The sequence below is a fragment of the Hypomesus transpacificus genome, chromosome 6, assembly GCF_021917145.1.
Source record: "Hypomesus transpacificus isolate Combined female chromosome 6, fHypTra1, whole genome shotgun sequence".
NCBI lineage: Eukaryota > Metazoa > Chordata > Actinopteri > Osmeriformes > Osmeridae > Hypomesus > Hypomesus transpacificus.
The window spans coordinates 14,036,552-14,106,149 of NC_061065.1; the positions used below are offsets into that span (position 1 = coordinate 14,036,552).

Sequence of the window (69,598 nt, forward strand, 5' to 3'; positions counted from 1 at the left end):
CTATTTGCATTTTCATTTTCTTCTTTAAGACTGCTCATTCTTTCCCTTAATTAAAATGAAAACGAAAAAGACATTTGAAATTTAATTTTCAAAATATGCCCCAGCAAATACATACCAAAATTCAATTTGAAATGTAAAATTTGAAAATGAAAATGCATTTCCAGAAATGCATTTTCATTTTAAGAACGTGGCTGCAAAATCGTGACCACAATTCAAATTCAAATGCATTTCCAGAATTGCATTTTCATTTTCAAGAACGTGGCTGCAAAATCGTGACCACAATTCAAATTCAAATGTATTTCCAGAAATGCATTTTCATTTTAAGAATGTGGCTGCATTATTTGACTCATAAATCAAATTAGTACTGATTAGTACTGAGCGGACATTGCATTTTCATTTTCATGTTCTGCCCGCAAAGAACTGCCCATAATTCGAAAACGAAAATGCATTCTGAGCGGCGCAGTAGAGTGACGTCAGTAGCCGCTCTTCTTAAGCTCCCTGCTGACCGAGCTACCCATCTTGTTCGGTAGGGGGCGGTGTGCACATACGCATTGCATTACATGACAAATGTGCCGGGAAATTGATTGAATTGCCGGGTCTTTAGAGGACGCATCACATATCATGGCGCTCCCTCAAATTGTGCAGACACTGATAGAATTAGCTGAGCTGGTAGAAACTAATAATATATCTGAGTGTGATGCCCGTGACCGAGTAGAACAAGTCACAGAGAGCTTGGCTGCATACTCTGCCGTCACAGACGTACACATTAATGAGGTTGCCATAGTAAACCTCTCTTCAGTCCTGGAACGGCTGGATGCTGTGGAGCCTCAAATGGGACGGGGACGACCAACCATCCACATCCCGTTCGAGTCCATCGAAAACTATTTATTAAATGGTTTAAAAATAAAGGACATAGCGGAGCTGTTGTCGGCCACCAGACCATCCGTCGGAGGATGCAAAGCAACGGATTTACGGAGCTAGAAAGCTGACAAAAGTATCTGAATTTGAATATGAAAGATCTGAAATATTTGTGTCTCGAATTTCATAAAACTGAAATATATTGCTGTTGAATATATAATATCTGAATTATTTGTATGCCAAATTTAATACAACTGAATTATTTTGATCCAAAAATAAAACATTCTAAAATTCAGATTGCAGGAATTCAGATTCTTGAAATTCAGATTGCGGAAATTCAAATTCAGATTGCGGAAATTCAGATTTTGTCTGAACCAGGCCAAAGGTGAAACAGCTTGCTTTCACAGGAAAAAGTAGACCATTTAATAAATAGTTTTCGATGGACTCGAACGGGATGTGGATGGTTGGTCGTCCCCGTCCCATTTGAGGCTCCACAGCATCCAGCCGTTCCAGGACTGAAGAGAGGTTTACTATGGCAACCTCATTAATGTGTACGTCTGTGACGGCAGAGTATGCAGCCAAGCTCTCTGTGACTTGTTCTACTCGGTCACGGGCATCAGACTCAGATATATTATTAGTTTCTACCAGCTCAGCTAATTCTATCAGTGTCTGCACAATTTGAGGGAGCGCCATGATCTGTGATGCGTCCTCTAAAGACCCGGCAATTCAATCAATTTCCCGGCACATTTGTCATGTAATGCAATGCGTATGTGCACACCGCCCCCTACCGAACAAGATGGGTAGCTCGGTCAGCAGGGAGCTGAAGAAGAGCGGCTACTGACGTCACTCTACTGCGCCGCTCAGAATGCATTTTCGTTTTCGAATTATGGGCAGTTCTTTGCGGGCAGAACATGAAAATGAAAATGCAATGTCCGCTCAGTACTAATCAGTACTAATTTGATTTATGAGTCAAATAATGCAGCCACATTCTTAAAATGAAAATGCATTTCTGGAAATACATTTGAATTTGAATTGTGGTCACGATTTTGCAGCCACGTTCTTAAAATGAAAATGCATTTCTGGAAATGCATTTGAATTTGAATTGTGGTCACGATTTTGCAGCCACGTTCTTGAAAATGAAAATGCAATTCTGGAAATGCATTTTAATTTGAATTGTGGTCACGATTTTGCAGCCACGTTCTTAAAATGAAAATGCATTTCTGGAAATGCATTTTCATTTTCAAATTTTACATTTCAAATTGAATTTTGGTATCTATTTGCTGGGGCATATTTTGAAAGTTAAATTTCAAATGTCTTTTTCGTTTTCATTTTAATTAAGGGAAAGAATGAGCAGTCTTAAAGAAGAAAATGAAAATGCAAATAGGATGATTGAATACTAATTTGATTTATGAGTCAAATAATGCAGCCACATTCTTAAAATGAAAATGCATTTCTGGAAATGCATTTTCATTTGAATTTTGGTCACGATTTGCTTCCATACGATCCACGGTCGATGTTACGTTCACATGAGGTTAGGTTCTGAATCAGCCTCGCGGTGAGGACGTGTTGTGAGCGGCTTCTTGGCTCCCTTGACAAACGTAAACAAGTTGGAGACTGACATTTCCCAATCCCTCACCCCTCGGCATTGTTCTCATAAGGTGAACTCGATTCCAGTTGCTCTAATAGTCAATTATATTCTGTTAACTACATTATAAACCAAACTTGCTGTGATGTCACCTGACGTTTAGGTGTCCTCTGTGTATTAATCAATGCAGTGAAAGCAAGTACCATATTGGATCCATACCCATTACCAACAAATTAGTGGAGTGGAGCCTTGTTTGATAATTGGATCCAGGTTTTTGTAGCAAAAGCAATTACTCATCTCCATGACATAAAGAATTTGGGGGGGAAGAAGAAAAAAAAAAGTTTCTTTTATGAATTATGTTGGAGCACAGTATAATTTTGACATTCTTGCATTGTTTGATGTCTGTTCGTCTGAGGCTGGCGTGGTCTGTGGTGCATATGTTGTGGTGGTTTTGGGCCTACACATGGACCTGGCCTATTTAGACAGACTAATGATGTATCGAGAAGTTAGACACTGCTGAGGAAACATATTTGCCTCTGCTGTCTTGTTTATGTTCTCACACGACCAAGATGCATGCTTTACTGGCCGTACAAACCATGTTTATCCGCAAGTGGTGTATTTGAGATGTTTTTCGGGACTTAGGTGACCATCCCTGCTGGCCTGTGTTTGTCCACAGACATGAGTTTGCATGGATACCGTGAGATAACAAACAGAAAACCCACACACCAGAGAGTCATGCGATAATTCGGGTTGTTAGCAAGGTCTGGATACCTCTATGTGCTTGGCATATGAGTACATGGCAAATTATGGGAATATAAAAGAAAAAGTTCAACCCAATGTGGTGTAATGAGTATAAAATAGAGTATGGTACCTGGAACTGAAAGAATTAGCTGGCTTTATTCTCATGATCTTGAACCATCTGGCCAAGAGTCCATGGCCCACCACTGCATCTCACAGCTGTGTTTGATATTCCTGACTTGCTCACTCTCTTCCTGGTTTGGCTCCACAGGTCTCCCCGGTTGCCTGGGTAATTTCGTAAGGCATCGTTACATCTCCGGTGCGAATCAGGTTGTGTTGTAAGAATCAGTGGGTGACGTGTGCAACAACTATGGATTTAACTACGGATTCAACCTCCGTAAAGCACACCTTACCAAGGGAGAGCAGAGAAAAGATGAGGACAGGAGGATGAGATTGGAACTCAGGGCAAACGTATAGCCGTGCATCATCTGCGGCTGAGGTGAATCCAGGATGGATCCAGACCCAGGCCTGCAGGGGCTCAGGTTGACCCAAGCAGAACCAGAGCCCCCTACCCCAGAAGGAAGGCCGATGGTTACAACTACATCTATGCAAATGTAGCCGGTGTGAATTGGTGAAACTCACTCCTCTAGTATGTAACAGGCCACCCACGTCAATGAATAGCTAGCTTTTCTTTGGCGTAGCTGGTGGTGGTGGCGCTTTGGAAGTCAGAGATGGCATGTTGGATCCTCGGTGAAGGATGAACACGGTCCGGAAAACTCTGACGGAACTTGCAAGACCATGTCTGTTACGTACCCGTCACGCAAACACAGAACCTTCCGGCTTGAGGTGGAGGAAGGTGAAGAACAGTGCTGAGTTTCCCAGGTTCACTGCGTTCATCCTTAGTCTAGATGGGCCTCCGAATAAAAGTGCAGTGGGATGGAGATGTTTGTCCATGATATCTGGATGTCTCTCCTGCCTTTATTCTGCTTATCCTTAGTCATGAATTTATCATGAAGGCACTTTGAAGTCACCAGGCCTTACCTTTTTTATGTCTCAATCTCTCTGAATCTAGCCCAGTTTGCCACAGTTCCTCCGAAGCAGCATACCTGCTTAAGTGCCCGAATTTATGGGAACTCTTAAAAGTGCTACTTGTGCCCCGGCGCTTGCCGTTACAACATTCTCTTCACATCGTCGACAGACTGATGAGCGCCAGCCTGGCCATGTACATCGCTCTGAATGAAAACATGCTGGACGTTAATGTGATTCGGTCAGGTCGACAGAGCCCATCTCCTGGTTGTTATTTACTGCCCTCCTGAACACTTTTGGTCATTTACTTCAAAAGGCCACGAGAGGGCCGTAGGCTGGGACTCTATGTCGTCTCACCGTGATTCTTTGGCCAGCTATTCATGCATGTGTTATTGCTCCACACTCCATGTAAGACCTTTGTGATGAGAGAAAAAAGTTCTGTTTCAAGGTTATCCTGTAAATCGTGACATCAGCTTTTTTTATTCCATAGATTTAATGAAGGCTCATGCACGCCACATTAATTATTCTATCGTGTTTTCATTGTAACGCCTTTGGTTGTGTCAATAATAGGTGTGGGTTGTGTGAACGTGTATGAATCACTTAAGTGACCATTAGGCCCTTTTTAAGATTCTATGGAATATCTCACCTTTCCTAATTCCATATTCTGTGTTTCAATGTTCTAATGCATATATTCATTCAGCACAAAATTCTGCAATCCTAGATTCATTCTGAAATGAGAGTCTACTGTTTTGGTGGTAAAATATTAAAAAAAACTGAATTAGCAAGCGAATGAGCCATTCATCTATTTCTTCAATGGCAATCACTTGTTGCCATGGTTTCATAAGGTCAGGATTCCTAGTAGTGAATATATCATACCAGGCCAATTAAAACAGAAACATAATTCAAAAATGCTAATACTAAGCCTCTGCTCATAACTCATCATCTAATCTAGTCAAATCAAAAAACCTTTTTAGGTATTTACAACATTCCAGTGCATGATTGTGAAACTAAACCAAAACATTTTAAGAAGCAAAATCATAGAATTAAACATTGATCGATAATGCAAATTCAAGCTAAATAACACACCTGCTTATTTGGCTTCTGCTAATATTATCACACAACCAAATAGCACACACAGTGAGTCTATCGACAGATATCTGGTTTATGGGCCACAGGCCAGCAGGACAAAGAGAGTGCATGTCAGACTGGCCACAAGGTGGCGATAGTGAGAAACAGGTACACTTCCAGACGTGACAAAACCCCCACACTGACTGCAATCCTCTCCACAGAAGGAGCATGGAGACATGTCTGACCTCAGTTGGGATGTGTACGTGGTCAACGTCATCCTCCCTGTAGGAGAAACAACAAGAAGGGGGAAAGATGAGGCCCCTGAAAATGGTCCGATGGATTTCCGGGTTGTGAGGTGACTGGTCTCTTACTTGGCTCATAATAGTCGTAGATGACAACAGTCGCATCCTGGACTTTGACCACTTTGTGCTCGACCACGAGGGGGATTTCCACACACATTTCCTCCGTCGTCACCTGAAGAAGCGAGGACACAAGAGGCATGTTAGACGGTGAAATCAACTGACAGACTTGACCTGACTAGCCTTCCCCACAACAGGAAGATGTGTCTTGTGAGTTTGGAGCAGAACAGCGGTGAGACATGAATCCAAGCGTGAATCAAGGAAGAGGTAGTTTGGGAGATGTCGTGGGAAAACGTACAGAGTCCAAGTAGAGGACGACTTTGCCCGCCTGTGTGTCCACTCTTCGGACGATATCGTTGATCTCCACCCCCTCCTGGGCGAGACTGAGGCCACTGAGCAGGCCCACCTCCAGGATAGCCATGCCCGTCTGGTTAATACCCTGACCCTCCTCCAGACTGCAGGAGACAACCCCACATGGAAGCGGCTGTATCAAACCGTAGTGCTGAGGACATCTCACGCAACCTAGGTGAATAACAGCACTTGGCCTGACAGCCGAAAGCCCTCACCTGGTGCAGATATGGAGGTGGGCGTTGTACATGTCGATGTCGAACATCTCGACGCTCAAATCGAAGGCTTCGTGCTCGGCGTGACGCTTCCTCCGAGACAACCCCCGACTCGCTCGATTGTAGAACACGTTCATCTGAGCAGGGGAGGAAAGGGCGTCGGAGAAGAGGGAGGGAGAGAGCGAGAGGGAGGAGAGAGGAGAGGAGAGCGAAATGAGACCTGGCAAGCTGAAGCAGAAGAGCCAAACACTTTGCGTCCAGCTTCATCCCCATTGTTTTCCCTCTGGAAGCCTGCAGGTTGTTCGAACCGTTTTACAATGTTAAAGCATGTCAAGATGTCGACGTGCCGTCAGGGCTGGAAACACGGACTGACTTACGTCAGTCTGTCAGAGGGGGCCCTCCACCCCTGGGGACTTGGGCGTGCGGTGCTCACAAAGAAACACTGCAGGTGAAGCACTCCAAATGGAGACATTTGGACCATTTGAGATGTCTTTCTCTTTTGATCCTTTTGATGAGAGATAGGTAAGGGGAGTGACGCGGGCACGGTTCCTAGTGTTCCCAGCTGCTGTGCTTGGTTCATGTGCTGGGCCTTGATAATGAACATCTCCCCCATGCTGTGAGGCTCTATGGGGTATCCGCAGCCGACAGTATGTCATGAGCATCAGCGACTATGAATACCATATGAATCCATGCCACCCCCCCTCCAAAACACCGGTTCCCCCTAACAAGCACGCTTCAATCACAAAGGTCATGGTCAGGTTCCTGTAAGGAATGCATCCCCAAATGCTTGAATTGCCATGATTAAGGTATAACATTGGTTAGGAGATATAAATCAAGTAAATGCAAGACCTGGTTTGACAACGATTAGAAATGTCGAATACATTTCGCTTTAGAAATTGGGCGTGGGTGATGGTGTCATTTTTTATGATTATCATAGAATCCATTATAGCCTACGAGGAATACATTTCAATTGGATTTCAACAAGTATTCCAGCCTACCTGGAACAGAGCAAATCCATGACCCTCTGCAGTGACCTGCAGACGGATCTCTCCTTCCAGTTCTGACATCTGAAACAAACACCACAATGGTCTAACATGTCCAAGAAGACGTACTGAGCCCAATGGGCTTGTTAATTGGTCTTGGGTATCAGTTTTAATACACAGTCTCAGTAAGTGTTTAACAATCAGACAAACTCAACGGACCTCTTGGCTCTGATAGAGCATGTCGTTTCCAGGATGGATGTGAAAGTCGGCCAGCATGGTGGAGGAGGGTGCCGAAGTCACCCGGATCCAGAGGTCCATGTTTTTAGGCCCAGCGACGGCTGCAAACTCAGACAAGGCCTGCAAAGCTATCACCGTGTCCTGCGGAGGGGAAAACCCCCCAAAACACTTTGAACTTTAGAGTGTGCGTAAATGTCTCAGCGTATTTTCATGCACGTGTGCATGTGCGTCTGTGGGTGTCGAATGCTCGAGTCAGCACACAACCGTGTGTGTGTGTGTGTGTGTGTGTGTGTGTGTGTGCGTGCGTGCGCACGTGTCAGAACACAGGCTGTTGAAAATAACTTGAATCTGCACATGCCCTGCCAGCCCCCATCCCCTCCTACCCTGACACACTGACAAGGCAGCTGGTTCTCGTCCTGTATGATCACAACCTTCTTACCACAGCTCAGGGCCAGGTGCCAGCCCAGCAGGCTGTACAACGGTTGATCTCCAATCCCATCTCCGCTGAGTCTTTTAAGCCTTTCGGGCCCCAAAATATTTCTTGACCCCCTACGCTATCCGTCGTGGGCTTTAGGTATAAGCCCCGCAGTTTAATCACAGCTCACCCATCTCCAGGCTCTTCCTTTGGGGCTGTGAGACTGACAGAGAACAGGCTCCATAGACAAGTGAGTTCTTGTCATCGGTTTCAATGGCGACGGGTGGATATCGGCTATCAACCCAAAGAGGAGCACATTTCCAGACCCCGGTCAGTCAGACCAAGAGCACCACGTCCAGGGGTTTTTACCTGCGTGGAGCCGTAACCCCCCAGATGGTTCCTCTGCTGGCTCAGCCACTTCATGAGGGGAAAGCCCTCCAACATCTTCCCCCGCCGGAGCATGGAGAGAAGCGCGTAGGCGGCCATCTCGATGTCCACGGTGCGCGGCTGCCAGGAATCCGTCAAGCCCCCGCTTGGTGAGGCCCAGAACGGAACACCGTCTGCACAGGAGGAGGCGAGAGGGAAAGAAGAGGAGCTCCAATAACTTTCCCTTCTGGAATGTTCTTGATATGTATATATTATCCTGCACAGCATCACAGCACCACCTAAGCCCCTCACACAGGCCCCAACCGAGCCCCCACCACGTGATTACCCCTTATCTCTGCTCGTCTCCACAGCTGATCCAGCGCCAGGTCTGCGTTGCTGCTGTTGGCCAGTGCCAGGGCGTAGGTGACCAGACACAGACTGTAGTTACTGGATACCCCCAGAGCCAAGTGGGTCTCCAGGAACATTAGGCCCCCGGAGACCTTGCTGGCATACGTGTTCTGGAAAGGAGACAGGGGCCAGTTCATCACCCAAGGCATTGGAAATCTGTGGGTGTTGAATCTATTGTAATGCGATGACTACACATGTACATTCGGTTGATATTTTCCCAGGTAAGGCAATACCTCATGTTTTTTGGGGGGTTCTTTCTTCTTAGATATACTATGACTGTGCACCCTTCTGCACCCATCTGCCTTGCCATGTTGGTTATGTACTAATTGTATTTGTGTGTACTGTGCATCTATTTGCATTTACTGACACTACAGATTATTTCCCACCTTGAAGTCACAATCCTCCAAAAAGGCCATGAGGACATAGGCTGTGAGGGACACAGGACCATCCAGACCTCCTTGAAGCTCAGTGTGGATGACCCTGCCAGGCTCCACGAAGGCCCCGTCAAACCGCTGCTGGGCACCCAGCCAGAAGCCAGTGCCAGAGAGCACCATGGGGTCAATGTAGATGAAGCGCTGAGCCTGCAGGAAACACCTCAGCACGAAGGCAGAAAGCCTGAGGAATGGAGACGACCACGAAACGGTTTGGACTCGTATTAAAAAATGGACTTAGCTCAAAAGTAAATCAACAAGAGGAGGGAACTGTAATGGTGTTTTCTAATAGGGAATAATTGTCGGAAGCTGAGGAAGAACTTAGATGTTGACTTAAAGAATGAATTACAGATTTACAGGTTTATTAGTAACAGGCCTGGAATCATTAGTCCATCACAGCCGGGTGCTTGGTGGTCAAATTTACGTGAGGAGGTTACAGAGTATACAAGTTCAAATGTAGTTTCCATAGAATTCTTTCCTTCTAGAGTACAGCATGAGATAATTGAGTCTCAACATAGAATGTCTACAATGTTCATCTTCTGGCCTTATAGAGTACCATGACAATGTCATAACTCATCATACACTTCGTCTCGACTTACTGTCTCCTTACTCCTGGATGGAAGCCTTGTGCTCTACATATGGAACTAAGTATCCAAGATGACCTATGACCTTAGAGCAACAGGTAACTAAAAACCCTATAATCAGGAACAAAGTGGGTGTGTTCACGCACCAAGTGCTTCCAGAGGAGTCACTCTCTCCGAACGCGCTGAAGGACCCGTCGTCCCTCTGGTAGGACAGCTCACGCTCATAACCTGTTAGGACCAAGAGACGGCGTTATGGTAGCGTACAAACTCCATTCGAAACAAGGGACCGCAGAGCTTTCAAACTCATGTAGTTCCTCGTTTGGATACAAAAATGACTGCGCTAAACTACAAAGACGGCACCATTCAGCATGTAGGATGTGGCTTTGTCCAGGGTGCCTTGATCTGCTTGGTTTGTGGTCTTGAGGTAGCGGATGACGTAAATATTGGGTGCAAAGTGGATCATGTTCTGCTCCCCACAACCATAGGGCATCTGAATGAGGGACTCCAGACCTGTGATGGAGGGACCAAGAATGTCACCTACACAACAGATGAGCGAGAAAGAGAGAGAGAGACATAGAGGGAGAGTGGAAGAGAGAGAAAGCGAGATTGAGCTTAAAAGGGGCAAAGTCATCTCATCCATTATTCCATTTGAGAGTCCTCAGCAGGAATCTGAAACAAGAGTCGCAGACCAACAAACACAGGCTCTCTTCTATTTACAAGAGCCACCACTTCAACAAGCTTGTTTACCACTGCAGACAACAAAAACAACCAAACAGCATGCTAGGCTAACTAGTGTGACAGATGCAGCAATGTTATGGCACAGTGCACTGAAGGGTACGAAAACAATCACACAGCTGTTGACTGTTAAATAAATTGGAGCAAATGTTTTTTACGTGTCGCTGTTTTCCATTTTTGCACTAAAATTTACGAATCTATGAATGTTGGAAGGATTCGATTACAGTCTATGTTAGTGTTTCTCCTTCTTTTGTTCTTCAACTACGTATTTTATGGGGACTAAGGTCATTTTCATTAAATTCAGACGATAAAGGGAATATGTTTTTTACAAGATTGTATGAATGTGGTTTTGTCTTCAGTTTATGGATCCGGTGAAAGGGACACATTCTACATAAGACATACCGACAGCTGTCAATTGAACTCTCTCACTGCCTTCCACTACATCTGCAGGGAAGGTAAATGAAATGTCCTTGGTGAAGTTCGCTTCTTGTGACGTCAGCTCCAAGAAAACAGTCTCTGAAAAAGACTGCTCGAGTCCCTCCGGCTAGGAACAACACGGATGAAAAATGAATGTGCAAAAAGTTGGTGAGTCAAACTTCCTGGGCAAAGCTAACTCATAGTTTTGTGTATTTAGTGAATACAACACTCAGTGCTGGTATGTGTATTTGTGTACTGTAGTCATACAAACATACTTTTCCAAAGGGTGGTCAACAGACCTCAAAGATGCTTACAATAACTGGTCAACTGAAAGTGTAGAGATAGTCAATGTCCTTACCTTGACCTGAACCATCTTGAGGATGCGGTCAGACGCAACGAAGGACATGGCTTTGACGGAGATGGGGATGTATCCCAGGACCAAAGGCCTGATGGGAAACAGGACAGACAGTCCACTCTCCCCCTCAACCAACACCTCCTGTACACTGGCTGTGGACAAGTCCTCATTGTCCGGGAAAACAAACTCAAAGGTGTCACTCTGAGCAACAGTCACCATGACCTGGCAAAAAGAGAAGGAAAGAGAGAATGAGAGAGAGCGATTGAGAGTGTGTGTGTGTGTGTGAGAGAGAGAGAGACAGAGAGAGAGAGAGAGAGAGAGAGAGAGAGAGAGAGAGAGAGAGAGAAAGAGAGAAAGAGAAAGAGAGCACAGAGGGAATTAACCTGATCGTTTCACACGGATTTCAAAAGCAACGCACTACACAAAGAGAGAAAAGGAAGTGTTCCTCTCCCAAAATGATAAAAGCAAAAGGACAGGCGAACACTGACTTGAACAATGACACAGATCAGAACAGTGATAGAGAAGCACAATGGTCTGCATCAGATCAACCCAAAGGTGATCTGTCCGGCAGAATACTCAGATACCTTAGCCAAGGTCCCAAAGGTATGAGACATAGGCAAGACTACATGGCTAATTATAAAAAGATCCATCCAACCCCTGATTAAAAAAAAAAGATAATCAAAATGTTAAGAAAACATTACAACAGGTGATTTTGTATTGTAAACAACACTAAATTGATACAATGCAGTATAATAAAGTATTATGAATTTCAGTCATTTGGAAACTGGATGTAGTAGAGTTCGTATAATGGTTCCGAGAAGGCATGTACATGAATGTAAATCATATCTAACTACGAACCTTGCTACTGGATATACTGACACAGTAAACAATGTACACTTCAGTTGTAGTGTTATGGAAGAGTGCATTAAAGATTCTCACCTCTAGGTCAAGCTTGAGGTAGTTGAAAAGAATAACCTCGACGACTAGCATCTCGCCTCGGATGATGTAAACAGGCAGATTCAGGGACAGGAAGAAGTCCTGGAACACTGTGAGCTGAGAAGAGCACTCTCTGAGTAAGCAAGGAACGACCAGGGCCGTGACACCGTTTGAAAGCAATGACCTGTTCCTGACCATGCAACAATCCAAACCCTCCCACCCCAGACTTAAACACAGACTTCAACAAGTATGAAAGTATTTGAATGTATTTGAACTCGTTTGTTTTCTAACCAATCCCCCCCATAGATAGGTGGGGTTGTGCTTCTGTTGGGATGGTGTGTTGTGACCGTACCTCCACAGGCGTCTCCACAATCCCCAGGCCCAAGTTGGGAGACATGACGAAGGCTGTGGCCACCCAGGATGTGATGCTGTCTGGCGCAGTCACAAACAACTCAGCGGTTTTCGAAAGACTGAAAAGAAACAAGCCCCCCCCGTGTTCAGCAACAATTCAGGTCCCTCAATACAGACATACCCACCACATCTTTCCACTTTCCGACCCAATACCCATACTCCTCATTGTCTTTCAGACAAGAGAAGGCAACTTTGAGTTTTTTGTGACTCGTTTGGTTGGAACTCTGGCCCTCTAATCGTTCTCCAGCCAGGTCAGGTGACCGGCCCTGATCCTCTCACCTTATGTTGGTGTCCAGCCACAGCCAGGTCTCAGGGAAGTTCGTCCGGAGCGGCGGTATCCTCTCCATCGCCCATTCTCCCTCCTGTAGGATGTTTAATCCCTCCCCTGCTGTGGGGCAAACAAATGCGATGTGAGCCCTGCTCTGGAGCGCCACCATATGAACAGAGTAGAAAACAACTTTTCTACATGACTATACTAAACTAAATGCATCTCTAAATCCTCCTAAAATGCTCCCTGCATCTTTCCTTCCGTAAGTACTGGAGGTGATAAACTATTGGTTATCTTGATGAAAGTTCTGTCAGAGGAGGATTTGTTTCATCCAAGGAAGAGAGAATGAATGGTTGTGTTTGGGCAAATCCAAGCAGGATCTATGGGACCATGAGTTGCATTTTAAAACTTACGGAATTCAGGTCTTAGGCTGTCCTCCATCTCCTCTAGCTTGGCATTGGTCAGAACTGTGAGGCCACATGCCTTGGGATTTGACACAATATCACAAAGAATGCATGACAAATTAATTTGATATGCTACAATATCATGATTATGTATTTTCTCCTCTATGAACAAGAAAGTATTCTACAGTGCAATGGAATCGAAACCATTTGACGTGCCCGCAAGGGTGATAGATACCGTGAAGATGGAATATGGATCTCCCATTGTTGTCACAGAGTTGAGCATGTCTTTCATACTGTACTCGTCCATCTCCTCCAGCACCTGACAAAGACACATCCCCCAGTCCCCAAAGCCCACTACTGTTACAACCGACAAAAGCCAAACAATGACAGAACCAGACAATAAGGCCGACATTGTTAGAACCTGTTGACCAGGTTGGGAGAAAACCCTTCATGGTGCCTTGCTTTACACCCGGGCGATACTTGGGTAGGAGAAACGGATTGGGTTTCATAGGTGGACCTGCAGGGTGCATTATCTCACGCCAAATATGTGGCGTCGTGGTGAGAGGCGTCAAAGGAACGTCCTTGGAGGCAAGGGGACTCTTCTCTAATCCCACCTGAACTCTTGCCATAACCTTTCCCTAAACCCTACCAAATGTCACATAGGCAAATATTTTGGAACGAGATACAGTCATTCACTCCTTCCCCTTTTTGAGTTACCCTGTAGACATATTTTCCGTCATCTCAAGGAGTTCTTTTGACTATTATATGGAGGTCTTCCTTACCATTTCCCTGGTGATGTCGTTGTTTGACTGGGAAGAGCGCGTAGCCTTGTCCACCACCAGGATCCCTACCAGGGAGCCAGGCTCAGCCACTGACACCTTAAGGGACACCCCTTCTGCCGGCTTGACCCGGGCCTCACTCCAGCTCAGAGACACCTTGTTCTTCAAGACTTGGGTGATGGGAATGTGCAGAGCATCGTTGATGACCTCTCCATCTGGATGGATGCAGTAGACGACCACACAGGCCAGGGGAGCCCAGGTCTCGTCCGGGGTCAGGGTGAGGGAGGCGGAGGCCCGTCTTCCAGCAGACACTACCTGGCCCTTGGATATCACCTGGGGAACCGTTAAAACCACGGTGAACCTTTGTGCCGTCTATCTTGTGGGATTCAGCAGGATAACTGCTGAAGAGATGCACATTCTCTTGCGAGTGTTTTGTCAAGCCAGCATGCTCACCATATAGTGGAACGCTTGTAGTCCAAAATTGCTCTGAATTAGCAGGGTGAGTGGAGATCCAACCTGAGACACAAACAGGTTGGCTTACTATGATGGAAAGAAACTACAAATGACAAAACAATTGACTGGGTGATCTCAACAAAATTGCCATCATGACCAGTCTTAATTGCACCAATGGAATACTGTACCATGTGTTCCAAAATACATCTTAACCTCCGGGCCTCAAGTCTATATCATCACACTACCAACCATCCCATCTGTATTCTTTAATCCTAGCAGATTTGAGCTGTTGAGAGCGCTGACCACGTGTACCTTTGGAGATGTGTGAGGACTCTGGATCTGAAGGTAGGAGCGACTGGGGGACGTGTAGCTGCAGTACAGCTGCAGCATCTTAAAACCATCCTTAAACGAAGCCTAGAAACCCAACACCAGAGACCATGTTTAGCTTATCTTGTTGTTCTCACCGCAGCGTTGTCTGGTGTTGCAAACAGATTCAAAGTTAAGGTCACCAAGTTCAATCAAATGGTTGCTTGCGCCTTGGACATACATAATGGGATTTAACTGTTGCGGCAGTGTTAGGAGGGAAAAAATGGGCCTTACATCTATGGTGACTGTGACTGTTTCGTGTGAGAGCAGAATGGGAATGGGTATAACTCCATCAGCCGGCAAAGGTAACGCCATTTCCTGGACCAGTATCTCATCAGGCATAAAGGCCTGCATGTCTGGTTCTGGATCTAAACGGGGACGCAGCATCTCTGTGTTCCAGCTCCAGGGACTATGTTTCTGCTGTGTCACTGTCACCGTCACTATTTCCCCTTCCTCCTTCCCCAGGGACTCCTTGTTGTACGTTGATATTTTCAGCTGCAAGAACAACAGAACAACCCAAACTTTTTACACAAAAGCAAATCCTCCAGAGATGTTTACTGGATTGAGAATTAGGGTGGTTAGGACTGGGAAAGGTCTGAAAGATTTGATAACATGCGACACAGGAAAGATCAGTGACACATTGAGACACATGAAATCACATTAAAACCCCCGCCGGTGTACCATGACATGAGGTGGTGTGAAATGATGATATGCGCTACACAATTGGATCAGTGATCTGACTGTAGAAACCGAGGGTAACGCAAAACGGGAAAGAGCGACATGACCTACTTCAGAAAGCTTTACCCACACGTGATGCTTGTAAGAAGGAGCATTCCAGTGTTTCTACCATCTCAAGAAACAATTAGGTGCCTTGTCATCTTTACCTCAGCAGTGAAGTTCAGACCTGGTTTTATTTGTTTGGGATATCCATGGAAGGCAAGAGCATATTTCGATTTCACCACTGTCACTTTCCTGGTGGTGCCATATGTCAGTCCTTTCAGAAAATCAACAAAAAGCACATTCAGAAATTGTAAACTCTTTCTGTATTTCTTCTCACTATTTTTTACATTATATTATGTTTATCACCTCTGGGAAGTGACTGAATAGGACATACAATTCAGGGGCGAATCTAGGTTCCCACTTTTGGGGGGGCTAAGCCCCTCGAAAAACCTATTATTTTTCCTGTGACCAGCAAAACTAAGGGGGTCTAGGGGCATGTTCCCCCAGAATATATTTTTGAAAATATCCTTTTAAATAATGTCCTCTAGTGGGTTTTAGGAAGAGAAATTAACACATTTAGATTGAAAACATTTCGGGGGGGCTAATGAAACCTTTGGGATACGCCCATGACAAAATTCATTGTAAATGTTTTACTGAGACAGAAAACAACACATCGTAACAATGAAACACAGTAAATGAAAGAACTTCATCTACCAGTCAGGGACTCAGTGACGTTGACAACTATGGTGAGGAACTCCTCATTTTCATAATTGTACATGAAGTCTTCTGATCGTTTATTCATCCACCAGTAGTCACTGATGATATCGAACGTGATTTCTGCTGTGCCGTCAATCTGTAACAAACAAATATCAAGACAAACATTGCAGAACCAAGTTTGCTATGAATTAATTATATTTATTTAACCCTAATATATAAGCTGTAGGTTCTTACCTAATTAACAACAGACATTCAATGATCAACTACCCCACAGTCTTACCTTAAGTAGTTATGTACCAATACATTTGCACTTAGTTGCAATTTACGTAGTTGCAGTTTGCATGCATTTATGTGTACCAACATAGGTGCAGTTTGTTGCCAACGTACCTCTTGTTCTTCATCATAGCTGACGTCAATACCATGGAAAGTATGCAAGTATGTGATGTTCATGTGTCCGTGTACAGGTTTACCATACATGTATCTATGAAATACACGTCCAAATACAATTTAGACACAACTTCAAATTTACTTCCATGAAAATGTACAAGCTTGTGTACATTCTAGCTGCAGGCTAGTATTGTATGGAATACTCACTTGGCTGTAACTGTCCCCCAAAGGCTGTTATCACGATATAGAACTGCGGGAGCATCTATCTTCACCTCAAACTTAGGGAGCACTGTCAGAAAAAAACTGCAGGTTTAACCAATTTTCAAGGGCCGTGATCCCTGCCAATACTCACTGTCACTTATGAAATGATTCACCTTGCAACTATAGTACAATTCAATGTACTAAACTGTAAAAGCATTTGTATCAGCATGGAGATGGTCATTAGAGACGGATTCTATCACCTATCATGAATCACCCAGTGGAATACAGCAGGGAAGAGCAAACAATAAGAGAGGGTCACAGACGTCACTGTAAAAGAACTGACACATAACCTGTCTTCCTTGGAGGCTCATCTCACTCTGTCACAAACAGAACGTAAGGGTGGTAGAACAGTGGAGGGTGGTTTCTCAAAGAAGCTGAAAAATGCATTCTCACCGTAATGAGCGACGTTGAACTGTTTTTCACTGACAACGTCCTGCAACACAATAGATATATTGAGTAGGACCAGCATTTCAGTCCAGGACTATTCTTCGATTTTTGTTAATAATAATTTTCCTGAATATTTGGAGGTTTAGAAATACAAAACCATAGTATATTTGTGTTTTTGTAATACCTTTGATACACATATCGAAGGTATATCACGACATTCTTAATCAAAATCCATCGCATTGCATGACACCCTAAAACCGAACACAAACTCTCACCACAAATACTGCCCATACAAAACATGACAGGGCTGTTTCACACTTAGCGTCAGCAGCAGTTATGGTGTGTCTTATGTATGGCTGGTGACATAAGGAGTACGCTTGTAACACGAACAGACTCACGTTGACTACAGTTACAATGGTCCATAGGCCGAGTGGAGGATTCTCTGACAGCTGAAGCTCTTTAGACACGACACCCAAAACAGTGTCCAGAGACAGCCACTGCTTGATCATGTTCCGCTTTGGATCCTGCCTCACAACGACGACACAGGAAACAAGAATGATGGAATCGCCGTGGCTATAACAATGTCCCAAGCTACGTTCAACAAACAGGTCATATTCCCATACGTAATCCTAACCTTTTGAAAAAACAGTGGAAAGTAAACACTCACCTTAATGAAAATATCTATGGGGTTCACGTACGGCCTGCCATCTGGATGAATGGATACTGCCCGGATCTTCACTACCTGCCCGGGCATGTAGTTAGGCTTGTCAGTTTGAATTAAAGTGGACAAGCTTTTGGGATTGAAGTGGAGATACGCTGAATCGTTGAACACCACATCTTTCCCCACATAGCCATTGACCAGCAGCTTGTAGGGTTTCCAGTAGCTCTGTTCAGAGTAAGGGATCTGCAGAGACAGAGGGGACGGACCACAGCAGCCCAGGGTTCAAAGGTGACCAGGGCTGGATGCAGAGGGGCCCTGGCAGGCTGGGTAAAGCAACCTTTGTTCTCTCAGTCAAAATGGAGGTTGGTGATCCATCTAAGTTGACTGGTCAGGTGTATAGTATGGTTGTTTTTATTAAGGCCTAATCTTCACATGACTCGCATAGGAGTCATGGTGTATCACAAGTGCTGTGGGACTTGAGATGAGACTACTTAAATGGTTGCCGTTTTAAGATTTACACAGAACTCAGGTTCTCTTCAATAGAATAAGAAAATGTACGACAACTCAAGAAGAAACCGTAAAAAGACAGCAATTAAATTGTCATCATGTAGAGATACCTTATTTTTATTTTGGTTGCATTACAAATGAAAGAAGGACACACTTACCGGTGGAAGAACCAAGACCTCAGTGGAACCTTTACAAACGCAAATCAATAAAGACAATAAGTTCAAGTCTTGTAAAGTCTGATTCAAACCAGCCGATACTAAAGGCGTATCTGGAATGCAGATGTACTTGTAATCTAAATGAGAATGAGAAATCACCTCCTTGAATTGTTGTTGTGTTTGAGGCAACTCTATTGTTGCCATTTATAATCTCAGCACTGACTCTGACAGGGGAACCTGTGAGGATGGTGACTGATAACGTTGTGGAGATGCCAGGCCGAAGATACTTCGGAACTGAAATCAAATACGAAGGATCACGCCTGGGGCTGAAAGAAAAGTGAAGAGGAGCACAATGAAAGGGGAATTCAGGCAACATACGTCTGTTTGGTAGTTTAGTGAAAACATATTTTGCGACAACATTAGCACAACCAGTAGGTTCCTATTAGTTTTTATAGGTTTTGATTTTTATTAAGTGAGAAATTCTCTGTTCTGAGAGAGTTTATAAATGTATATTACAGGAGAAGGGACATTATTGATTTCAGCTCACACTACTCTAAAGAAAACCAAAAGCACAACTAATTACATACCTTGCTGTTGTGTTCTGGGCACTGCTGAAACTGACAAATAATCCAAGCAATCCAAACACTTGAAACCACTCCATTTGCATGGACTACACACACTGTGTTATGCTGATAAGTGTACCATGTCGTTTTGGTGATGGTCTTCATAATCTGTCTCTGAAGTAACTCCACCTACAATACATAGCCCCCTAGGGACACTTGGTAATGTCCCCTTTCAACCAAAAGCCACTGAAACACGCCTGTCACTCCAACATCAGTTGTATGATGGTATGGTTTAAATAATGGACAATTGATATAGGCAAATATAGTCATTTGTTTGAGAAGTTGAGAATATACTGCATTTCTATTTGAAACAAATACCTGCCAGTTATATATTTTTTATTATTATACTGGTGCTCGATCAGAGCTTCAAAATATGGCATCAATTAATAATGCCAGTCATGATCAATGATTTATAGTGATACATTTTTTTGTTAAAAATAAACCTTCATGTTATGCTATGGACGAAATTAACCAGCGGGTGGCAGTGTACTTCATGGGCCTTTAAGGGTGTGGTTCCCCTCCAAACCAACAGAGGGAAGATTTCTTAAAACACAGACAAAGTCTAATTCATAGGGTTCTAGAAAGGTCACCGTACACTGCTTCAAAATGACAACATTGCGGGCTTTCACGTGCGACGATTTGTTTAAATTCAACAATATGTACGTTTATTTAACATTTTTTCACAATTACTAAATTGATATTACGAAGCAGGGGTTGATGTTACATTGGCAGGACGTTTCGTTTTTATATATATCTTGTACATTTTTATAGTCTAACTTGCTATTGGGCTAGCGTTAGCTAGCATCTGCCAGAATAGATAGTGCAAACAGTATAGAAATATTCGTGTAAGGTCACCGAAATTATACATTAAGTACATACAATAAATACAAAAACTATCAAGTAAAAATGGCAAAGCTAAGATCTTTCTTTTTCTCTTCCCAGAAACTTGGATCCATTCACAGAAACGGTATCCTTTCAGAATTGATTACCAGCTGCTTTTCTGCAGGGTTTTTTGGATAGACTTCACCCTGATCCCAACATGTCTTATGTCAAGCTCATGTGAATAACGTTAGCCAGTGTCCAATACTCTGGCATTCTTTATGCACTAATGTAGTGATAAGTTTGCCTTAACCTTCCATTCCAGTATGGGATTCCATTTTACCTACAGTACCTAGCCCACTGGCCAGAGTACTTCATTGTTGCAGAGGCACCTGGTGGGGAATTAATGGGATACAGTAAGTACCAGTAGGCCTATATGTAGGCAGGATACAGACAGACAAACGTTTCCCAAATCATAGTATTCAATATCATATTTGTTGACCATTGCTGGAAGAAATGCCTGCATGTCTGCAGCCTTTATTAGTCTCACAACACCAAGCTAACCATGGCCAGCTCAAAAGTAATTGCTTGCATAGTTGATAGCAATAAAAAAAATGATCAACTAAGTGTTCCCGTTAATGTAGACATTCCAGCCACTGAGTTATAATGATATCCTCTTGTGAATGTAATTATTTCTTAAATAAAAAAGTAGATGAAGTTGCAGGGTCTAAAGGGGCAACTCAAAACAAAACAGAAAACTGTACTTTTATATATTTGTACAAAGCCAAAGTCATGCCTTGCCAGTCATTGGCATCCTAAAGGTTTAGGAAGTTCTGCAGTTAATGCATGCTGCTGTCTTTTCCAGTCATGGGGAAGGCGGAGGGATCCGTGGCCCGAGAAGAGTGGCACGGCCACGTCACGGCTCTGTCTGTGGCCCCGGAGTTCCGGAGACTGGGACTGGCTGCCAAGCTCATGGAAATGTTGGAGGAGATATCGGAAAGGTAACTGACGCGTTCGCCCCCCCCATACGCTTGAGTCACGCCGGTAGGATTTGGCACGGGTCCGCTTCTGTACCCTGCCGTCGTTGTGCGGCCTCACGCCCTTTGCTGTCCATTCAGGAAGGGCGGGTTCTTTGTCGACCTCTTTGTGAGAGTCTCCAATCAAGTGGCGGTCAACATGTACAAACAGCTAGGCTACAGCGTCTACAGGACCGTAATAGAATACTACTCTGCCAGTAACGGGGAGCCGGATGAAGACGCCTATGGTAAGCGCCGTCCTCTCCCGTCGAAACATTCCTGTTTCTCCATGAGCGAGCGCGTGTGGTAACCCGACGCCCCGTCGCCCTTTGCAGATATGAGGAAGGCTTTGTCGAGGGACACAGACAAGAAGTCTATCGTCCCCTTGCCGCACCCCGTCAGACCCGAGGATATAGAATAACGGTAGACTGTGGCTCTCCAACACCACTGCCTCTTCTCACGGTGATGTGGATGAGGACGAACCGAAATGTGAAATATTCCACTATCAGGACCTGTTTTTTGCTAGGTATTTTGAATTTCACTGTACATAATGTATGAATCTGTCAAATAGGCCTACATCTTTGCAGAATGTTTTTTTATGCCATTGAGTCCGAGAGCCACAGTTGAAATACATCCTTAGTGTGCGGATCTATGAGATGCGATGGAAATGTGCTTCATATTCAATAAACAACTGTGTGACCTACTTATGTTGCATTGGCAGTGTTCCAACTTTGTGAGGTGCGCGCAATGAGACACAAACACCAGAGGTCATCTTGTTGTTTGATGTATTTACAGTTACATGATTCCAACAAATGAAACAAGGGCACGAAACAACACGTGTGAACAACAACCTTGGTTTTGGGATTTTATTAGAAAAGCAATAGAAATGGAACCAAGGACGACGTCCCCACCCCAGGATACGGCCACCTGCCATACGGTAAAGGAAATGGAAGTGTGCTGAATTCAGTCAGAATCCTTCTTCCTTTTCTTGGGCTGTTTCTTAGCAGCAGCATCATCATCCTCACTCTCACTGCTGCTACTACTGCTGCTGCTCCCACTATCACTATCACTGCTGCTGTTGCTACTACTGCTGCTGCTGCTGCTATCATCTTTGTCATCAAATGAGCCCTTCTGGGGAGGTTTCTCTGGAGCTGGCTTATGATTGGGTGGCTCATGGCTAGGAGGCTTGTCTGATGCGGTACCCTCTTTCGATCGCTCTGGACCCTCCCCTGACGTCTTTGACTCCTCCCCTGATCTCTCTGGCCTCTCCCCTGATCTCTCTGGCCCCTCCCCTGATCTGTCTGGCCCCTCCTCTGATCTGTCTGGCCCCTCCTCTGATGTCTCTGGCCCCTTCCCTGAAGTCTCTGGCCCCTCCCCTGATCTCTCTGGCCCCTCCCCTGATCTCTCTGACTCCTCCCCTGATCTCTCTGACTCCTCCTCTTCATCTTTCCCCTTCTCTTCTCCTCCCTCTTCCTCCTCCTCCATGTCCTCCTCCTTATCCTCATCCAAATCCACCTGCTGCTTCTTCCACATCTTGGCCATAGCGAGCAGCTTGAGGTTGGGCTGATTGGCCGAGTCCTCTGGGAAGATGTAGTCATAGTATTCCTCCCAGCCTGCGTCGGACTGACCGGGAAAGAAAAGAAAAAAACGTGACCACAAGTGACAGGCCAAGCCATGCTTGTGAAACTCGGCGCGTGTCTGTCTCCTCCACACCACCCCTGCCCCCCCGACACTCACCCCGTCCTCGGCGGTCAGCTTCCTCCTCTTCTTCACCTTCTCCGGCAGCAGTTTCATCACCCGCTCCCTGGTGCTGTCGGAGCCAAACTCCTGCTCAAACTCCCTCCAGGACTCCAGCAGCATCAGCCGCTCCTCCTTCTCCTCGCAGCTGCGCAGGCCCTTGTTGGCCTCCTCGAAGATCTGCCGGCACCTCTGCAGCCGGTCGGGGCTGTCGATGGACAGCTCGTACTGGGCGTAGCTGATCCAGACCTGTAGTCCCAAAGAGGCGTTGGGAGGGGGATTCGATTATTAGGGGATGTTTGGAGTTGCACTGTCCAGAGACTAAACACATGGAAAGCGAGTCTTTTTTGGTGCGCAACTAAGGGAGTAATGCGAGTGCCGACGGTGCGGTGCTACTGACCTTGACGTGCTGCGTGCGCTGCAGCAGTCTCTTGTACAGCCCTCTGGTATTGTTGTACTCTTCTTGCTCAATCTCAAAGTCAATGTAGGACTTCCACAGCACCTGCAGGTGGCAGCGTCGAATCATTAGTCATCTCATCGGCGGGTCATTTTAGGAACAACACTGGATTGTAAATACCCCCTCCCCTTCCCCCAAACGATGGCGAGTCAGACCTCGGGCATGTCGAGGCGCGGCTGTCCGATGGCGAGCTCGAAGATGGCGCGGGCCCTCTCCGTGTCGCCCAAGATGGTCTCCAGCTCCGAGAACTTGATCCAGGTGGTGCAGTTCTCCGGGGCAAACTCCAGGTACTTCTCGTACAGCTTCCTGCAGCGGTCGAACTCCCGCAACTGCAGCTCCAGCTCGATGTAGCCCTTGAACAGTTTGTTCTTGGGGCACTTGCCGATGGCTGCGCCCTGGGCAAAGAGCAAAGGAGACGGGGGGGTCGTTAACGCTGAACCGTTTTTTTGGGGAGTGCGTTTATTAAACGACTGCGATTCTGTTCGAGCTGCGCGCTTCCAGTCTTTGATAATCCGCTGCATTTTAAGATGAGCTATTTTGCCCGTCGCTTTGGATTGAAGGCGTCAAGTGAAACCGTAAATGTAACTGCGGGGAAAAAACAACCAGCCACAATGATCTCCAAATAGACAAGACTCTTACCAGGCCTCTTCTGGCTGCCTGCAGGTTCTTCTGACGGATCTCAAACTGGCTGTAGAGGAGCCACATCTTGGCAAATGTGAACTGAGGAGAAGAAACACCAAATAAGTGTCACGGTAGAACTGAATATCGCATCGATATGAGACACGGTGAGAGAGCTGGATGTCGCCTTCCCAGCCAGTACCTTTTTATGAGGGATGAGATCCAGGCATGCCTGGTACACCTGCCTGGTTCTCTCTGGATCCTGCCAATAAGAAAAATAACGATCAAAACTCGCCAACTGCACAAATGCATCAATGTTCACAGGTTTATCTGTCAATGGGTTCAGACTTCACATCTCAGCGGCCCACCTTGACCTCCAGTTCCTCATACAGCGCGTAGTTTATCCACAGGTAAATGTATCGCCGCCAGTGCCTCTTCTCCTGTATGGGTGGGATGTTGGCGATGGCCCGCTCATACACGTCTCTGGCGGTTTCGGGATCGGCGTCGCTTTCCACCAGACGCAGGTAGTCAAACCAAGCGTCGTAGTTGTGTGGATTGGCCTGAGGGGAAAGAAGTCACAAAGAGTGATCAAGAAGACGAAAAATGATATCAAAAAATTAAATAACCCACCAGTAAATACCATTGACCTACAGATGACACTCTAGATAAGGTGTAGGTTTTACCTTGACCTCCTCCTCATACTGGAACCTCCTCTTGCTGACAATGACATCCTCGATCCCCCTCCGGTCTCCGTACTTCTTCTCAAACACGGTGTAGCTCTTGAAAAGCTCCTGGGCTTGCTGCTTGGGGATCCGGTCGAGGGCGTACTTGTAGATGACTCGAACCCGCTCGAACTAGAAGAAAAAAAAAAATGTTTAAAGGTAGAAAGTCTTGGAACTGGGTTTCGTCTGTATTAAGTACAAAAAAAGAAGAAGCAAAAGCTTGACGTTCTTCACCAACCTCTTTTTGTTTCTCTTCGAAGCGGGCGAAGGCCACAAAGAGGTTCTCGTCGACGTGCTCCTCTCCGAAGAACTCCACAGACCTCTCGAAAACTTTCCGGCCGTGGGCGACGTAGCCGTGCTTCTCTTCGAAGCGGGCGTACTTAATCCAGTTCTTCACATCGGGATGGACGAGCACAAGTTCACCGGAGTCAAGGAGATTTCAAAGCCAGAAAGCCGACAAGCTATACAGGCACAATGGTAGTCCTTCTCCCGATCGTAGGCACCGACATCACCATATTTGAATTGCCTGCAAACAGTGACATTTGGGAAACGCAGAGTGAACTTAGGAAGGATATATCTCTCGTAGGTTGACCGGGCCTTCTCCACCTCCTTGTAGCGCAGCTCAAAGTTGATGTAGGAGTGCCAGGCTTGCTCCTCCGGCTCCCACTCCATCCAGCGCTCAAACACCTGCCTGCAACCGGCGATGTTGCCCAGCATCTCCTCCATGTAACTGTACTTGTACCTGAACAACAAAAACGAGAGAAACATGGAGTCGGTCGATTACATTTCACACAAGTCCATGTAAGATACACTAAAAAGGGGCATCCAATTACACACGGTGTGACTTGCAAAGGCTTGCTTTGTTTTTAAAGGGAGTGGTAGGTACGTACCAAAACTGGTTGACACGGGGCAGGATGGTGATGGCTCGGTCCCAGATGTTGCGGGCATGGTTCACCTGTCTGTTCTTCATCTCCATCTCGGCATATTTCAGCCAGAGAGCGATGTTCCGGTGGTCTACATCCAGAGCGCGCTCGTATATAGAACGAGCCCTGGAGGAAGAGAGCGAAAGGTTCAGACTTGGCTACAGTTCCAACACCTCTGGAACATCGTGTGGTGAACAGATGTGAATCACATTGAAATGACAGGCCTACCTCTGTACTTCTTTCAAGCTTTCTTCCCATTGTGCGTATTTGATCCAGTTGCTGATGACTGTGCGATTCTTTCTAATGTTATCTTCAAATCCCTGCGAGAGACAGAAATTGGGTGTTTGAGTACGTTTAGTTAAGCATGATGTGCGAATGCCTTGTAAATATCATATATTTTGAAGTAACTTACCTTCCGTTTCTTCAATTTGTAATCATTTAACTCCTCCTCATCTGTGATCTTCTGTTTTGGTGGAGGTGGCAAAAGTTCGAGTTCTCTCTCTTTAGCTTCCCTGAGCAGTTGCTCAGCAGTGATCTGCACTTCAGCGGGGGCTTTATTTTTCACCTGTGTTGAGAGGAAAAACACATCAATATACATGTGGAACATGTAAACAATAGGGAGTTGAAAGATTCAAACTGTTTGATTCCACTATTAACACAACTTGCTAACTGCCCACTGTCTACAATTTGTAGTACAAAGTTGTTAGCTGGCTAAGGCTAACTTTTCCCTGAAAATACAAAAATTGATGTTTATAGTGAATTATATTTAGTCGTATTGTCCATGAAAATCCATACAATTTCAGAAAAACGTTACAATTAACGTTAGAGCACAACATAAGGCTGCTTTATTAGCAATCGCGCTTGCAATTCAGAGCTCTACGATGTAGCAAGGAAGTTAGCAAATCAGCTAACGTTATTGTTGCCCAGCTAGCTACTTTGAAGTGTTATACCTTCGCCACTTTCGGTATCCTCTGTTTGCCTGCTGCAGTGGAAGCCATGTTTCTGGCTTAGACGATGGATAACAATATAAATCTGAATAAAGACGTTTCCCAATAAAATACGATACACCCACGTAAAGTTGTGTGCGCTTTCACATGAAAGTGTGTCCCGCCATGACACTACCCAGCATGCATTGCACATTACCTTTGAACCCCGATGCTGTCAGGCATTCTGTTGCTATGGTTACTCCACCATCCTTTTCTAAGTTAGCTTCAGTTAGCTAAAGTATCAAACAGTTTACAGAAGATACCGAAAGTGGCACATCCGTTTGCAATTTGCAACGTAAGCACAGTTTACGCTGTTACGCAGATAACATAATGCATATGGCATTGTTTTAAGTAAAAAGCGGTAAGTGACTGCCAGCAAGCTTGTTGTTAGATAGCAGGTTGGCTAACTTGACAACTGAACTGGATTACTTTACTGTAACTGCTGTACTGCTAACAGAGTACTAGCACAACTTACTATTATTTTATAATTAGGCATGTTTTTTTCGGCATCCTTGAGGGTTTTGATTGGTTGAGGTGCAGTTCTATGGGCGGATGTGAAGCCCTCTGTGACATGCTTGCGTGTAAAAAGAGCTATATAAATATAATTGATTTAATTTGATTTTGAATTTCTTTCTGATTCAGTTTAAATTCAGACCGACATGAGGACAATAACTTCAGCAGGTGGCAATGTTGAGACTGTGAGCTTCAGACGAACTGAGTCAGCTGATGCGCCACAGATCAACAGCCTCATAAGTCCTGCCACTGTGTCAGTGTTTGGAAGGGTCAATGTCATTCATCTACTGTGAGTATTCTGTTAAAGATTACAATATCTTTATGTGAGTTATTCAAAGCCCACAAATCAAGAGAACACAAATACTAGTAGGTAGGAAGTCAAAGTCTGCTATTTTCAGGGAAAAGGCCAATTTGGCAGTGAGCCTGAACAATGCCATGGATGAAGTTCTGGCCCATGCTGCTTTCTTGGACTACCCCCTCGGTGACATCGTGGATCAAGCCTCCTGGGAGCCACTGATGCATGATCACTTTAAAGCGGAAAGATGCACAGTCAGTATTAGGCGTAACGATGCTGAACTTTGTTGTTCTATTCGCCTATACTCGTAAAGAGAAAGCGATGATTTTAACGGTTTCGACGTTTTCCCTTCGGCAGCCTTTGAACACGCTCTTCTTGCATCTCTTTGTGGCTCAGCCAATCTACTCTGTTGGGAGTGCAAAAGAGATAATAAGGTAAAGAGTTCCAGATCTTATGATAGCATAACTTGGAATAACTTCGTTCTTCACATAATGTACTTAGCCTGGGTTGGAATCTAGTTTGTGCAACTGATGATACAATATCATTCCAGCAGAGCACAATCTTTGTCCGCTTTGATTCCACAGACATTACATCAAATGTGTAATCACAGCCGTTGGTCTTGATACTCAGGATGTGCATTCATTGCAAGGTTTTCCCCCCCTGACAGACTGATATAAACACATGTCGTTTCAGAACTGTCTTTAATGCTATCACAGAACTTGAGTACATCTACCTGGTCACTCCAAACAAGGCCCGCATAGGTGAGATGTCTGTAGATATAGGTATACTTTTTTCTCCATTAAACTGCTTGTGGGGCATTCAACACAATACTCACTGTATGTTCTCAGAGCCTGCGCTGCTGGAGATATTTGAGCCTATGGAGAGAGTCAGCCCTTCCAAGGTCCAGTGCATAGCGTTTGTGTGCCAAAGACACAACTACTGTCCAAGGCTATACGTCCGGAGAGCAAGGTCGGCACTATCAATTCATCTCACAGGCTGTAGCAAAGAGACACGACTTTGAACGGATGTATTCTTTAGCTATATAATGTTCAAGTTTGATGCATGATGATCCCCGATGGTGGCACGCGGCTGATGGTGGAGTCCCATGTCGCAGGATCGAGGATCACGATGACCTCACACACATATGTTCAGAGCAGACCAAGGCCCTCACAGGCTCCTACGGACCCTACTTCCTGGCTGAGCTCATCGAGGCGCAGGACGAGGAAAACCATGCAGCCGTTTGTGAGGTCAGTGATGCCAATGGATCTGTTTAGGGTTTTGTCATGTACGTCTCTGATGTTGGTTTTTCGAAGTGCTACTTAGTCAACGTTTGCCAAACCACCGGTTTGGAAAAATGTCAAACCCGGTTGGGTGTGTGTGTGCACTTCGGATAGAGTGTACCGTTGACTTCTTTCGGACGTTTTCTCCGTTTTTATTTCATCGTTAGGATCAAGCATTGAAATCTGCTGTCAATGTTGGAAGGCTGTTTAAACATTTATAGCTGTAGTGCAGATGCTTTAGCCCCGTTCACAGAAATCCTGCTGGGATACTTTCCCCCAGGACCTAAAACCTGACAGATCCCCCACCCCCACCCACCCCAACCCCAGCAGCTCAGGCTGACATGTGTTCATGGCAGCATATGGTAGATGGGAGTTGATCGTCTGCCAAGACATGCTCTCACTAAACATATTGTGTCCAGACATCTGTAGCATTTTTGAGGTTTTGTTTCAATGTGTTCTCCATTCAAAGAACCAACATCACAACATTGCCCTGGAGGATTCCACCGCGTCTTCCTCTGTGGAAAATCATCAATTATTCCACAAACGGCACTGTGGATTAGAGTGTTGGTGCCCGGCTCTGCCATTTGCTGCAAACCTTTCATTTTGCAAGGAGAGCCTACAGTTGTTCAAGTGAAAGCTGTCAGAGTGCTGCTATATCTCTGTTTCATACATTGAAGGCAATCATAATCAGTGACGTGTGTGCTGTAAATGCATGTTCTTGGTTTTTTTGTGTGTTTTTGTTGTTGTTTTTTTCACAGAGCGAGGGACTGGCCGTTGGTTTCATCAGTGTGAGTGGTGACATCAATTTGAAGCTGTTGAATGAGTGTTTTGAGCTCGGGCCGTTTAATGGCCTCTACAGGCCACGCTCAGAAGACCAGCCTGAGCCTGTCCAAGACCCCCCAGAGGAGGGCATTCAAAGTGTGGGGGAATCCAAGCCAGGACACCCACTGGAGCCCACAGAAAAGGTACTGAATGTTTCGAACAAAGGGGATGGACCTGCTGAGAGCATCAAGCATCACAGTGCCCGTGTCTGTTTATGTATGAAATGCCGTGTTCATTGTTTTCGTGCTCAAAAACAAAGGACCCAGTGGAAAATGAAGGTGTGACGGATGTCCCTTGTGAAATCTCAGAGGTAATTAACTGTCTTGATCTTAAAAGCTTTATCTGATTTATACTCCTCTTCGTGTTATCGGTCACATTTGTTGTTGTTCAATAAAGTCTCGGATTTCTGGTGATGGTCAAGGACCAAGAGACTGTACAGAAACACCAAATGCCTTCTGTGTTCAGCTATTTGTCATCGACAAGAAATTTGAAATGAGGTAAGTTCAGGCCGAAGTCACAAGCAGAAAATTACACAACACTTTAATTACTTGTAGATCATGAAATAAAAAACGACAACAACAAAAAAAGCAGTGAATATGCACATTGTAATATAGCCTTTTCCACTTTCGGAATGGTTGGAAGTAGCCATACACATGTTATGGCGTACATCCAGTGTGTATCAGTCATGTGCTGTGTGAAGCAGAGACACTGATTGTTAGTTGGCTCATGCTGAGCCCTTCTCTCTGTCGCCTTGCTGCCCAGCTGTTACAGAATATGGGCCCCAGTTGCTCCCCACCGAGAGTGAGCATGTAATTAATGAGTGTGGTGCTTAAAGTGACAGCAACTTGAAGGAGAGAAGTCAAGCTTTGACCAATGGGCATTGAGCTAAAACGGGCAGATTGCTTGGCCAGTTGTTCCACTTCTGTGATCTCCGTTCTGGCTCGGAGGCAGGGTTTGGCAAAGGTACGTTTTCACTTCACTTTTTCTTTTCTGATCCCCCCTCCCCCTTCTCCCCCCTTTTCCTCCCCCAACAGATCCATGGACTTTCTCCCCAACATATTCAAGCTCTTCCCTGTAAGTAGCGCACATGTTTGTCTGATTTTAGCAACATTGAAAAAGGGCTGATGGTAAGTGCAGCAAATCATCAAGAACTCAAAGTGCAGTTCTGACAGTAATACAGTGCATAGTGCCAAGTCTTTATGTTTTCAAGACATTGTGCAGCAGCAACATCATAGCTCAGCTATCTGGTGATCTGAGCATGGCTCTTGGATACCCAGCAAACATGCCTACAGTCTATATTTCGACACTCTTCCTCTAAAAGCAAACAATCGAAGGTTATGTGTTGAAAACTGTGCTGAAGCCAGTCTCCTGGTGCCCTCCAGGACAGGGACTTCTGTGTCATCACGGTGCCCAAGCTGGCTCCTGAGTTCCCCCTCCTCCAGAGCTTCCTCAGGGTGGTGCCACGCCACACCAGCAGTCTGCCTCAGGAGCTCTACATCTTCCACCGCTCCGGCCTGCTCAAGTACACCCACTACCACCTCCACACCCACCACCACCACCATCTCCACACCCACCACCACCATCTCCACACCCACCACCACCACCTCCACCACCACCACACCCACCCCCACCACCACCTCCACCACCTCCACACCCACCACCACACCCACAATGCTTCTCTGATTATAGTTTGTACCCGATCTGGAGCCAGATTCAGATACAACAGCGAAAGCTAGCTGCAGGGAGTCTGCACCTTTTAAAAGATGTGCCGTTGGATCCAAACCAAGCTCAACATCTGACGGGCGCATCTAGGATTTACTCGAGATCAATAGAAATCCGATTGGAGATCCGAGAGTATTCTGCTGTTTTGTGTCCCCAGAACCTTCGAGGTGAGGGTGGCCGTGTCTGCTGACAGGCCTTCCATCTGCGCCATGGTGGAGAAGCTCCTTCTTCATGAGTCCCTGCTGAACGACCTGGATGTGTTCTGTCAGGCCCGCAGAGACCCGGTCAGTCACAGGACCCAGGGAACCCAGACCACAGCCTTGGAAAATGGACCCGGGCCATCTACAATGTTGTCTAGAATTTCCAATCAATCCCTCACTCGGAAACAAGGGCTCGAATAGATGATTGCGTTTGTTTTTTATAATAGCCAGGGGAAATTCTCAATGAACGAGAGCGATTGCTATCTCGTTAAATGTTTGATGTTGTGATTGACACGCCAGCTGTCAGCGAGGACAGAGATCCAACACGGATAATTACTTCTGAGATGAGGATGGAACCGCGCTCACGTAATCACCGAGCTGGCTGGACCCTCTGTTGTGTCCTGAGCCCTAGAGGTTCTCATCCTGGTTTTATCTCCTTCCTCCTCTCTCTCTCTCGCTCTCTCTCTTTTTTCTTCAGGATGGAACTCCCCTCCAGGCGTTTGTGGCCACAGTGCAGGACGAAGTCGTGGGCGTCATCATCACCAGAAACGAGGAGGTAGGTCCAGTTTCACGCGCCCCGGCCCTCCGCCAAGCGTCGGCCCATGGGGGCTCCCCGACGACGTGCTGACCCAAATCTCTCCCCCCCCCAGGACATCGATTTCATCCGCGCCCACTACGACATCGAGAACTTCATCTACTTCAGCCACCACCGCTACGAGGAGCACGCGCAGCTGGCCCACTTCGCCCTCAGCCCCGTCTTCCAGCACTACGCCAAACACTTCCTCAAAGAGGCGCTGCGGCTGGCCCACAAGTCCTGCCTCTACTACCCCATCTACCCCGTCTACCACAGCCAGAAGGTGAGCCAGCGGATCGCCAGAGGGAAACATCCAGGCCCATCGCAGGCCCTTCACCCGTGCACCTTTGTCTGCAGCATGTGGGCTCAGTGGGAGATATTCATTAGTGACGGGGGTCCTCCTGTGGTTTTCCCGGGCCTCTTCGTCTCCCTCTCGGGTTGGGGGGCAGCAGGTGCTGTCAGATGTGCCGGCTCCACCTCTCTGGACGCCGATGATGAGACGTTCCCTCGCCGCCGCAGTGGAAGCCTCCACTTCCTCTGCTAATTACCTTTTCGCCAAACATGCACCAGATCGGAAGAGGACGAGGTGTCAATAGAATAATGGGAGAACCGAAGGAGACGAGAGGGGCCACGTGGCATTCTGGGAAGTGGGTTTGAGAGCGGGAATTTGCCAACCGTGGTCAAGGGGGCGGGGGGGGGGGGGGTTTCTGTTTGGTTGGAAATGCACGTCTAGGGATGTACATCGCTTGTGCCAGTCTCCTCACAAGGGCGTATTAGCGACTTAACCTTAGCAGCTGTGAGTTGCCACCCCCTCAGCCTCGGATTTGGTTGAGCCCAAAAGGTGAGTTGCCCTCACTTCACCTGATATTGTGCCCTTTTCTTCCCTTCTCCCCAGAACTCCTGCGCCCATTACCTGACCTCTGTCCTGAGCGCCATGGTTCCCGTGCGCCCACGTCGCCAGATTGTTTACCCTCTGGAGGACCTGGGCATCAACGCCCCGTCCAAACAAATCACCAAGGACCAGGTGGGCACGGCAGCAGCTGGTGGAAGGGCCTTGGCATGCCCGAGTTTGCAGATGGGCAAACACTCTGGGTCTCTCGTTTCAAAGAATGAGAGGAAGAGGGAGCTTATGTGAGAAAACCGGGGACAGGGGAGGGAGATGTGTGTCGTCACTCGGTTAACCACAAGAGGGCACTGCTTTACAGTTGCTGTCGCCCTGGTCAGGTTTTCGAGGGGTGGACTGAACTGAATGCTCATGTATTCACACCAGGACAATGCGATTTGAGAACGGCTGAATGGCTGAGAATGACAAGGCTGGTCCATGAGAACGATCCAATCAAAAGAAGGAAGAAAAAAAGAGAAAGACAAAAAGAACCTGGCTCGAGAAGACGCCAAACGTCAAATAGTATTACATTTAGCACCCTCCGCGGAAACAGCACTATAATTGTGAATTCTGTGTATTTGGAAACGTATTTGAAAACGTTCAATGAACGTTAGAGCCCGTTTTGGGAGCAGGACAACACTACTTTTCCACATGAGCCTACTCAGCTAGTCTCCACCCACGGCCTGGGGCTGTGTTCGAAGGGGGCTGGGTGGAGGAGAGTGGCAGATGGTTCCTCTGACAGATGGTTAGTCATGTTCGCTGCTGCCGGTTAACAGGTAAAGCAGCATCTTTTCATTCATCTCATGTTCAGTGGACTGGACAGTCTCGGGCGTAATAAGCCGCACATTCAGTCTGCTCCTACTCAGTCTGAATGGGTGTATTATACAACCTGGGCCCAGTGCCGACATTGTGCCGTGCGCGTGTCGCTGCTTGGCGATTCGCGAGCCCCTTTTCTTGTACGTGCCGTGGGTCCTGAACCACTGGTTCCTCCCCCCCCCCCCCCCGCCCCGGTTATGCAACAAGTCCTCTCGCATGTTCGCGCTCGCGTCTTCGCTGCCGGGTTGACATGTGTTTTCCGTGTCACGTGTCACAAAACCCTGTGCACCCCCCGCCCCCTCGCAGCACACCTGCGCACGACGCTCCACCCCCATCCAGTTGGGTGCCCCCCCCACCCCTCCCCGTCGTCTTCGTCGTCTGGTAGCACGGCAACCATCCTTTCCAGGCTGCCGTGTAGATAAGAGCAGGGGATGTGCGTGGCAGCTTTGTCCCAGCCTCCTGATGTAAGCCCCGGGGGCCGCAACACTGCTGGCTTGATTAGATTTTAAACACCTGTTCACCCTCTCTGTCAATACCAGATCATATTACACAGACACACACAGGACGGTGGCTGCAGCAGCGGTGACATTTGTGTCACGCGTGTCTACGAGGTTGGGGACGGCCGCACCTGGCCCATGAAGCTGCCTCTTCTGGGTTGGCTGGCGTGTTCGACTGATTCTCATGCTGATTCTCAACAAAGAAAATGGCGTTGGCGGTTACTTGTTTGACGACTTGTAGTTGTTTAGACTTAAATGGTATGTAGCGGTGCGGAAGTCACGGTTTGGTATGCACCTTGGTTTTGGGGTCACCGGTCGGTACGAGTTCAGCTGGAAAAAGCAAGAAATTCTAAATGCTTGGTTTTATTTTATATTCAGTACCACAGGCTAAACCTTATCTTAATGTGTTCATGAAAGACTGGTCTACTACACAACTATGAAACCGACTAACATTTTCCATTTGGGACTTTTCAGATATTTGTCCAATGAGTGCCCCTGTTTTACATTTTGAGTGCTGACAAACTGCCTTTCGCTCTGTCTAGCCTGTTGGCCTCAAGCATTTTTCTAACTCTCGGGACTAAACTACCGACAGATGAGGGAAGATTGAACCTGAGATCAACCTCATTATCAGTTTCCATAAAGTCGAAAGGCCTGTGACTAGCGTATGAATTCTCTGTCTGACTGCATGCACCAATCCGTACCACAACGGCTCTGTATGAAAACATGTACCGTTACACCCCTAATGAACGGTTGTGATCCTGTTTCCCCATAAGATCAGACATAGATATTTTTAGGAGCGGGTAGGCCCTACCGGGGAACTAAAAGGATTGAATTCCACCAACCAGGTTTCTTAATCCCAATGTTCCTAAAGATAGTTGTTCCATGCTGCTATTTTCCATAAAAACTTCCAGTCTAACTGCAGTACGACCCAGCAATAACCAGTAGCTCACTGACATCACAGCAACAATATTCGATCCATCGTCATCTGAAGAGTAGGGAAATGATGTGGAAAACGCAACGCTCTCTGACTTTATTCAAATTCTGTGTGCCATATTTAATTGGGTCCAAACTCCTAAATGCCTTTTTTCCATGTTACGGGTGTGAAGGCTGGTGCAAAATTTGGCTAAAAGCTGGCACTCTGTTTTAGAGAGCTAAGTGCTCAGAGACATGCCCATCTCTGCATTTTGACAGACATTTTGTTTGCGATTCAAAGACACTCCAAATGGAACTTGCCCGAGCACATTATTCTTAGTGCTTTTAGGAATTTGATAATTGTGTTCAAATGGTGGTATCTGTTCGAGTAGCAAAGTGAGTGACGGCTCTGCATCATTTGTATCACGGAGGCCTTGAGAGACGTCCTATTTGGATGGGGTGAGTCTGACTGTGAATCTCTCATGCTTATCCCATTAGGTTCCATATGCCCTCAACCACATCAACAGGAAACTAACCATGGAACCGAAAGTCACCATCAATGCCAGGATCGTGGTGGTGGGGGCGTCAGACACGGGGCTAGCCTTCCTGGAGGTGCTCGCATTCTGGTGAGGATTCCCTGTCATACAAGACAAGAGACGGACATATTGTGTGCGTTTGTGTGTAGTGTCGTGTGTGTGTGTGTGTGGTTTTGTGTGTGTGTCAGTAAAATAAGACACCACTTTGATAATTATAATCAGGTGAAGTAACATGCGGGTCTTAGAGGAGCAGATTGGGCAGGTTTCGGAGCAGTGATTAGCAGACATATGAACAGGGGGTTTAGAAGCCTACCCCGAAGCAACACACGCAAAAGCAATACCATTTCCCCCCCGTCCTCATCTCACAACAAGGGACCAGACTTGTATTATGTCACTTGAGCTGTTCTCCCAGGAGCCATGCATTATGGGTCAGCATCTGGCCCAGCACTGCAGTTACCTGATTAAGCTCATCAAGGCCTTTGATTATGAATCATCTTGTTGAATTAGAAATCAGAACACAATTCCGAGAAATCGGTGTGTGGACACCTCGAAAACGTTTCAAGTCCAGATTGCACAGTATCTGTCCAGAGTGTACTTAGCCCTCTTAGAAAGAGTGGGTACTTGTTGTCCTTGTCCCTTTCTCTTATTCCAGGAATCCAATCTCTCGAAATGTCACCAAAGCTTTTGGCACAATGCGGAGGCGCTACATGTTTGCATTCAGCCCCCGGCTTTGAGATTAACTGTGTTACCTCTAAACAATGAAGGAAGTGAGGCCTGCCGATTCGCTGCGAGGCCGATAACTGCCAGGCAACCGGGGGTCATTGTGTGTGGAAGTGAAAGCGAAGAGCATGCATAACTCGGGGGGGGGGGGGGGGGGGGGGGGGGAGTGGGAGGTGGGGGTTGGCAGGCAGGCGCTGGGGTGGGGCAGCGGGCACACAGCTGCCCCGAGGCTGGCATTCAGAAGAGCTGGGCGCTGGCCCTTTAATTAGCCACTCCACTGTTCTCCTGTCAGGGATCTTCTGCAGCGATCTGTGTTTGCTGTCACTAATGAGTTGACTAATGAGGCAGTTAGTGTCCACTAAACTAATGGGGAGAAGGGCGCTGCAGTGGCCGGGCTGAGTAATGGGTCAGCGCTGGCCTGCTGGGGCCCCTTCTTATCAGCACAGCCCAAGCGGCTGGCCTCCAGCTTTACCCTGGGTCCTGCAAGGCCAGATCCCTCCTCACACACACACAACAGCCCCCTCACATGCACACTACCCTCTCCATTACTTAGTGGGGACAGGGTCAGAGGAGGAAGCAGGACAAACAGATAAAGATGTGTGGGTGTGTGTGTGGAGGGGGTGAGGGGGGTGGGGGGGTTAGCCTCTCGACGCCTTGGTCAGGGGGCAGGGTCAACATGGCCGTCTGTCACGGCCTGATAACAGCCCCAATCCAGAAGCTGGCAATTTCATCACGTCCAGACACCAATGAAGGGGTCTTAAATGCCTCAGTGCTGTGCCTTAAACCTGCCTTCTGGCTTAGATTAACCAGCAAATTTGGATTGACAATAGGGATTTATAATTGTACACATACTGGAAAGTGTACCGTGGATTATGGCTCCAACGCTTAAAAGTATCATCATGAGACGCGAGTCATTCATTCAAAAGAAAGAAATGTACAATTTGTTGAGATTTTTTCTCCCCACCCAGTATCCATGAGTATTCAACAATGGCTATTTGTGGTGGGAGACATCTGCTAACTCCTGTTGGAAACACATCATTCTCCCCGTACACAGGACTCGCTAATCAAATTCAGGACATCCATTACCCGGGGGAAGATCAATCACTTTCCTTCCTTAAAAAGGAAGACCCGCAGGTGATGTCAGGCCGTGACGCGACGAGACTGGCCGACACACACGTCTTCCTTCTCACCCAGCATCCCAGCCTCTTTATTTTTTTTGCTTCTTTCTTTTGCTTATATCACCAACGGAGACAGATAATGTCCTTTTGGCACTGACAAAAGAGGTCATTTACATCACAAGAGACCCTTTTTTTTTTTTTTTTACACTCATGAGAGTAAACATACAAGAGGGACATTACAGGCTGTAGGAAGGGGGGGCGGGGGGGGGGGGGGGGACGGAGGAGGAAAAAAAAAATCTGACAAAGTGTAGGCTTTCATTACGAAGCTTTTAGCAAACTAAAAGGAGTGTGCGTAGCCCGACGTGGATGCATGCATTCGGTTGCATCCGCACCGCTTATATTCGGCGTGAATAGCAGCACGGCGAGAAGTACAATGGGTTTACATGCGAGCGCTTTTCTTTTGTGTTCTTCCTGGAATCAGGCATCCCTAATTTGATTCTCTGGGCCAGATAGAGCAGGAACTAGGAGATAGTCATTGGTGGGATACTGTTTTGATCATTGGGCTGTGTGACACTTGTGTTGAGGTATGAGATCATTTCTCCGAAAATCAATTTCCCCTTTCATAATAACTTTGACTGTATCAGAGAGCACACATCTTGTGGAAATGGCCCTTCACATGGCTGAGACAGGCCCATTTCTGGACCAAAAATTCCTGTTCGAAGCCCCACAATTTCAATTCTCCTTTCTATTTCATTTGGTATTTGTTTTGCAGTCCACATCTTAGGTTCAACAACATGACTTTGATCTCCACAAATGGATTTCCAGGAAACGTGGGAGAACATATGAGTTTTCTGTCCACAAGGTTAGACCCACATTTCTGCATTAGAACGTTTACGTCGCATGTACACCTCCATCCAAATCGACCATAACAGTATTTTCTGTAACTTCTATTATTAAGATGATCAGACACACACTCACATACTGTATACATACACATGGAAGTATATGTTTTTGTATAAGTATACTAGTATTATTACCAGAAATAAATACATATACACACAAACTGGATGTTCAATGTACCCATTCTAGAACAGGCTCTAAAAAATGTAAAGTACCTACAGCAGGTCCATTCGCTTCACACTGCTGTCTGAACTCCCCCACAGCCACAGCTACAGTAAGCGCCACCACGCCCAGCTTTCTCTCCGCTCCTGGGTCAACGTGGTGACCGGCAAGATGACGGGGATCGACCGAGCGGCCAATCACGTGCTGCTGTCAGGAGGCAGGAAGGTGCCTTACGACCACCTCCTGCTCTGCACCGGCCAACAGTACCAGGTCAGGACACCCTGCCGGACCTGAGGCACCGCTGCATCACACACAACGTCATTTAGCAGACGCTGTTATCCAGAGCGACTTACAGTACGTACAGGGACATTCCACCTGAGGCAAGTAGGGTGAAGTGTCTTGCCCAAGGACACAACATCATTTGGCACGGCCGGGAATCAATCCGGCGTCCTTCTGATTAATCGCCCGATTCCCTAACCGCTCAGCCATCTGACACACGTCACAGTGTGCGATTATTTCAGCTCGGTGTCTCTATAAACACTGTCAGCCTCTAACCCCATCTTGTGAATGTGCTGACCTATGCTGGACTAGTCACCGTTAACATTCGTTTATGGGTAAAGCGTCACTTTCGGCCTTTTTGCCAATAGCAGCCGGTGCAAGTAAAAGAAGCCGAAAAACACGGCGTAATATCATGAATGTCTCCCTACAGGTTCCTTGTCCCAGTGGAGTGGACGTAAACCAGCCGACCACAAACGGCGGCCTCTCAGTCCCGCCCGGCCGCAGATACACAGGGAAGGTTCCCTCCAACCTGTTCACCCTCAACGACCACCGCGACTGCGTGGAGGTGCACCGCTGGCTGCAGGAGAACCTTCCGGATCTGAACGGTACGTCGGGGGGCTTTAGAAGGCAGGCGTCGTGACCATGAGCTCACACTTCAGTTTGAAGCCCCTTGTCGTCTCCTACTACCGCCAAGGCACCCATATGCATGCTGTATGTAGCACAATCACAAGACAGTCTTTGAGCATACTTCACATGTAAATCCTAACATTTCAGAAGGCATTCAGGTGGAAGCCTTATCAGCATGATACACCCCCCTAACATGAATCTCCTCAATAGTATGTCATTATTCAGCTAATCAACTGCTCAACTACCTATGAATAATGAGGACCTAATTAGCCAATAAGAAGATCTTTCATCCTGTTGCAGCAGGACTGCCTGCTCCATCCATTTACAGGATCATGTCAATTTTTCCGAGAGGCGAGGTTTTCTTCTGCGTATGAAAAGGCTAATGTCATTAAGCAAAATTAACTTTTTTTCTCGGAAGAAATATAAGATGTGCAGTGATCCAGATTAAGCGTATTATATTAACTAATTAGGAGGCCTGCTCATTATGGGGGAAATAATTAGTAAATGCAAATCATAAAAGCCGAGTGCATCACTATAAAAAAAAGAAAGAACATTTTTTGAAATGCATTTGCATCTTGTTACTCTAGTCTAGAGCTCTAGCCGTGCCAAACAGAAGATGAAGAATGGTATAAGAATGTTCAGATTCTCAGAAAGATGCCAAATTGTGAGAGCCATGTTTTTGCAACTATTGCTAAACTCGGTCCCTGTTTCAGCACCATGGACAAGGACACTACAGAGCTCTGTCCAGTGAGCTAGCTGCAGAAATATGTTGCTTATTTATTTATAAGTGCAGTACAGTAGACATTTCAAAACCAGTAATAGGATACAGTACAACCACAAATAAAATATTTTGCTGTCAGGGAATTTCATAACTTGAGTACCTGCACTCAGTTTCTCTAGATATGGACTGTGGCATTCTCCTTTTCAATTTCAAACCTTAATTCAATTTGCGCTCTTGGCTGGAGGTAATTCCATGCTGTCTGAATCACACAGGGTTAAGGGTTATTCTTAGCAGACGGACCCTGTGCTTCATGCGTCGAGCGGCGGCCTTCCAATTTCAGATAATTAGCCTAAGAGCAAGAAGCGCGCAGCCTGGAGAAAGAGTAAGGGCACTTCAGACCACACGCATCAAAGGGATAGGTTCTCCGGGGGCTAAACTCATGTAGATTTCCCCTCGTCCGCCTTATCATCATTATTAGCATGCATCGTTGCGGTTTTCATGATCAAGGCATGCCTTTTAGCACAAAGAGGCTGTGCTGGAGGAATGCGAGGGCCCATTGTTCGCCTCAGCCGCTCTGCTATCCACCAACAAGAGCACTGATCGGGGGGGGGGGTTGTTTAATTGTCTTGCCCTCTGTTGCCAAGGGACCTTCTTCAGACAGATAGCATTTGTGGAATCAGAATAGTTCAATTTTGTATATTTTTTGTAGGTGCTTTTTTTTCTCCCCTCGTCCTCCGTATTCATCACACCACCCATTCGCCCTATGCTGGGTGATTTGTTTATTTTTTGGTCCAATCCCATCCGCAGGCGACGTCGTCGTCTACGGCCACAGCCTCGACGCGTACACCTGCGTGGAAGCCCTTCTCTCCATGAGGATCCCCGGTTCCTGCATCCACCTGGTCCGCCCGCCGTCCGAGGGCTCCTGCTTCGACAGCCCCGCCGTGGGGAAGGCCGTGGGGAAGGCCCTGGAGAAGAGCCAGGTCCACGTCCACCACGGCTGCCTGTTGGCGCAGATGAATGAGGGGCGGGACCCCGAGCCGCTCACCTCGGTGTCCTTCACCGCCGCCGGTGACCCCCTGCTGCTGCGGTGCTCTGTGAGTCGACCGCTTTTATTTCCGGGGGTTTACGAATGTTGACCTGCGTGTTATTATTTAACTGTCCAAAGTAAAGCCTCGGTTGGAGGACAGTATCAGATAAACGCTTGACATATGGTCGGGTGTAGACAACAGCAATAAATCTGGAACAAGGCTATTAGACAGCTTATCTTCTTTGTCGCTGTGGTATCCAGGAGCTCTGAATGTCAGATATCGAGCTCATCTGTCCCTAATCTGACCTCTCTGTCGCTCGGTTAGGTGTTCCTGAACTTGTCCTCCAAAGGGGTGGATTACAGCGCCTTCAAGGCCATCAACGATGCCTGTCTGGTGTACGACGGCCACCTGGTCATCGACTCCACCTTCCACACCAACGACTCCAGCATCCGCGCCGCCGGGCCCCTCACCAAGTTTGCCCGGCGCTACCACGCCGACCAGTGGTCCCACTCCAACTTCAGCTCCAGGGAGGTGGGCCAGGAACTGGCGGCGGCGCTGCTGCCCCTGTTCGACCCCACCCTGGAGCCTGCCTCCAACCCTCCGGCCGACCTGGACCGCCTCACCCCCATGTACCAGCAGGCTAAGGTTCAAGGTCCGCTTCTCTCCCCATGTAGAGCTCTAGCATGAAGTAACATCCGTGTGTTCGATATGTCCTGCTCCGGGATCATTCCGAGGCTTTATTTCTAAGGTTTTATTTCCAAGGTTTTCTGGTCTAGGATGATTCCGGGGGGTTGATGTGTTCTGGTGCAGGATCATTCCTGAGGTTCTGTGTTCTGGTCCAGGAGAATCTCTTATCACCTGGTTGATTTGATCAACCAACCACGTGTGGTACATGTGAGGTTAGGATGTGCCGGAACCCTCTCTTCCAGCAACCCATGGTCTTATCTAGGAGAATGTGCCCCAGTTCATATTTGTGCTGTATTGTGCAATGGTAGTGGAATCTGTGGACTGCTCACTTATTCCCTGTTTTATTGTGTTTGGTGATCAAACCACGGTGATTCATCCCAAAGAGTTATTGTGTGTATTGTTAGTCACAGGGTACACATGGTCATGCCAGGCGAAGCAGGAACAATAAAACCACTTTGCTTTGTCTTTTTTATGATGAAATAACCCTGACCTTTCCATAGATGCTCGTTGAGGGAAAGGAGAAATGCCATATTATCACGAGAGATTTCGGTTCATTGCTCTCTTAAAAAGGATTTTTCCCTTTCCAATGTTCAGCAGACCATTTTTATAGACACGGCCAACACGTCAGTAGAACATTAAGTTTGAGTTTATCGCCCACCCTCGTAGTGTTTTAGTTATGTTATAAACTCGTTTTTATCTGTAAAATACAGTAAGTTCATGTCATCGTTGTTTTGCTTCTGTATACAACACATTAAGCTTTGAAGGACATTTGTAATTAAGGTTTTGGTTTATCTGTTGTTTACAAAGGTGGAAAACTCCCAGGAAGATACAATTACCTCCATGTTACCAAACCCCCCCTTCAGCTTCCTGCAACAGGGTCGTCAACAAGCCAACCAGTATGGACACAATTTAAAAACTCTCCTTTATACTTCCAGTACATTCTTTCGTAAAAAAACAGTCCGCCTTGCCGTGTCCTCAGCAGGGCCGAGAAATCCTGACCGGCCGCACAGAGACAGGGAACTACTTCCTCCTGCGTCTGAACCAGTACGACGTGGTGGAGACCCTCACCTGCCTGTCGCAGAAGGCCATCCCCGTGTCCAACTTCCTGTGTCTCTACGGGAAACACCAGCTGCTGCTGAACCGGCTGTGCTCGCGCTACGACGAGGGCCTGGTTCACGACCTCTACAGGTAGGAAGGCCAGAGTGCAGCATCGCATCGAGAGCTCAGACAGGCTGGGAGGCTTCCACTGTCACTGTGATATATATGTATATATACATATATATACTGTATATACACATCTAGTTGGTGACACGATAGGGCCAGAACAGACAGTGGCTATGTCGGTTTCAGTATATTAGCACGGTTGTATTTTAATGAATGCACAAAATGTATTCCTGAACATTCATCTCCTATTAAGATCCGGGAGTTGAGCGTGCGGATGACCTTGTTTCAACACGAGTCACCCCCACATATAAGGCCCCTTTGTACCCGGGTATAATCTGTTTATGCAGGTCCCCAATCTGCTTTTCTGGTCTGTGAGAAGACAATGGCTGAGCCACCCTTTGGTGCTCATGAAGCTTTCTAACACTTCTTAAAGCTGGCTTCCTCACTGGGCCATGTCATGGCCGGGGCCGAGGCCACTCGCAACGTTATTGTCGTCGCTGACGTCGGCATCGGGAACCGTTCAAATCATTGATTGAGCGTGCTGCTCCATGAGGTTGTTGGACGAATGCAGTGTTCAGTCGGCGCTGTGTGCGTATGTGTGGCTTCAGTATCAGTGTCCTCCGTGATAAAGTCCTAATGTTGGTCATGTCTCTGTAGCTATTTCAGGGAGAATTGGTGCTTGGCGATATATCACGATCGCTTTACAGACTTCGAACAGGAAATGCGTCAAATCATGGAATCCACAAATGTGAAGGTTAGAATCCTTCATCTGGACTTTCTTTAACTTCTAGAATCAATTAACTGAAAAAAAGGGGGAAAAAGGCTAAAGTAAAATACCAAGTAAAGCTTCCTATTTGCTCCTGTCTCTCTTTTATGTCCTCCAGGATAACAAGTCAGTTGTTGAGTCCATCCCTCACTTCATCCAGCGCTTGATGAATAAGACGCTGGAGGATTCGGAGGACCCAATGCTGATCCTCAAAAAGGTGTTTGCTGAGAGCGGTGGGCTGGCCACTCTGAAGACAAGCACACTCAACTTCCTGAGGTACAACACAAACCATCTGACCATGTACGCCCAGCCTGGATGTCTTTGATGGATCCAGATATACTCCTTTTTATTCAATAAAATAGAGAAATGCTAGCCTCTGTACAAACCTTTTCAAGGACTTTGATTGACATCTCAATTCTTGGGATTTTTCTAATCACTTTATATACACTTTATAAACCTTTGAAAGACTTTTAAAAATATACTTTTTTTTACAGACAGTATAACCTAACTTTGTTTCTCTGTTGAATTATACCCACCTGTATAATCAGAGTTACTTGTAGTAGTGACTGAAAGGCTTAGTCTTCTTGGCAGCGTGACTAACAGGACATGGGCTATGGGTCTATAGATGAAAGTGGATTTGGTGAGTATGAAGAGGGGGGGATATTCTACAGCTGTATGCTAATGAGGCGCAATATCTCCACTGGCCCTCTTTACTCAGCACACGCCATTGAACAAATATAGCCACACGCGTCTAAACGTATGTGATTGTTCAAACTGTAACTAGGCAAGCTAAAGGTAAGAAGGGTTACTATAATTTGCCCCAGTGACAAGCACGTGCATTCGAAATAGGAATCCATGATATTACGTTTTTTTTTTCTTTTTCAAACAATTGAAATGACCGTTTCACCCCATAATTACATATTAAAATGCAGGCTATTACTTTATATTTAGCACAACAGGGTTTTATAAACTTGATTACCAAAGGTAATAAATAGCTATTAATGGTCAGGTGATTAATCAAAGTTTAGCCTACTCTACATCCATAGCTTTATGATTATTTAGCACCCTCACAGCTATATGCTAATGCAACCCATAATATAGGCCACCAGGCAGAATGAAGCGCACATGCGAGCCTCTAACATAGGCTACTTGTGGAAAACTCAACATGCGTCAAACAAGCGTCAGGGTTTTACGTGAGTTAAACGCCTAAAACCGCTATTGTTTAAACAGTTTTAATATGTGACGGATTTGCAAGACTGGCCCAACTTAAATGGTTTTCTCTACCACACTTGGTTTGGAGGCTTTCATTTTTAGTGATTTGCGAAAGCAGCCCGCTGTTGAGCAACATCATTTTATTGAAAGTTTTATTCTAACTTTTTCTCTCAATACAAACAAGTACTTATATTTGTCCATAGAAACTTGCTAGACATCTGACATGTGGTTGGCATAACACAGGCATTACGTCTTGAAGTAGGCTATTAGACAGCTCATCTCATTCCTTATGGTAATATCCAAGAGAAGAGAGATGATTTGACCCGAAGAAATTGGGTTTGAATGTTTTAACTGAAAGATAATCATGGTTTGGCCCATTTGGAGATGGTCTGCTTTGTCCAAAGCACACTGATTACGCACAGCACGCGCCGACAGTATCTCGTGTCCAGATTGCTTTTGGACCACATTTTACCGTGCAATTTCCTTTGCAATCACAAACCGTATACAGCGTGCAGAAGCCCCCTTATTGTTATGCAAAGCAGGAAGCCCTTTTTTATTATTAATTATGTATGCGTAAAATGACTGATTCGTATGTCCAGAGTTAACTGTCGTATATGTCACAATGGATACCTACTTTGCCTAATTTGTGTTTTATTTCATGTGTGCTAGTCTATTTCCTTAAATAAATTAAAATGTATTGAAAATAAAGTGTTCTGCTCTTATAATCTAACTTGTAATTTTTACTTATAACATGTTTATGGCTTAGACCTATTATAGGCATATGTTGTCTACTCAATCAAAAAACAAACTAAGGACTCCAATGAAACATGCATTTCCTACCTGTTTATTGTACGAAAAAAAATAAAGGGGGAAAAAAAACAATTTTTAAGTCTTTGTTGTCGTTTTCTCTTGATCAGACACTCCCTTTCCAATTTTAATTTTAGATTCTTAAGGTTCTGAGTAGTGACGGACATTTCTTTGGCAGATCAGAGCCCCCCAAAGGAGACACACAAAGCCGGGGCACGTGTGCATTTCTATACAAACTCATTAGACCGTAAAAATAGGAGGGTCCCGGCGTGTGCCTTCGTCGAGACTGGAGCTGGAGGCGGGGTTAATGCGCGCATAGTAATAATACAAAATACTCAGGTACATCTGCTTTGCAATCTGCAAATCCTCCTACATTTTCACCAAACCAAGCCCCTCTTCACCCTCCCACATCCACTGGTAAATCCATAGGGATCTTAGTTCCATCTGATTGGTTGGGGATGAGGCAACAAGGGGCGAGAACAATGTCATCATTTCTCTTTAAAAAGAGTGCTGCTATGTCGAGGTGAAAGCATTTCGGGAAGAGAACGATCAATAGAAGGGGGAACTTAAAAAATCAAAGTATCAGATGTGGGTGATATTTTAAGCCTGAATTTGATTTCAGCTTCATCTGTTCATCCAAAGTGCCTTTTACACGTTTATCGCAAAGATGCCACGTGGATTTTTGGTCAAAAGAAACAAGAAGACCAACCCTGTGTCTTACAGGATTCGTTCTGACGAAGAAGAGCAGGATCAAACAGCTTTACAGAACCAGAAAGATGCTTTTCCATTGCCGTCTCTCGCCTCCTGCCCGGATCGCGCACCAGCATCATCACCGTTCTGCGGAGGAGTGGCCGCAGCCCCGGAGCAGGATTCTAAACCTGTTCAATTTGGGAACCCAGAGGCGGTGTACCAAGCGCTCTACAGCCCCACCCGGCCCGTCAGTAAGGAACACGAGCGCTCACATTTTGAGACACGTCTCAATCTCGGTTCCCCGATATCAGCGGAATCTTTTCCCACGCCCGCAGCGCTTACCGCTTTGGATCATCTGTTTGCCCCAGTGGACTTAAAAATCGGCACCAGTAACAGCAATCGCACCGGGACCACGAACACAGTCCACACTGCTGTTACGGGAAACGGCACCAAACGGCCTTCAAGTGACATCGAACGCAAAAGCAAGCCCCCATCCAAAAAACCCAAAGCCATCAGGAGGCTGCATTTCGAGGACGATGTCACCACATCTCCCGTTCTTGGTCTCAAAATTAAGGAAGCGCCGGTCGACCAAAAACCCAGACAACAGTCAGCGGGAGACAAAGCCCTCGGCGAGTTTGTCTGTCAACTGTGCAGAGAAGCATATGCTGACCCCTTCGCACTGGCCCAGCACAAGTGTTCCAGAATAGTGAGAGTTGAATATAGATGCCCTGAATGTGATAAAGTATTCAGCTGCCCGGCAAATCTAGCGTCTCACAGGCGCTGGCACAAGCCGAAGCCACAGGGTGGTACATCTGGTACAGCGAGTGTCAAATCAGAGAGTGATAAATTGTCTGCCACTGAAAAGGCAGTGTCCGAGGAAGTGAAGGGCGCTAGCGACAGGGACACACCCAGCCCAAGCCTGTCTGAGTCTGGCTCAGAGGACGGACTTTATGATTGTGATCACTGTGGCAAAAAGTTTAAACGCCAAGCATACCTGCGTAAGCACGTTGTATCTCAACATGCCTCACCAAACGGGCCCACCAGCAGCGAGGAACACGACCCGTACCCATCACCCCAAATCGACGGGAAGCCGTGTGACCAAACTCAGGGCCATGCGCCATTGAATTTAAGTTCCTCCGGTTGCTACATGTGCCCGGTCTGCGGAGAGAACTTTCCCAACCGAGTGAACCAGGAGCGCCACATCCGTCTCCTCCACTCCTCACAGGTGTATCCGTGCAAATATTGCCCGGCAGTCTTTTACAGTTCCCCGGGACTTACACGACACATCAACAAATGTCATCCGTCTGAAAACAGACAAGTTATCCTTCTCCAAATGCCTGTGCGCCCTGCCTGCTGAAGACGATACCGTGCCTTGAGACAGAGCGTCACAGGCGCAGGGGAAGACCCAGTCACCAGAGGTGACTCCCAGCCGTCCACAGCATCGAATGGGGGAATGTAAAATCCTGTTTGGATCTCGAATTCTATATTTTCAGATTCATCTTAGTTTACCTACAGAAAGTAAAGCTAGACTGTTAATTTATTTTTCTAGGATCTCTGCACAAGTGCTATTTAGCTTCTAGACCTAAGACCGGAAAATCCTAGCTGTACTGTCGTCATGAATTGCCTTCTAATTCACAGGCTGAAAATGTATCTCTCACTTAATTAGCTTTAATATAGCTTGTGAATCTGTGGACTTTGTCTAGCTTTGTCTCTAAAACATAAAACAAGGTTTTCCATAGTGTAGCCAACAATGCCTGGGAGTAGAGCCCCTGTAGACTTCTGCTGTAAAACTGCCTTAATTGAAATGTTGAATAATGATTGTTTTAATGAAATATTATTGGTCAAATGTTGTGTTATTATTTTTACATCATGTACCAATATATTTAAATTCTTATGATTATTTCTATTTATTTAATTTGCTTATTTATTGAAACTATAAATTATTGTTTCGTGTGACTGTTTTGTGGCTTATTCTTGTATTTTTATTTTCAAACCATAGCCAAATTGTCAGTTTGTCTTATTTATATTGAACTTACACAGATTCTGCGGATGGTGTTAAAAAAAGTGAAGTAGCAATCAATGAACTTGAGCTTGAGAAAAACTGTCTCTTCATACATAAATGCAATCATTCTTTATGCTCTGATTGTTTTGTAACTATTAGCTCTTACCGCATTTGTATGTCTCTGCAGTATTTGCTAAATGTCCAAATAATAAAAACAAAGCAAAAAAAAAAAGAAAACATAACCCTGCCAAATTGTCAGCTTTTTATTACTTAAATCTAGAAGCATAAATGAAGCATGACTGCATCATTAACCTTGATGTAGAGTACAGAATAGCGTCATTCCATTCAACTCAGTCCCTCTTCATACTCACTGGGGCCCAGAGGCAAACTCCATTAAAAGCACCACAGAGGCTGGCATAGGGCATAGGGCATAGCAACAGGACAGAGGTCACTTAAGGACCAGGAGAGACGAGGGCTATTGTCTCCTCACTGCATCCCATCACACACAGAGCAATGTGAATCAGTCACCCTAGGCTCTCTAGCAGTCTTATTTACATTTGTCGTCTGCACTTATAGTCTCTCCAAATTGGAGAGGTATGGTCAAATGCTGTCTCTGTACTTACTGTAAGTCGCTCTGGATAAGAGCGTCTGCTAAATGCTAAATGACAAAAAAATTACTAAATGTCAGGGGCTTAGGGAAAGGAAATGGAAGTAAAACACTTGTGTGATAATATTTATGGTCCTCCCTGTGGATGGAATACCTTCAAAATAAAAGTGTCCATAACTTTGCTTTACTTAGAGTAGCACTCGACTGATAGCAAATATTTACATATATTCTTATCACATTCCATCAGTTGCTCATCGCCCTAAACCAGGCCCAATCCATAGTTGCCATACCCAGCTTGGAGCCCCAAGCATCGAGCCCATGGCTGTCCCCCAGCCCTAGAAATAACCTCCACCTCTTGCTTTGTCCTAGTCCTAGCCCCAGCCCAAGCCCCAGCCCGGCCTTAGCCAATGCCCTGTTCCCGGCCTCAGCCCCTTCCCCAACCCCAGCCCTCCCTTCCCAGTGGGGCTGGCAGGTGTACGGCAGCTGGGGAGCGGGTCAGAGATAAGAGCTGTAGATAAAGCCAGGCTTACACACAAAACACAACTGCAGCCCCATAATGGAGCTGCAGTCTACCCAGCGTAAGACACTGAATGAGAGACAGGGGCGAGTGGAGATGGTGAAAGAAATGGCGTTGCAAAAATCAACATAAAACTCCGGGATAGTGTGTCACTTCAACTTGAACTTGTGTGACGGGGTGGCAGGGGAAACTGTCCCTTTAATCAATGATCTGCCGCAGACAGTGTCAGTGTCAAACCTGACTTTGATTCGCCATTGTGAGTGTGTGTGTTTGAATGTGTTTGTGTTTGTGCGTGTATGTGCATGTGACAGAGATGCCTGGTTATACTTAAGGGCTGATCCGCTTCCCTTTGGTCCTGTTCAAAGCCACAGGCATCTTATGTGAGACTGCTTGATATCTGACATGAAAGCAACACAGAATTATTCAATTTACCTGATTTAATCTATCTCTGTCTAATGCAGTTATCCAGACCTGGGGAGTTGTGTTACAAGAGAAGTGCGTGTGTGTGTGTGTGTGTGTGTGTGCGTGCTGTGTACACCGTGTGTGTGTTTAGCTAACTGTTGATTATAACTATGCAGATAATGTTGGCATTGCTGCCTATGACGTTATAACATTGACAGCAGCTACTTGGGTTTCATTTCCTTGACAATAACGATCAACACAAGTTAATGAGGCTTCGACGTTCCGACTGATGACTTCCCAATCGTACCCCGCTTTGGTGTGACATATATGGGCTTGTTGTCGTTTGGGTTTTAATGAATCTGAAAACAAGGCAGCCTGTTTCAGTCAAACACAGATGGTGAAAGTTACACCTGCCCGTCACACCCACACCCACAATTTCCTGCCTGCTCTCTTTTTATATTTACATCCGTCCCCTAAATCCACTCATCCACCATCACACAGCTTGAGAAAAACAAGAGAGACAGAGAGAGAGAGAGAACAGGCTGTCTTTCAGCCTAATCCACAGTAGAGTGCTGCCCAGCACGAGTCGCCTCTTATCTTTACTGCCCTGAGACAAAGAAAAGACCAAAAAGTAAACAAGCTCTACGCTCACTGACGGCCTGTGGCAAGTCAAACAAACCTCCAGGCATTTTCCAGGATGGCAGGTGTTGGTGTCAGGGACCAGGCAGGCATGGGGAGTCAACAGGGAGGATTCGAGTCAAAGCAGCGACACACACACACACACACACACACACAGGGAAGCAGTGCTGTGAGTGGCCTGTGGCTAAGCTATTTGGGATGCCTTTGATAATTAGCCTTACAACCTGCAGTAATTCAACTAATATGGGTTGCAACTGTATCGCGGCTTGATGTGGACACACGGATGCGTCTTAACGTGCGGCTGGTTGATCTGGATTCAGTGTCCGTCGTTCATGTTTATTGTCAGAAGAAGGGAAAATGGTGCTGAGGGATTTAGCCCCGCGCCTCCACCTCTCCTTCTGCCCGTGCCAGTCGCTACACTCCTGCTCCTATAGCGACAGAGCCCGACTCGTCTCCAGGGCTCCGTCCCTGCAGATGGGTGGCGACCCTCTTTACAGCACAGGAGGATACAGGTGGCTTCAATAGCACTGCATCTCGCTGTGATTAGCACAGCTCAAACAAAGCTCTAATCACTTTGTTGGCATGACACACTCGGGAAATGAAAAGCTAATTATCGAAAACCCCGAGACCAGAGATACCTACAGATTTATTTATTTTTACGAGAAAAATAAAAAATAGATTGGAAAATCATTTAGGATATGCAGGTTGACTAGGGTGACACTATTTCAAAATATATATCGGAATGTTTGTCGTTGCGAATTAACGGTTCAGACGTCTATGGTTGTTGCATACAGCGAGTCTAACATGCCTATTCTGCGATTCCTGAAAACCCGGTGAAACACTGGAGTGTTCTCTCCAAGCAGGCAGCTTTTGTTGAAGGACAGCTGATTCCAACCACAGGACACACAAAAGCACAGGACCTCCTCCACACATGGCCCACACAATGCCCCGGCCCTAATGCTTGTAAATCTATTCACAGATCCAGAGGCCAAGATAATAACAAGCTGTTCAGAATGAATCCCCAATGAGGCCAGAGAGGCCTCTCATATTATCGGCTGATTATGTCGCAGATATGTTCTGCTTTATGGTTAGACGTGGAACAAATCCTCTGTTTAGCACCAACTCCGAGAAATGTTTATTTTAGGACTAGCCCGTGTCTCCCTGATCCATTTCAGGCAGGCTGTTGTTCAGAGATACTCATAGCTCCTAACCTGCCTACAAAGGAATCCTACCTGGAGGGGAGGCATTGAAATCCATAAACATGTTGATAGTGCATTCAGGGCTCGCGCACACGATTGACAAACGAGCTCCAGTGTTTTCTAGGTGCTCTCTGTTTCCATGCCCTGTTTTCCCCACTGGTCCCTAGGCTGCTCAGTATTCCAGTTGATGAAAGGTCGATGGAGGTTAGAGCAGGGCTTCTCAATGCCTCTCCAGGAAGCAAGGGCATAATTATGCAAATGGCCTGGCTCCCCTCTGCTCCTGCCAGTCTGTTGGTCTGGCCTACCCTCTGTGAGCCTGTGCAGAGGATCTGCTGACATGCACACACACACACAAACGTACACATGCACACACACACATACACACACACATACTCTTGCAAACATTTATGTCATATTGAATGACATATTACCTGATGACCCTCCCACCCCTCCCTCCAGAAAGGAGATTTTATTCATGGATGATTGAATCAGGCAAAACAGATAACTCCAAAACAAATTCAATCACTTTTATGGCTTTGATGCCTTTGTTTTTTGGTGTGTGTGTGATGAGTGTCTATGCAGTGAAACAAATGTGTTTCTTTGTGTTTATAATTTGGATGTTAAAGTTGTCTGGCATGATCTTTTTTCAATATTTGTGGGGAATATTTGTTTAGATTTTGTGGATACTGACAAATTCTTCTAACCAATCAGTCCTAAAAATCCAATAAAAAAAACTTTCGTTTTATTTTCACGTTTGCATGAATAAAAGTGGATATATACAACACGCTAAATACACCCATTGTAGGTATTAAAATTGACATTTGACATTTGATCACTTTAACAGTGAGCACAAATACATCTATCCAAGACAAGACTAGACTTGGAGGCCTTTTGCTTTGAGCCAGACGGACAGGCGGACAAACGCGGGGACAGACATGGGGACAAGCATGGGCTCGCTCAGGGACCAGCTGGGCCCCCCATGTCACAGACTGACCCCAGGCCCAGTTCAGCCAAGAGTCACACATCTCCCCAAATGTATGGAAATGTTTTACATAAAACTTGAATTCAAACATTTTCAATCGTTTGATTACATCCAAACAGGGCTCATTGGGCTTTATGGAGAGCTCAAGAGAGTATATGTAGGGATTGGTTTTGCTGTTGTAAACATTTGAGAACCTCCCCTTGTGCCACATATTTGACTGTACAAAAACTAACGTCTTCTTTAGACAAATCTTGAGAAATTCATGGGATTATTACACAACAAAATGTAAATAGTACTACTGTGTCTGTAGAAATATTGATGTACGGTGTGTAATCTTACATCTGAAAATAGAATTTGGAAAATATGTTTACGATACAGTAGTTTCAACTCAAATATCCTGTATATGTCCAGTATATTTTTGAGCGCATTTCTGCTTTATTGGGGCAGAGAAGGTGAAGAGTGACAGGAAGCGTAAACAGAGGACGTGCAGGAAATGGCTTAGGCTGGATTCAAACCTGGTCCCCAGTGGTAAGGCCTTAGCCTACATGGTACGCACACTTATCTGGTGAGCCACCCCCTAATTCAAAGATCAAAGACTTCAGATTGCCCTGGTAACAAAGTCAGACTAACCTGTGAAGGATGCAGTGACCTCTTCGACGGGGCTGAACATTAACTACCCAATGACCTTAGCTTAACACTCCCTCTTCCATAGCAGTGAGACAAATAGCCCCTGTAGAAGGGTGTGTGGGGGTTTGTATGTGCATGTGTGTGTTCTGTCTGGTTTATATGCATATGTGTGTGCGTGTGTGTGTTCGATCCGCTGTGTGTGTTCAGCCTCGCGTGTCTGTGTGCGTGTGCGCGAGTCCCTCCACTTGTCCTTGTCTCCTTCAGGCCTGAACTCCTGATGACTCGGGCTAATGAATAGCCCGCAGAGCTGCTGGAGAGAATGGAGAGGGCCCTCCTCTTCCTCCTCCTCCTCCTCCTCCTCCTCCTCCTCCTCCTCCTCCAGAGGGGACCCTCCATGCCCTTCGGGGGCCCGGCCTATTCTTGTCCTGGGTGGGGGGCGGTGCTGCCGGGCCGCTGCCAGAGCCCGGCGACTCCTCCTCCGCCCCTGGGTGACAGCAGCAGGCTGTCAGGCCCGAGTGGACGTCTGGCAACCAGGCACGGCCACGCTAAGCTGGCACGTGCCGGCGCAGCAGGCTGGGCCCAAGGCATGACGAATCGCTGAAAGAGGTTCCTACAAGTCCAGGCTGACGAGCACCTGAGCCCGGGGGGGGCCCCCAGACCGCCATGGAGGGGGGGGGGGGGTGGGGGGGGCTACGGCCTGTCACACCAAACGGGTCCGCCCCAGAACGACCCCTTCACACCAACCCTCCCTCCATCTCCTCCTGCTGTTTAAGAGAAGCCTGTCGTCAAAGACTAAGCAGTGAAGCCCAGGCAGCACACCGCATTAGTAACTGAAAGATTTTGTGCACGGTCAAAGTGCCACAAACGTTTTTATTATTCCTAAATCTACTATGAAGTAGAAAAACGACCACAAATTTCAGGGAGTGAACTAAGTTACTGTGAGACAGGTTCAAGTACGGAATGGTGTGATTGGACTGCAACAAAGACTGTGGCACCTCCAGAGTGGTTCCTCCTCCTAATGGGACTGTCCAGAGCGGTGTGCAGCCCTCCTCAGCGGCTTCCCAATCTCGTCTGTTTCAAAGGGGTATGTTTGAACACCAAAAGAGCACTGCAAATTTCGCTGCCATGGTAACCGAGACCACATCACCACAGCAACGTTCCGCATCGCGGCATCCCCACAATGTACAGCCGGCAAGGCTATGGTTACACCACAACGACTCGCACAATGTAGAAGGTTCCGAGACAACATGAGAGACACAAGTGTCTCATACTGAGGTCGTGTTCGAGGTCAGAACTCCTTTTCGTTTTTTTTCGACACTTCTTGTTGGTTCTGTATCTTGAACACAACTCTGAGCGGATAGCAAAAAGGTACTCTGGCCAATTAGGGATGGGTCTCCTCTCCTGTCACGCCCAGACAATAAGACGGGTCGGTAATTGAAACATTATGGTGCCCCCATGCTGCAGCCTGAGGGCTGGGTCTCTGGTGAAGGCAGGGGGCTGTTTGGTGCAGTCCACAATCAATACAGGCCAGCAGGAGGGGGTCGTCTTGAATCTCCATATACTGACAGCAGTGGTCAAAGACCAGCAGCGTGGCAGCTGAGTCTCACTCAGGAGAGCTGCTGACGGCTCAAGCCACCTTGGCCACGGGGGGGGGGGGGTTTGGAGGAACAATAAGAAAGCAGGTAGCAGGCGAGACGCAAACATTATCTTGACGTTTCTTCTTATTTCTTCCAATCACGGGTTGTTTTACTCACTAGTTGTTGTGGTATTCATGGATGAGATTCAGTGTTTTTTTTACCTCAGTTCAAAACCTGACCCACAGGGTACAGTACATTTGAGGCAAGTTCAAAACATACTAGACCATTTTTCGTTCGAGTTTATACAAAAAAAGGCAAACACGCTTAAAAAAAACAACAACCTCTATTTCTTTCCGGAGGGAGCAGATCTGTCCTTGAATGCCTGAGATGAGAAATTCCCCCGACCGAGGGGAGGGCGCTTGCTCACACTCCACCGCCTCTTGAGCCACTGTTGGTTAATTAACCTCCGTCAATTGCATTGACCTTCGGGTAACACGCTCAAGAGGCCCACGGTCACACAGACCCTCGCCGGGAAGGATAATTGGCCTGTAAAAGTGCAGCCAATTGCAGGGGCAGGAGAAGGTAGCTACCGGCAGCGCACCGCCACTGTCAGGCATTGCTCACATACCCCGTCTTACTGTGCGAAAGCCTCCAGAATGTCATTACGCCGAGGCTGAAAGCATCCAATTAACCTCATCAGCATCCGAGTCTTAACGAGGTGCTAAAAGCGACTTGGTCGACGCGCATCCTGCGTCAGCCGCCTTGCAGACAGCACGGCGCACACAGAAAGCATAATCCATTTCCATCGCCATTACCCAAATAAGTGAGCTGATTAAATTTTCGTATGCATCTTGGTTTGGGGGGAAATTAAGACTGTGCTGTAACAGAGATGAGCAGTGATTGTCGTTAGGGATGGTTTGGGGTGGGGGGGGGGGGGCGGGGGGGGGGGGCGGGGGGGGGGGGGCGGGGGGGGGGGGGGGGGGCGGGGGGTGGGGGGCGGGTGGGCGGGGTTGATGGGTGGTGGGGGGGGGGGGGTGAAGACCTCAGCACACCTATCTGTTCTCTAAAATTATATTTAAAACCTTTTGGAACCTACTGTTCCATAAATCTAAGAAAGCAGATCCGTCGTGGACATGGTCCGCCAGGGACGAGGACAAGACTAGACGTCAACGAAATGACACATTTAGTCAGGCATAGTGACGCCAATTCCTATCTTTTTGGTCTACCTTAAGCGGGCGTCGAATTGTGGCTGCGTTCTCGGGATCAAACGTGCCAAGCTCTTAGTTGCCCTTAATTGGGCTGATCACCAGTGCCCCTGTCTGTACATGCCGCGGCCCAGGTGTCTCGTTAGCCAGCCTGTTCCCTGGGTGGGGCCGAGAGACGCCACATGCCGAGCAAGCAGGAAAAAGGACGGGCTCCCGGCTGTATAATTAGGTAAATAACAGCACAGAACAACACCTCTGCTCTGGGAAAGGTGTCTCCTTCACATCACGAGGGATTTGGAGGGCAAGCCACGGCTTTGCTTCTTGCTGGAACCGTGGAGGGTTGGTTGGACTGCGGGATCTATTGCTGTACACCCAGCGGATAATGAACGCCAGGATTACCTGTGGAGAGTCGTGTAATTGAGCCTCAGGGACATTCTCTCACTCCACCTCAGACTCCTTCCTTCCTCGCTCGCTACCTCTCATTTATTTCATTTATAGGCATGCGGTGGAGTTTCGGTTGGCTATCTGGATGATGGACATTTGATTTGCTCCTAATCAGATTTAATATTGATGTCTTTTACCTTGACGGGAACGAGTGTGGTCACGGGTGTGTGTTTCACATGGTGTCCTTCCACAGAGCTGGGCTCGGATCGGGTCCGGAGCCAGGGACCCCATTAATGCTCACCTCCTCTCTCTGGGTGGGGGGGGGGGGGGGGGGGCGCTGGGTATGATGCCATCTCAGCCAGGCATCCGTAAAGAGGGGTGACTGTGGGGGAGTCGACCGTGTCTGCCACACAGATGCCCCCCCACCCCCTCCCCGCAGTCCGGTGGCCAGGCCAGCCTTGCCCAGGTCTCGGCTCGACGCGAGGCCACGCCCCGCCAGTGCCAAACGTGCCCCCTGGCTTCCTGGCACAGGGCGCCCGGCTCCTCTCCACTCATCTCCTCGGACCGCTTTCCTTAAATAAATAACGACGACAAACGGCGACAAGAGAGCCGACGCCCGGCAGAACCCGCGGCGCCATATGGGACGTTTGCCCATGCTCGTTTGCCGGCCCGTGCCGCGATGCTGCGGGACAGATGGTGGGGTGCTCCACGCACGGGTTCCTCTTTGCGAGCCTATCAAAGGAGCCGCTGGGCTGTGTATTTAAATGAGCCCGCTCCTTACAATGCCTCTCTTTCAGGCGCCATTCAATTGTTGACGACTGACGTGGGCTCAGATGTGTTAAAAACACAATGGCCGACAATTAACCGAGCGGCCAAGGCGAGAGGCTGCATTAAGGAGAAAGTTATTATAAGACGGCCCTGATAGATGAGTCACTTCCCATTAGGCTTTGTAGAAGTCCCTTGTGGCAAAGAGGCAGGGCTTGGTTTAACATTTAAAAGCCTGCACATCTTGGCATCTTGGTTTGATCTCTACTGCATTAGCGCAAAGCCTTTGTTCTCCTGAGGACTCGCGAATGAGTTGTCTGTTTTCCTAAGACGGTTTACAGATACTGCCACCTGACAGGCAGCTGGGGAACCTGAAGAAGGGCAGTCATTTCAACCTACTGTACACACCCCAGTAACACCTTTCCAGAAAAAACACACAAATAAAAACTCCCTGGCTGGCTCTTGTGTCCATTCACATCGACCCACTGTACTTTTCAGTGTTATCGTACATGCATGTTGTTGTTTTTCCGCCTTCATATTTCCGCCACGTCTTAACATTTGGAACTGGCTCTGGTTCCAGCAGCTTTCTCCTGGAATTAGATCACCAGGATACCTGTGCTTCTTTGATTGCCTCTGGAGAGGGCCTGTGTCTGATCTCACTGGCTCTGTGGACTGGTAACCACAACACTTAGGCACAAGGGGAAAGGGTGGGAGGGAAAGTGGTGCTGAGAGGACAGCTCCCTCAAACACAACACACATGCCGTCTCACTTTCCTTTTCATCATACTGCGTCACACACCTGAAGTCAGGAAAGTCCCTATCCAATGTGACAAACTTGCTGAAAGTCAACTAAGAAGAGAGAGGGAGGGAAGAGAGAGAGAGAGAGAGAGAGAGAGAGAGAGAGAGAGAGAGAGAGAGAGAGAGAGAGAGAGAGAGAGAGAGAGAGAGAGAGAAAAAGAAAGAAATACGGAAAGAAAGAAACCTTGTAGACTTTGTAGTTGTGACTGTCTGTGTTGCATTTATGGAATTATTTCTCGGGAGCTTTTCCTTGTCTTCCTTGAGGGTTCAGATCCCTCTGTGACATTGCTTTAAAAAAGGCCTATGCAAATCCACTTTGATTAGATGTAAAATGCATATACAAATGGTGCAATGAGGACACAAACAATGAAACTCACACTGGATGCAAACCTCTCGGGACAAATTCATTAGAGTTACCAACAAGTACGCAAATATGGTTTAGGTTTTCTAATTGGGTTTGCATTTTTGAGAGCGGGAATTACTCTAGATCTCATCTTAATACTCTCTTTAGTGTCTGCGTATGTGTGCAACAACTGTTGTAAACAAACATGTAGTGCTATTTACTACCACAAAGTGGAGTGCCCCTGTTGCTGTGCCTATTGTGAAGGAGAAAGGTAGCTCCAGGGCAAATTGGGCAGACAGAGAGAGGGGGGGGATGTTGTCGAGGCAGACCCCTGAGCTTTGTGGTATCTGCAGCAGATGGAGAGAGATCTTCCACACACCGTAGTGGCCATTCACCTAAGATTAGCACCTCCTCACAAAAAAAAGAAGAAAAACTCTACTTCTAGTCCTCTTTCATTCGCTCATTTTTCCGTCCCACTCCTTTCACAGGGCCCTGGATGAAGGGAGGCTTGGGGGGGGGGGGCAGGAGAGAGATGAGGGGGTCTGAGGGGGGGGGGGTTGGGAGAGAAAATAAAATGGACTTCTGCACTAGCTAGCAACAGCTTTTCTTTTACTTCGTTTTTTTGTCTTCTTTTTTTCTCATTATTAATCCTAGCCCCCAAGCCGTACTGTGCAGTCAAGCGAGCTATTACATGGCAACAATTAAGAGGCCGGAGCCCGGCACCTGGTCCTCCCCATTCGTGGCCTTCAGAGGCAGCTGACTGTACAGTTTCCCTGCCAGGTGGTTCCACTTCAATCACATTAGCTAGTCACTCTAGGGTTAATAAAGAGCCAGGGCCCAGCCCAATCTGCCCTGGCCAGGCCTGCTAGCCCACACCACACACTGTCTCTCCTGTATGGCTCTGGAGACAACGCATTTTAAAACTCATTAAAATTAAGATCCCCTCTGGATAATTAAACCAGGGGGTTGACAGGGCTCCTTGGAATTTCGGGGCTAATGTTTTTTTTTGGGGGGGGGGGGGGGGGGGGGGGGGGGGGGGCCCTATCCGCTTAGCCGTCCGTTTGTTCAGAGAGCAAAAGGGGGGATCATAATAGACCTTTTCACAGACACACAAAACAGATGGAGGCCAATTGAAATGAGACAGCGAGGCACTGTACATATCTGCCCGGATACTGACAACGTATTAGATGCACAAAAACACAAGTGGGAGTAGTGAGGGCAGGCCGCATGTGTCCATGTGTCGCTTTTTTCTGTTTGTTTGTCTCTTCCCGGTCCTTTATTACTGGCAGGGATGGTAGCTTGAATGACAAAGACGATAAATAAAGAAGGATGAACGGAACTGTCAGGACTCTAATCAATAGTCATTTGGGCCCACAATTACATGACTAATTTAGACATACGTCGACAGCGAGATAATGCGTTTTGTTTTGTTTTCCACGCAGCCGACACGGCACTTGGTGTGCAACCTGTCACACACAGCCTGTTGCATTGGCATTTGAAACGTGCTTCTCGATTTCAATTGTGTGCTTGAATGTTGTCTTTATTGTTATTTAGATGCAAGATCTGAAAGGTTACCAATAGGGGGTTGCATTGCATTGTAATAACAAACTTTTGATTAAACGGATCAATCTGACAAAAATAAAATACATTATATGAAAAACGATTTTCCGAACTGGTGTGTTTGACGATAAACATGATGATGATGAAAATGATAAACCCGTCCCGTTTTATCACGCCGTGATTCATATTTCCACAGGACTCCTTCTTTGTCACTTCCAACAGGTGAAGCACCTTAACTCACATGCCCCTTCTTCAGAGGCATCCTCGGATACATCAAAGCCACGTTCCGGATCGAAGGGAGAAGAGATTAAAAGGAAGGCAAAGAGAAAAAAAGACAAGATACCTATACTTTAATCTTCTCGGAGGCGGTGAAATGAGGAGGGGGCGAGAGGAAGCCTCAAATTCCGTTTGGAACAAACACGGACGCCGTAAAAGGAAAGGTGTAAAGACACAGCCAGGGACGCCAAGCCAAAGCCTTTGAACTGTGTGAAATGGCATAATGGGAAAGCACATCAATTATGAATCAACCTCGGCTCAGGAAAAACACAGCAGAACGATGACATCACCAGCGCAGCCACTTTGACATGAAGTCATTCTGTTGTTCTAGAAGGATGAGAGGGGGGAGGAGAGAGGTCCCTACAGATAAGAATCCTACACAACGTGATAGATTTGATTTGATGAGTTTTTCCTGACGGACTCGGGGGATCTGAGTACCTTGTGTATTGAATCCATTCCGCGGCTCTCCATGGTATTTGTGGAGGCTTGTCTCATGTCACGGTCAATAAACTGTGACATCGTTTTTCAGAGTTTCTGTTGTGTATATAATCGCGGATTATTGATGTCTGCTTCCTATAGGGGGGAAAAGATTGTGTTCACTGGGCTGAGTAATGTCTCTGTTCAATATGATTATAGGGCGAGAAGACCTACATCAACAAACAGCTTACTTACTAAACGTCACAAATACTGTTGGGTATAACATATGTGCAACACAATAGTCCTTGATTTGTAAAATGTGGAAATGTGTGAAAATATCCAAGCCTTCACACAACACTCAATTCATTTACGAACACTTGCCATTTTAGCCCACAATCACCCTTTTGTGGCGTCTTAAAGTCACAGCTTTTTTCCTAACTATGTTAGCCGGCCCCCCTGTGACGAGTACAGTACCTGCTGTCAGGGTTGCAGACTTAGGACCGTCCCTATGGAAGGGGGGGTCAGGGGTCAGGGTAACAATCCCTTTGTTTGGAAGAAGCTCTGGGTGACTCTACGTTCTTGTCAGGGCCGTTGTGGAACTCAGAGGCTGTTTGCACGCGAGGCTAGCGAGGAACCCAGGCGTCCACGCTGGACTAGGCTGCCGAGCGCCCAGAGGTCAGGACCACGTCTCTCTCTCCCTCTCTCTCACTCTCTCTCTCTCTCTCTCTCTCTCTCTCTCTCTCTCTCTCTCTCTCTCTCTCTCTCTCTCTCCCTCTCTCCCTCTCTCTCTCTCTCTCTCCCTCTCTCTTTCTCTCTCTCTCTCTCCCCCCCTCTCTCTCTCTCTCTCTCTCTCTCTCTCTCTCTCTCTCTCTCTCTCTCTCTCTCGCTCTCTCTACAAACCCCCTTCCCCCATCTCTCTTTCTCTCTCTCTGAAGGAACAGTATCTGCCCTCGCCAGACTCGGGAGCAGCTGGTCAGTTAGCAGGCCACATCAGCGTCAGGTCGCTTGAGTGCTAATGGGATTAGTTTAAGCCATGCAGTGGGGAAAGCAGAGAGGGGGGGGCGCGGGGGGGCCGGGGGTTGGGGGATTGGAGGGAGGGATGGGGGGGGGTGGGGGGCTTCTCCATCCATCCCATCTCAAAATCCATACCGTAACTATGCATTTTCATAGACACACTGCCGGCATGTCAAGTTGTAACTGTTAAACTGCAGGGGTTCGTGGAAGGGTTCCGATGTTTCTATCGGTGCTGAAATATGTGGAAGGAACTGGTCACACGAGATCAGCCCAAAGGGATTTGACTATCGCCATCCTTCTGACTAAACATCTCAAAGCACAGGATACGTGTCAGCCTTTACAGCCTCCTAATGATGGGCCTCCTCTCAGGATGACTCGTGGATTGTCCAGGTTCGCATCAGGGTGAGGGGTCAGAGCCATCATGCCATCATACCCTCCCCCCATCCCAGCCCGCCCCTGGGACCCTCTGCCAACACTCTCCCACCACCACAACCCCCTCCTGTGGATCCCTCCCTTCTGCAACTTCTAGTAGTTGGAGCAGTTACAGGGGATTGTTCACCCGACCCACCCTGGTTCGCCCCCTCACCCGCATCGCCCCAGTCCAACCCCCCCCTCTCCCCCTACCCCCCCCACCACCACCACCACCAGTGCACTGCGTCCACAGTGGAGGCAGAGGCGGTTCAGACACATCGGGAACGGAATGGACGTCAAAGCGAACCGGCAGACAGAACATAACCCTCTGGGCTATTATCACAACCACTCTCTCGCTAACTGTGGCCACCTTCAGAAGCCGGGCGGTCACTGGCTTTGATGGTGAAAGCCTTGCGGGCTGAGCGCCGGCCGGCACATCGATATCAACAAAATTTCAGCACTGCGGCCTAAGAGCTCTGAAGTGTGCCCGTTACGTGTCTCTGGCAGGGGAGAGAGTATGTGCACTCCTTCACCATCACCACCACCAGCACTACCGGCACCCCTCTACCCCTCACTACCTTCACAGCCCACTGCAATTCCGGCTAAAAGCACCCCGGCCAGCACTCCCAGGTTGGGTTCCTGGGGATGATTGTTGGGGATTGATCTTGGCCAGGAGACTATAGTAAAGACTCCGTAGAGATATCAATCTTTGCAGCCGTGAATGCTGAACCCCACCTACCACAAAGGTCACGTCAGAGACCCCTCTCCTCCATCTGGACTGTGGATGCATATGGACCTACGCACACACACACATACACGGCAACTAACTCCAAACTAGAAATATCACGATAAGCAACTCTCCCAGATGAAGTCATGGGGAACTTCTCCTTGTTTGGAGGAAGCTGCTGCTCTCCAACAGCTCTCAAGTAGAAAGAGAGAGCGACCCCCCTCGGAACCAGATGTAAACGCTCGGTGCCATTATTCTTGCTGTGGTTGACGCCAGACCAGAGGGGATTGTGTGGAGCCACTCATCCGGAGGGGGGGATTCTGGCAGAGGGTCCCAGCGCGGAGGCAACGCCTTTGCTTATCAGCTCTGAACACAGTGGGGTCTGAGGAGCCTGGTTTTCCAGGCTGGTGTGACACGGCCTCGTTTAGGGGGCCCACAGGCGGGGCCTCTGGGGAGAGGCGGTCCGGGGCAGGGCTGGCTGGATGGGCGCGGCGCTCACCCACTGATAAATCACTTTGGCTTCCTGTGAGCGGCAGCTGCCTGCACTCCAACCCTCGGGGGTGGGGAGGGGGGCGGGTGGGCGGGTGGGGACAACGGACAGGGTGGAGGTGGGGGGGAGGGATATCGCAGACAAATGAAACAAGCAGCGCTCAGATACACAGGAGAGAGCTCTTCGTTCCCCAGCGGTCTCCTGTCGTGTGGATCAGTCACCCGCTCACTGTTGTCGCTGTAAACCTTTCAAAAAGCGGAGCCATCTTCTCGGAGTGTGCATGCTCTGAGGAATCAGTCACCGGTCCGTTCATTCTTTTTTTTTGGGGGGGGGAGCTTGTTCGGTCTCAGCCACGGTTTTGTTTGTTTGTTTGGCAAAGGGCCACCATCCGTCTGTTACTTAATTAGGATGCAAATAAATCTCCATTGACTGCTAATATTCTCCCTCTCAATTCTCTGATTTGTCCTGCGGTAATTAGAAATAATCAACAACATGCCATATTGGTAAAAGAGGTTTATTACAGTCATTAAGGTCACGGGGGAAAACACAAACACAAAAAAACAAAGCCCTCCAAAACAACCAAATAATTGATATAGTAATATCTACAGAAACAGACTGGATCCATCATCTTCTTGTTGGAAGACTGCCTGCCAAAAATGGCTGGGTGGATGTGTGTGAACCCCTAGAGAGAGGCATATCAGTGGTGGTATTCAAGCATATAAATGATTAAACAGCACTGGGGGGAGAAAGGCATGTTCACTCAGGTGCAACACCCCTTGACATCCAAACCAAATAGATTCCAACCAAAGTTGGAATCTAATCGAAAGTTCAAACGGAATACGTTATTCGGTGTTACTTTTTGTCGTTAACTTACCGGGCATGAGATCGGATAGAAGAAAAAAATAAATAAAAAAAAGCCTTTTTTTATTTTTAATATTTCGACCAAACCATCTCAGTGTCTCACTGATTCAGAGTATGGCATGCTCGGAGATCATCGCTTCCCTGCACTGGGCTGCCCACTTTGGACAAAGCAGGGTTGCGGGGTTCTGATTTTTCATTATGGTGCTGGAGGAAGGAGAGGGTGGGAGGGGAGGAGAGAGGTGGTGGGGAGGAAGGGGGTGGAGGAGGGGAAAGGGATGGTGGAGGGGGGAGGGGTGGTGGGGAGGACATGACTGGAAGTGAGGGTTGGGGTGGTGGAGAGGAGAGGGGTGGGGTGGGGGAGAGGGGTGATGGAGACGAGAGGGGTGGAGGAGAGGAGTGGAGGAGAGGGCTGATGGAGAGGAGAGGAGTGGAGGAGAGGGCTGATGGAGAGGAGAGGGTCCAGGGCTGTGCCGAGCTCCCCTGGGATGAGCCTCCTCTCCTGGCACGGCCGGGCCCTGGCATCCTCCTGGTGCCGCCACAGAGCCAGGGGGCGGGAGGGAGTGTCGTAAATAATTATTCCAGTTCCCGTGTATAGTGAAAATAAATCAGAGTGTCGAAGTGAGGAAAATCCTAAGTCCGTACAAGTCAAAAATAAACTAAGTCCAAAGGTTGAAAATTATTCCAAGTGTAGACAAGTGAAAAATAAACTAAGTCCAAACGATGAAAATTATTCTAAGTGTTGACCCGTCAAAAATCAGGCTAAGTCCCAACGTTGAAAATTATTCTAAGTCCAAACCAGTCAAAAATCAGGCTAAGTCCCAACAGATGCACTGAAACTCAGAGTATTGATGCAAAGGTTTATTCCAACACAGGGTAAAAAAGGTATCCAAGTGAGTAAGCTCCCAAGAGCAGACTGGCAAGTTCTCTCCAAACGTCCTCTTATATACTGTATTTTCTGCCTATTATTTGTGTCATTTTTTGCTATTGGTACAACACTGTTGGTTACAGATACATTATGCATCCTCACATTATTGGTACCTTTCTGTTGATGACCATTTCTACGCTTCGTCACCCAATTGGCCCCTATACTAGGGTTTCTGATTACAGAAGTTGTGTCACGTTGGCATCTCTGTCCTTACATAAATCTGACCATGTCCAGGCTCGTGTTGGGTGCACACATATCTTAGACTTTCTTCTAGTTGGTATGGGATGCTTGTGCTTTATAAACATAGAAAACCCCTTGACACAGACCTAGGCCTGACCTGGGTGACAGTTTCGGACTTGGTTTGGAGGAGTTTTCCTGCAGCTTGGCCCTATGTGTACGTTCTAATTTACGGCTAGGCCTCTGCATTCCTTTGAGTGGTACTCCCCTATCTTCCTTTGCTAAAACCAACGTTTCACACCTCTATTGTTTTTACTCAGTCAGAGCTTAGCATCACATTTCCCATAATACAACTTAGAGTATAATATAAGGAATAATTGAGACATTCACTTTTCAATTAGATAGTTCCATAAATGTAACCCATCTCCATCATTTTCAGCAGGGTGACGTAATTTTCTTCATCAGGAGGACAAAAGGGTGGAATGAGAACGCCATGCATCAGGGGATTCCTCTTATTAAACAGCGTAGAGAGACACACTCACACACCCACACAACTGTATACACACACACACACATACACAGACAGACAGACAGACAGACAGACACAAACACATTCACAAAGGGATAACCCGACAGTTGGGTTCTCATCAAGCACCTGACTGATGCAGCTGCCTTTGACAGTGGCATGTTCATACATGAACATGCCACTGCTGACTGTGGCAGGTAGAACAAAGCCCAACAAATTCTCCCACAACAAACAGTTCAACCTCAAGCGCTTGGGTGGAAAAAATCTGTGTCTTGGTCGTTTTCAACAGGCAGAAGCAGAGTTTCAGAGTATTTTCAGAATCCCCCCCCCCTGAAACAATCTATTTAATCAAGGCCTATACAGCTGCATCTTAACTTATTTTGGACAACCTTCAACATGGCCTTTAGGCAGTTGGCATCAAATCTGCCACATGCTGTGCACTATTAATTGAATCTGTTGGCAGAGATTTATGAACCTCATTTAATACCCATTTGATTAAAATGTGAAATCAATAATTTAACCTAACCATCCTGAGGAATATACTGTGTATCTTGTCTACCAAACTCATGACGTTTAACCGTGTCCCTATCACACACTAACTCTTCCGTGATTAAATAGTGTTCGAAGGCCCTCATCCACAACCCCAATCTGGCACTGCTGTCATCCTTCCCTCCAGGGTGTGGATGTGACCTCTCGAGTGGTTCCGGGGGCCAGAGCTGGGCATCCATCAGCGGGCTGGGGCCTGGCTCTGCCGGGGCCTTGACAGGTCCGTGTGGGAGCATTAGAGAGGGGCCTGCAGGGGGGCTGCTGGAGCCCTCTGGTGCCGTGGATCTGGGCCCGACCAGCCAGCAGCACTCCTTCGTGCCTGTGTCGGACACAAGCTGCTGGTCCCCCCCCCCCCCCCTCTTCACCCCACCAACCTCTCGTCCCCAACTGCCCCCGCCGCATTCGGGCACCCACTCGACCAGCCGTGCCATTGTCTGGGGTGTCCACATGCATCTGTCATGCATGGGCAACATTGGCACTGACAGACATCCTATTGTCTCTCTGCCGAGCCAAGACGCAGCCACAGTTTGGGGTAATCGCTGGCCCTAATTAGTCCGCAAACACGCACACACGCACACATGCACTCTCTCTGTCTCTCTCTCTATCTCCCCCACGCGCACACACCCACTATCTCTCTCACACACACACACACGCACAGAGGTGAAGGCGCAGACAACCCACACCGAAAACAAACCAAAAAAGCTTGAGGATGGCTTCTCATCAGTTTGACTGGGAAGACAGCGCGCCCTCAAAGACGTCCGTAACCTCCCCCCAAAAAAGAGAGTGCGCGACCCACAAACAGTCGGGAGCTCCGTGCCTTCAAGCCCGAGCCAGAGGGACCCTGCGTTGCCATGGATTCTGTAACCTGATAGTAAGCAGGCTTGCAGCGTCGCAGTGGGAGTACACGGGAGCACCTCCACCTGACTTAATCACCAGAGCACGGCCTCGTGTCCCTCTCCCAGGGGCCACAGCACTATCACAGCCTCCGACGCCTACCCGGTAATCTGCTCCTAATGAGATGGAGAAAAAGAAACAGCACATGTTGGTGAGGGAGCGACCAAAGGAAGTCCAGGGTGAGTCCGTCTTCGTGTCGGCGTCCCATCTAGTCTTTCAGTGGGGCCGGTATGTCGAGTGGATGCATGGTCACGTGGTAGAGACAGTCGTCGTATTTTGGCCGCTTTCCTCGCCCGATAAAGTGGGTGACCTCACACACCCTTGTGAGGCCCACTGTGCATTGACAGGCACACAGAGGTACACACACATGCACACGTGAACACAGGAAGAGAGAGAGAGAGAGCGAGAGAGAGAGAGAGAGAGAGAGAGAGAGAGAGAGAGAGAGAGAGCGAGAGAGAGAGAGAGAGAGAGAGAGAGAGAGAGAGAGAGAGAGAGAGAGAGAGACAGGGAGAATCGCGAGTGAGGGACGGTCTCCCCCTTCTCTACCTCATGTGTGAGGGTGTCCGACATGGGGGACATCAGTCCTCATCCACAATTACAGTCAGCCGGGGGAACACGGTCAGCCCATCTGGGGGCCGCACTCAGAGGAAGCGCTGAAACAGGGTGGACGTCGGAGAAGCCCCGCTCATAAGTCCACCCGCAGCACTGAAGAAACAACAGTGGCACAACAACATTGCAAGGAAAAGCTTTGTAGCATAGACATCACAGGTGGGTCAAAGGCAGGTTGAGAAGCCCATCTGCCGGAGAGTATAGGCTCGCAAAGATCAGACATTGGTTTGTGAGTGTGCGTGTGTGTGGTGTGTGCAAAGCATCCTCCAGAATAACCCAGATGAAAGAAAGAAAATGGACTAAAAGCAGCAAGGGGTGAGTGCTGGAGTGTGGTGGTGGTGGTGGGGGGGGGGGTTAGTGGGGCGACAGGGGGTGGTTAAAGGTTCAGAACAAGCAGAGGAAGAATGCTTTTAAAAGCCTGGCTCACAGTAAAATACAGTTTCTCATGCGAATGAAGAAAAAAAGACCTACCATATAGACAGGGCTTGGCTGAACAACCGCCCCCCAGATATCCTACAAATCGAATAATTGAACACTGAAAAGACTGTTATTTGAGCAAAATAATGGATACAGTAGAAGGAAAAAAAATACAGCACACATACCAGTGCAAGAACCAGTGGGGCCACACATGTCCCACACATCACGTTCACCATCTCATCAATCCCATTTGGATTTCCCACCACCCTGCTCACCTGCAGCAGACTCCCCTGTCGTTGTCAGCATCATTGTCACCAAGATACAGACAAGAGTCAAGCAGTCACGTATCTCATGTTACCGGGACTTGCTAATCCCCAGGAGCAGAGAGGACTGTGGGAAAGGTGTTCCTCCAAGGCCCACAGTGATTAGCAGCTCTCTGGGCCTCAGCATGGAGCAGCACCAACATGTGGAGCGGGTGTGGACCAGGTGACAGCAGCTGAGCACGCCTGCGTGGGAGAACTCCCCTCAGAGGGCGTCTTTCAGCAGTCACTCGGTGGCATCACTCGATGAAAACCCAATTATCGGCCTGTTTTTCTTCCAGCTGCCCTGTGCGGCTATTTGCCACGGGAAAGATGCATTACGTAGATAGCCGTCAAGTTGGTTTGTTTGTTTCTGTGTTGTCGTAGCCATGTGGTTTCGGTTTTGCCTTTTGGTCCTTGTCCACCCAGGTTCACACTTGCTGACAATGTCATGACTCATGTGGCATTACTGGAGGTATTGCCCCCAGATACCAAACTGCATTCATGCTGCTTTCTCGGCTCCCTTCTTTCAAATAGCTTCAAGCGATGCCCTGGGCAGACAAGCGAGGGTCCTCAATCCAATTGCATTTGTCTCAAGAGGAGAGGGAAGAGAGAAGGGAAGGAGGAGAAGGGACTAGGAGAGGAGGATACTAGGGAAGGAGGAGAGGGGACTAGGGAAGGAGGAGAGGAGACTAGGAAAGGAGGATACTAGGGAAGGAGGAGAGGGGACTAGGGAAGGAGGAGAGGAGACTAGGAAAAGAGGAGAGGGGACTAGGCAAGGAGGAGAGGAGACAGGGAGAGTGGATGTGGTAGCATTGAGGTGTTTGCAGGCCTGGCAAGGAGCCATAAAGCTCCCAACTGACCCCAGCTCTTATCTCTGCCTGCTGTGTGCTGTGTTTCAGCCTCCAGCCTCAGGACCCATCTGCCTCTGCCTCCACCCGTCTGCACAAATCAGGCTGTTTAAACATGGGCCCGCTTTACTGCTCTCCTCTGTAAATACCTGCCACGTTCTGCCGTGGCCCACCTGGAAA

At 47.3% G+C, this 69,598-nt stretch overlaps 5 protein-coding genes across 6 annotated transcripts; 3 read left to right on the plus strand and 2 right to left on the minus strand.

Annotated features, from left to right (window-relative positions):
* Nucleotides 1-4,733: 4,733 nt before the first annotated feature.
* cd109 (CD109 molecule) lies at nt 4,734-19,303 on the minus strand. Its single transcript, XM_047022188.1, has 31 exons — nt 19,297-19,303; nt 18,544-18,572; nt 17,885-18,121; nt 17,616-17,741; nt 17,224-17,263; nt 16,777-16,858; nt 16,570-16,663; nt 16,180-16,318; nt 15,630-15,739; nt 14,980-15,270; nt 14,692-14,793; nt 14,380-14,442; nt 13,930-14,259; nt 13,383-13,466; nt 13,157-13,226; nt 12,755-12,863; nt 12,417-12,534; nt 12,068-12,181; nt 11,132-11,350; nt 10,759-10,900; nt 9,982-10,158; nt 9,768-9,849; nt 8,993-9,221; nt 8,545-8,716; nt 8,202-8,392; nt 7,400-7,558; nt 7,196-7,264; nt 6,201-6,334; nt 5,933-6,089; nt 5,647-5,749; nt 4,734-5,557 (listed from the first exon to the last, which is right to left on the minus strand). The coding sequence occupies exons 1-31, from the start codon at nt 19,301-19,303 to the stop codon at nt 5,370-5,372; spliced, it is 4,167 nt and encodes a 1,388-aa protein (XP_046878144.1). The 3' UTR covers nt 4,734-5,369.
* Nucleotides 19,304-19,727: 424 nt separating this feature from the next.
* naa20 (N-alpha-acetyltransferase 20, NatB catalytic subunit) lies at nt 19,728-21,430 on the plus strand. The gene is made up of 6 exons (XM_047021789.1): nt 19,728-19,822; nt 20,106-20,130; nt 20,308-20,398; nt 20,848-20,983; nt 21,101-21,246; nt 21,334-21,430. Exons 1-6 carry the CDS (start codon nt 19,770-19,772, stop codon nt 21,417-21,419), a joined length of 537 nt encoding a protein of 178 aa, XP_046877745.1. The 5' UTR covers nt 19,728-19,769; the 3' UTR covers nt 21,420-21,430.
* cfap61 (cilia and flagella associated protein 61) lies at nt 21,430-45,731 on the plus strand. The gene is made up of 27 exons (XM_047021786.1): nt 21,430-21,524; nt 21,794-21,935; nt 27,084-27,243; nt 27,353-27,503; nt 27,607-27,683; nt 27,943-28,010; nt 28,098-28,218; nt 28,364-28,496; nt 29,288-29,494; nt 29,611-29,661; nt 29,748-29,848; nt 30,386-30,425; nt 30,734-30,873; nt 31,231-31,357; nt 31,752-31,829; nt 31,924-32,130; nt 32,743-32,871; nt 35,454-35,581; nt 38,102-38,191; nt 38,493-38,661; nt 39,101-39,275; nt 40,826-41,112; nt 41,371-41,698; nt 42,541-42,629; nt 42,713-42,921; nt 43,555-43,651; nt 43,782-45,731. Exons 3-27 carry the CDS (start codon nt 27,101-27,103, stop codon nt 43,986-43,988), a joined length of 3,552 nt encoding a protein of 1,183 aa, XP_046877742.1. The 5' UTR covers nt 21,430-21,524; nt 21,794-21,935; nt 27,084-27,100; the 3' UTR covers nt 43,989-45,731.
* On the minus strand, nt 21,767-26,589 carry crnkl1 (crooked neck pre-mRNA splicing factor 1). Of its 2 annotated transcripts, XM_047021788.1 has the most exons (15): nt 26,406-26,582; nt 25,868-26,020; nt 25,684-25,775; nt 25,423-25,581; nt 25,108-25,274; nt 24,771-24,949; nt 24,494-24,664; nt 24,179-24,370; nt 24,013-24,072; nt 23,832-23,912; nt 23,348-23,587; nt 23,136-23,237; nt 22,736-22,984; nt 22,091-22,621; nt 21,767-22,051 (listed from the first exon to the last, which is right to left on the minus strand). In XM_047021788.1, exons 1-15 carry the CDS (start codon nt 26,451-26,453, stop codon nt 21,962-21,964), a joined length of 2,514 nt encoding a protein of 837 aa, XP_046877744.1. In that variant the 5' UTR covers nt 26,454-26,582; the 3' UTR covers nt 21,767-21,961. The 2 variants fall into 2 exon arrangements, with proteins under 2 accessions (XP_046877744.1, XP_046877743.1); XM_047021787.1 differs by having other exon boundaries at nt 21,767-22,621; nt 26,406-26,589.
* Nucleotides 45,732-46,061: 330 nt separating the features above from the next.
* insm1a (insulinoma-associated 1a) lies at nt 46,062-48,536 on the plus strand. Its single transcript, XM_047021771.1, has one exon. The coding sequence runs from the start codon at nt 46,350-46,352 to the stop codon at nt 47,727-47,729; it is 1,380 nt and encodes a 459-aa protein (XP_046877727.1). The 5' UTR covers nt 46,062-46,349; the 3' UTR covers nt 47,730-48,536.
* The last annotated feature ends 21,062 nt before the right edge of the window (nt 48,537-69,598 follow it).

Excerpts from the sequence above, each read along its gene's own strand:
- cd109 (XM_047022188.1), bottom strand. Across the intron at positions 9,850-9,981 it reads CACATCCTACATGCTGAATG|GTTATGAGCGTGAGCTGTCC; the intron begins GTGCCGTCTTTG and ends TGGTCCTAACAG. Across the intron at positions 7,265-7,399 it reads TGCTCTATCAGAGCCAAGAG|ATGTCAGAACTGGAAGGAGA; the intron begins GTCCGTTGAGTT and ends TGTTTGTTTCAG.
- naa20 (XM_047021789.1), top strand. The coding sequence starts at position 19,770 with ATGACAACATTGCGGGCTTTCACGTGCGACGATTTGTTTAAATTCAAC. Across the intron at positions 19,823-20,105 it reads TTGTTTAAATTCAACAATAT|AAACTTGGATCCATTCACAG; the intron begins GTACGTTTATTT and ends TTCTCTTCCCAG. Across the intron at positions 20,131-20,307 it reads TGGATCCATTCACAGAAACG|TATGGGATTCCATTTTACCT; the intron begins GTATCCTTTCAG and ends CTTCCATTCCAG.
- crnkl1 (XM_047021787.1), bottom strand. The coding sequence starts at position 26,453 with ATGGCTTCCACTGCAGCAGGCAAACAGAGGATACCGAAAGTGGCGAAG. Across the intron at positions 24,371-24,493 it reads AGTATGAGGAGGAGGTCAAG|GCCAATCCACACAACTACGA; the intron begins GTAAAACCTACA and ends CTTTCCCCTCAG. Across the intron at positions 22,985-23,135 it reads AGCGCACGCAGCACGTCAAG|GTCTGGATCAGCTACGCCCA; the intron begins GTCAGTAGCACC and ends TTGGGACTACAG.
- cfap61 (XM_047021786.1), top strand. The coding sequence starts at position 27,101 with ATGAGGACAATAACTTCAGCAGGTGGCAATGTTGAGACTGTGAGCTTC. Across the intron at positions 27,244-27,352 it reads GTCAATGTCATTCATCTACT|GGAAAAGGCCAATTTGGCAG; the intron begins GTGAGTATTCTG and ends TGCTATTTTCAG. Across the intron at positions 41,113-41,370 it reads CCCTGCTGCTGCGGTGCTCT|GTGTTCCTGAACTTGTCCTC; the intron begins GTGAGTCGACCG and ends TCGCTCGGTTAG.
- insm1a (XM_047021771.1), top strand. The coding sequence starts at position 46,350 with ATGCCACGTGGATTTTTGGTCAAAAGAAACAAGAAGACCAACCCTGTG.